The following is a 70,246-nucleotide window of genomic DNA, read 5'->3' on the forward strand; positions in this document are numbered from 1 at the left end:
AAACTCTGCCCATCAACCCCAAACTCTGCCCATCAACCCCAAACTCTGCCCATCAACCCCAAACTCTGCCCATCAACCCCAAACTCTGCCCATCAACCCCAAACTCTGCCATAAACCCCAAACTCTGCCCATCAACCCCAAACTCTGCCCATCAACCCCAGACTCTGCCCATCATAAACCCCAAACTCTGCCATAAACCCCAAACACTGCCATAAACCCCAAACTCAGCCCATAACCCCAAACTCAGCCCATAACCCCAAACTCAGCCCATAACCCCAAACTCTGCCCATCATAAACCCCAAACACTGCCCATCGACCCCAAACTCTGCCCATCAACCCCAAACTCTGCCCATCATAAACCCCAAACTCTGCCCATCGACCCCAAACACTGCTCATAAACCCCAAACTCTGCCCATCAACCCCAAACTCTGCCCATCATTAACCCCAAACACTGCCCATCATAAATCCCAAACACTGCCCATCAACCCCAAACTCTGCCATAAACCCCAAACTCTGCCCATCAACCCCAAACTCAGCCCATAACCCCAAACTCTGCCCATCAACCCCAAACTCTGCCCATCAACCCCAAACTCTGCCCATCAACCCCAAACTCTGCCCATCATAAACCCCAAACACTGCCATAAACCCCAAACTCTGCCCATCAACCCCAAACTCTGCCCATCAACCCCAAACTCTGCCCCTCAACCCCAAACACTGCCATAAACCCCAAACTCTGCCCACAGACCCCAAACTCTGCCCATCATAAACCCCAAACACTGCCCACAGACCCCAAACTCTGCTCATCAACCCCAAACTCTGCCATAAACTCCAAACTCTGCCCATCAACCCCAAACTCAGCCCATAACCCCAGACTCTGCCCATCAACCCCAGACTCTGCCCATCAACCCCAAACTCTGCCCATCAACCCCAAACTCTGCCCATCAACCCCAAACTCTGCCCATCATAAACCCCAAACACTGCCATAAACCCCAAACTCTGCCCATCAACCCCAAACTCTGCCCATCAACCCCAAACTCTGCCCATCAACCCCAAACTCTGCCCCTCAACCCCAAACTCTGCCCACAGACCCCAAACTCTGCCCATCATAAACCCCAAACACTGCCATAAACCCCAAACTCTGCCCACAGACCCCAAACTCTGCCCACAGACCCCAAACTCTGCCCACAGACCCCAAACTCTGCCCATCAACCCCAAACTCTGCCCATCAACCCCAAACTCTGCCCATCAACCCCAGACTCTGCCCATCATAAACCCCAAACACTGCCATCAACCCCAAACTCTGCCCATCAACCCCAGACTCTGCCCATCATAAACCCCAAACACTGCCATAAACCCCAAACTCTGCCCATCGACCCCAGACTCTGCCCATCGACCCCAGACTCTGCCCATCGACCCCAGACTCTGCCCATCGACCCCAAACTCTGCCCATCGACCCCAAACTCTGCCCATCGACCCCAAACTCTGCCCATCGACCCCAAACTCTGCCCATCGACCCCAAACTGGAATTGTTGTTTGGCGCACGAGCAACGCGGGGACCTTTTCGGCGACACACCCAGCCCAGCTTCCGGTGATCGCGTGTGTGGAAAATCCACTGAAATTAGCCGCGAGCAGCGGGGAGATGTCGACTTTCACGGAGGAATATACGGCGGAGGTGAGTCAGCCGGGGTCCAGGCCGAGAATCCGGTTGTTTTTCCTGATGTCCCGACACATGGTCCCGGCCCCTTAAAATAAGCCGCAATCCCCCATAAACCCCAAACTCTGCCCATAAACCCCAAACTCTGCCCATCATAAATCCCAAACACTGCCCATAAACCCCAAACTCTGCCCATCAACCCCAATGCCCATAGACCCCAAACTCTGCCCATCAACCCCAAACTCTGCCCATCATAAACCCCAAACTCTGCCCATAGACCCCAAACTCTGCCCATCAACCCCAAACTCTGCCATAAACCCCAAACTCTGTCCATTGACCCCAAACTCTGCCCATAAACCCCAAACTCTGCCCATCAACCCCAAACTCTGCCCATCGACCCCAGACTCTGCCCATAAACCCCAAACTCTGCCCATAAACCCCAAACTCTGCCCATAAACCCCAAACTCTGCCCATAAACCCCAAACTCTGCCCATAAACCCCAAACTCTGCCATAAACCCCAAACTCTGCCATAAACCCCAAACTCTGCCCATCATAAACCCCAAACTCTGCCCATCATAAACCCCAAACTCTGCCCATCAACCCCAAACTCTGCCCATAAACCCCAAACTCTGCCCATCATAAACCCCAAACTCTGCCCATCATAAACCCCAAACTCTGCCATAAACCCCAAACTCTGCCATAAACCCCAAACTCTGCCATAAACCCCAAACTCTGCCCATCATAAACCCCAAACTCTGCCCATCATAAACCCCAAACTCTGCCCATCAACCCCAAACTCTGCCCATCATAAACCCCAAACACTGCCATAAACCCCAAACTCTGCCCATCAACCCCAAACTCTGCCCATCAACCCCAAACTCTGCCCATCAACCCCAAACTCTGCCCATCAACCCCAAACTCTGCCCCTCAACCCCAAACACTGCCATAAACCCCAACCTCTGCCCACAGACCCCAAACTCTGCCCATCATAAACCCCAAACTCTGCCCATCATAAACCCCAAACTCTGCCCATCAACCCCAAACTCTGCCCATAAACCCCAAACTCTGCCCATCATAAACCCCAAACTCTGCCCATCATAAACCCCAAACTCTGCCCATCAACCCCAAACTCTGCCCATAAACCCCAAACTCTGCCATAAACCCCAAACTCTGCCCATCAACCCCAAACTCTGCCCATCAACCCCAAACTCTGCCCATCAACCCCAAACTCTGCCCATTAACCCCAAACTCTGCCCATCATAAACCCCAAACACTGCCCATCGACCCCAAACTCTGCCCATCAACCCCAAACTCTGCCCATCGACCCCAAACTCTGCCCATCGACCCCAAACTCTGCCCATCAACCCCAAACTCTGCCCATAAACCCCAAACTCTGCCCATCATAAACCCCAAACTCTGCCCATCATCAACCCCAAACTCTGCCCATCAACCCCAAACTCTGCCCATCAACCCCAAACTCTGCCCATCAACCCCAAACTCTGCCCATCAACCCCAAACTCTGCCCATCATAAACCCCAAACTCTGCCCATCATAAACCCCAAACTCTGCCCATCAACCCCAAATTCTGCCCATCAACCCCAAACTCTGCCCATCAACCCCAAACTCTGCCCATCATAAACCCCAAACTCTGCCCATCATAAACCCCAAACTCTGCCCATCAACCCCAAACTCTGCCCATAAACCCCAAACTCTGCCCATCATAAACCCCAAACTCTGCCCATCATAAACCCCAAACTCTGCCCATCGACCCCAAACTCTGCCCATCGACCCCAAACTCTGCCCATCATAAACCCCAAACTCTGCCCATCATAAACCCCAAACTCTGCCCATCATAAACCCCAAACTCTGCCCATCAACCCCAAACTCTGCCCATCAACCCCAAACTCTGCCCATCAACCCCAAACTCTGCCCATCAACCCCAAACTCTGCCCATCATAAACCCCAAACTCTGCCCATCGACCCCAAACTCTGCCCATCATAAACCCCAAACTCTGCCCATAAACCCCAAACTCGGTCCATCAACCCCAAACTCTGCCCATCGACCCCAAACTCTGCCCATCGACCCCAAACTCTGCCCATCGACCCCAAACTCTGCCCATCAACCCCAAACACTGCCATGAACCCCAAACTCTGCCCATCAACCCCAAACTCTGCCCATAAACCCCAAACTCTGCCCATCAACCCCAAACTCTGCCCATCAACCCCAAACTCTGCCCATCAACCCCAAACTCTGCCCATCGACCCCAAACTCTGCCCATCGACCCCAAACTCTGCCCATCAACCCCAAACTCTGCCCATCAACCCCAAACTCTGCCCATCAACCCCAAACTCTGCCCATTAACCCCAAACTCTGCCCATCATAAACCCCAAACACTGCCCATCGACCCCAAACTCTGCCCATCAACCCCAAACTCTGCCCATCGACCCCAAACTCTGCCCATCGACCCCAAACTCTGCCCATCAACCCCAAACTCTGCCCATAAACCCCAAACTCTGCCCATCATAAACCCCAAACTCTGCCCATCATAAACCCCAAACTCTGCCCATCAACCCCAAACTCTGCCCATCAACCCCAAACTCTGCCCATCAACCCCAAACTCTGCCCATCAACCCCAAACTCTGCCCATCATAAACCCCAAACTCTGCCCATCATAAACCCCAAACTCTGCCCATCAACCCCAAATTCTGCCCATCAACCCCAAACTCTGCCCATCAACCCCAAACTCTGCCCATCATAAACCCCAAACTCTGCCCATCATAAACCCCAAACTCTGCCCATCAACCCCAAACTCTGCCCATAAACCCCAAACTCTGCCCATCATAAACCCCAAACTCTGCCCATCATAAACCCCAAACTCTGCCCATCATAAACCCCAAACTCTGCCCATCGACCCCAAACTCTGCCCATCGACCCCAAACTCTGCCCATCATAAACCCCAAACTCTGCCCATCATAAACCCCAAACTCTGCCCATCATAAACCCCAAACTCTGCCCATCAACCCCAAACTCTGCCCATCATAAACCCCAAACTCTGCCCATCAACCCCAAACTCTGCCCATCAACCCCAAACTCTGCCCATTAACCCCAAACTCTGCCCATCAACCCCAAACTCTGTCCATTGACCCCAAACTCTGCCCATAAACCCCAAACTCTGCCCATCAACCCCAAACTCTGCCCATCGACCCCAGACTCTGCCCATAAACCCCAAACTCTGCCCATAAACCCCAAACTCTGCCCATAAACCCCAAACTCTGCCCATAAACCCCAAACTCTGCCCATAAACCCCAAACTCTGCCATAAACCCCAAACTCTGCCATCAACCCCAAACTCTGCCCATCAACCCCAAACTCTGCCCATCAACCCCAAACTCTGCCCATCAACCCCAAACTCTGCCCATCAACCCCAAACTCTGCCCATCAACCCCAAACTCTGCCCCTCAACCCCAAACTCTGCCATAAACCCCAAACTCTGCCATAAACCCCAAACTCTGCCCATCAACCCCAAACTCTGCCCATCAACACCAAACTCTGCCCATCAACCCCAGACTCTGCCCATCATAAACCCCAAACTCTGCCATAAACCCCAAACACTGCCATAAACCCCAAACTCAGCCCATAACCCCAAACTCTGCCCATCATAAACCCCAAACTCTGCCATAAACCCCAAACACTGCCCATCGACCCCAAACTCTGCCCATCAACCCCAAACTCTGCCCATCAACCCCAAACTCTGCCCATCATAAACCCCAAACACTGCCCATCATAAATCCCAAACACTGCCCATCAACCCCAAACTCTGCCATAAACCCCAAACTCTGCCCATCAACCCCAAACTCTGCCCATCATAAACCCCAAACACTGCCATAAACCCCAAACTCTGCCCATCAACCCCAAACTCTGCCCATCAACCCCAAACTCTGCCCATCAACCCCAAACTCTGCCCATCAACCCCAAACTCTGCCCCTCAACCCCAAACACTGCCATAAACCCCAACCTCTGCCCACAGACCCCAAACTCTGCCCATCATAAACCCCAAACACTGCCCACAGACCCCAAACTCTGCCCATCAACCCCAAACTCTGCCATAAACCCCAAACTCAGCCCATCAACCCCAAACTCAGCCCATAACCCCAGACTCTGCCCATCAACCCCAAACTCTGCCCATCAACCCCAAACTCTGCCCATCAACCCCAAACGCTGCCCATCATAAACCCCAAACTCTGCCCATCAACCCCAAACTCTGCCCATCAACCCCAAACTCTGCCCCTCAACCCCAAACACTGCCATAAACCCCAAACTCTGCCCACAGACCCCAAACTCTGCCCATCATAAACCCCAAACACTGCCATAAACCCCAAACTCTGCCCACAGACCCCAAACTCTGCCCATCACCCCAAACTCTGCCCATCAACCCCAAACTCTGCCCATCAACCCCAGACTCTGCCCATCATAAACCCCAAACACTGCCATCAACCCCAAACTCTGCCCATCAACCCCAGACTCTGCCCATCATAAACCCCAAACACTGCCATAAACCCCAAACTCTGCCCATCGACCCCAAACTCTGAAAATCGACCCCAAACTCTGCCCATCAACCCCAAACTCTGCCCATCAACCCCAAACTCTGCCCATTAACCCCAAACTCTGCCCATTAACCCCAAACTCTGCCCATCAACCCCAAACTCTGCCCATTAACCCCAAACTCTGCCCATCAACCCCAAACTCTGCCCATCGACCCCAAACTCTGCCCATCGACCCCAGACTCTGCCCATCGACCCCAGACTCTGCCCATCGACCCCAGACTCTGCCCATCGACCCCAGACTCTGCCCATCGACCCCAGACTCTGCCCATCGACCCCAGACTCTGCCCATCGACCCCAAACTCTGCCCATCGACCCCAAACTCTGCCCATCATAAACCCCAAACTCTGCCCATAAACCCCAAACTCTGCCCATAAACCCCAAACTCTGCCCATAAACCTCAAACTCTGCCCATAAACCTCAAACTCTGCCCATAAACCCCAAACTCTGCCCATCAACCCCAAACTCTGCCCATCAACCCCAAACTCTGCCCATCAACCCCAAACTCTGCCCATCAACCCCAAACTCTGCCCATCAACCCCAAACTCTGCCCATCAACCCCAAACTCTGCCCATCAACCCCAAACTCTGCCCATCAACCCCAAACTCTGCCATAAACCCCAAACTCTGCCCATCAACCCCAAACTCTGCCCATCAACCCCAGACTCTGCCCATCATAAACCCCAAACTCTGCCATAAACCCCAAACACTGCCATAAACCCCAAACTCAGCCCATAACCCCAAACTCAGCCCATAACCCCAAACTCTGCCCATCATAAACCCCAAACACTGCCCATCGACCCCAAACTCTGCCCATCAACCCCAAACTCTGCCCATCATAAACCCCAAACTCTGCCCATCGACCCCAAACACTGCTCATAAACCCCAAACTCTGCCCATCAACCCCAAACTCTGCCCATCATTAACCCCAAACACTGCCCATCATAAATCCCAAACACTGCCCATCAACCCCAAACTCTGCCATAAACCCCAAACTCTGCCCATCAACCCCAAACTCAGCCCATAACCCCAAACTCTGCCCATCAACCCCAAACTCTGCCCATCAACCCCAAACTCTGCCCATCAACCCCAAACTCTGCCCATCAACCCCAAACTCTGCCCATCATAAACCCCAAACACTGCCATAAACCCCAAACTCTGCCCATCAACCCCAAACTCTGCCCATCAACCCCAAACTCTGCCCCTCAACCCCAAACACTGCCATAAACCCCAAACTCTGCCCACAGACCCCAAACTCTGCCCATCATAAACCCCAAACACTGCCCACAGACCCCAAACTCTGCTCATCAACCCCAAACTCTGCCATAAACCCCAAACTCTGCCCATCAACCCCAAACTCAGCCCATAACCCCAGACTCTGCCCATCAACCCCAGACTCTGCCCATCAACCCCAAACTCTGCCCATCAACCCCAAACTCTGCCCATCAACCCCAAACTCTGCCCATCATAAACCCCAAACACTGCCATAAACCCCAAACTCTGCCCATCAACCCCAAACTCTGCCCATCAACCCCAAACTCTGCCCATCAACCCCAAACTCTGCCCCTCAACCCCAAACTCTGCCCACAGACCCCAAACTCTGCCCATCATAAACCCCAAACACTGCCATAAACCCCAAACTCTGCCCACAGACCCCAAACTCTGCCCACAGACCCCAAACTCTGCCCACAGACCCCAAACTCTGCCCATCAACCCCAAACTCTGCCCATCAACCCCAGACTCTGCCCATCATAAACCCCAAACACTGCCATCAACCCCAAACTCTGCCCATCAACCCCAGACTCTGCCCATCATAAACCCCAAACACTGCCATAAACCCCAAACTCTGCCCATCGACCCCAGACTCTGCCCATCGACCCCAGACTCTGCCCATCGACCCCAGACTCTGCCCATCGACCCCAAACTCTGCCCATCGACCCCAAACTCTGCCCATCGACCCCAAACTCTGCCCATCGACCCCAAACTCTGCCCATCGACCCCAAACTCTGCCCATCGACCCCAAACTCTGCCCATCGACCCCAAACTCTGCCCATCAACCCCAAACTCTGCCCATCATAAACCCCAAACTCTGCCCATAAACCCCAAACTCTGCCCATAAACCTCAAACTCTGCCCATCAACCCCAAACTCTGCCCATCAACCCCAAACTCTGCCCATCAACCCCAAACTCTGCCCATCAACCCCAAACTCTGCCCATCAACCCCAAACTCTGCCCATCAACCCCAAACTCTGCCCATCAACCCCAAACTCTGCCCATCAACCCCAAACTCTGCCCATCAACCCCAAACTCTGCCCATCAACCCCAAACTCTGCCCATCAACCCCAAACTCTGCCCATCAACCCCAAACTCTGCCCATCAACCCCAAACTCTGCCCATCAACCCCAAACTCTGCCCCTAACCCCAAACTCTGCCCCTAACCCCAAACTCTGCCCCTAACCCCAAACTCTGCCCCTAACCCCAAACTCTGCCCCTAACCCCAAACTCTGCCCCTAACCCCAAACTCTGCCCCTAACCCCAAACTCTGCCCCTAACCCCAAACTCTGCCCCTAACCCCAAACTCTGCCCCTAACCCCAAACTCTGCCCCTAACCCCAAACTCTGCCCCTAACCCCAAACTCTGCCCCTAACCCCAAACTCTGCCCCTAACCCCAAACTCTGCCCCTAACCCCAAACTCTGCCCCTAACCCCAAACTCTGCCCATAACCCCAAACTCTGCCCATAACCCCAAACTCTGCCCATAACCCCAAACTCTGCCCATAACCCCAAACTCTGCCCGTAAACCCCAAACTCTGCCCGTAACCCCCAAACTCTGCCCGTAACCCCCAAACTCTGCCCGTAACCCCCAAACTCTGCCCGTAACCCCCAAACTCTGCCCGTAACCCCCAAACTCTGCCCGTAACCCCCAAACTCTGCCCGTAACCCCCAAACTCTGCCCGTAACCCCCAAACTCTGCCCATAAACCCCAAACTCTGCCCATAAACCCCAAACTCTGCCCATAAACCCCAAACTCTGCCCCAAAACCCCAAACTCTGCCCCAAAACCCCAAACTCTGCCCATCAACCCCAAACTGCCCACCAGAAGCCCCAAGTTCTGTCCATAGACCCCAAACTCTGCCCATAAACCCCAAACATTGCCCATCATAAACCCCATACTCTGCCCATCATAAACCCCAAACTCTGCCCATCATAAACCCCAAACTCTGCCCATAAACCCCAAACTCGGCCCATCATAAATCCCAAATACCGCCCACCATAAATCCAAAACTCTGCAGATCATTAAATATCATCTTTTTAAGCATCATCTCTGAACATCTCCACTTGTTTATATCCTGTCAGTGTTGAGTTATAGCGAAGGTTCAGAATGTTCTACTTTCTTCAAAACCATTTCCCCGCCCCCCCCCCTTTCTTTGCCTTAAATTCCCATTATTTGCATATTTATTTTAAAGTAAAATATTGTATTTAATGTCGAGGCTGTATCTAATGTCTAGGCTGCAGTTAATATGTAGCCCATATCCACTGTTTAGACAAGTTAATGTCTAGACTATCTAATGTCTAGACTGTATCTAATATCAAGACTAGTTAATATCGAGATTAGTTGATATCAGGACTATCTAATGTCTAGAATGTAGTTAACATCTGGACTGTAGTTAACATATAGACATTTTGTTCTCCCCTGGTGGCTTTCTTTCTCTATTCCGCCCCCTTCAGATTTTATTTACAAAAATATACTTTATTCATAACATTTGTTATCAGTGCCGGCCATGCTCGACACCACTTTCAAAAAATGGAGACAGGATTGGGGGGGGGGCGCTAACAGTTAGGGACTTTACATGGGGGAGAGACTAGCCACACTGAGCGAATTGACGGAGGACCTGGAACTACCGACAGGACAGGAACATAGGCACCTCCAGATAAAGCGCTTTCCCCGGGAGGACACAGCAGTTACCCCAGGGCATTGGGAACCACATTATTGGAGGACCTGATAAACACGGACAGTAAGGAAGGAGGAAACTGCGGGAAAATCTACGGGCAGCTACTGGACAGGGCGAGACTACCACTGGACGAAGCCAGACGAAAATATGGAGATGAACTGGAGACAGAAGCTGCATACTGGCTGGCAGACCTGGTGGAAATGTCTTCATTTGGAGAAGATGAAGTACACCATCCGAGGGTCGGAAGAAGGCTTCCTCAAAGCATGGGGGCAGTTCGTCGGTCTGTTCCAAGACCTGTTCGAGGCCAACAGCGGCTCGGGAAAAAGCGAGAGACGGGAGAGAGCAGACAGAGATACACAACACTAAGGGATGGGGGGAGGAAGAGAGGAGGAAACTCAGGGGAACTACAGGGAGAAACGCACAAGGCCGGCAACTGAAAACAAGGGAAGGGGGAGGGGAAAGGGGGAGAATAGGAGCTAGGGGACAGAACACCCAGAACGAAAGAGGGGGATATCAGGGAGGGGGTGGCAGCGAGAGAGGAAGGGAGGGAGAGGAAACATCAAGAACAATTGTATGTACATAAGAACTGCAAAAAAGAACTACTCAAAATAAATATTGGGTGCAACGTTTTATTATGTATAATTGAAAATGAGAATAAAAATGTTCAAAAAAAATTGTGCGTCCTGAGAGGAGGCTGATTCTCCCACCTGCCCCGTAACCCAGTTGACCAAATCGGGACCTGCAACACCACGCTTGTCTACCCAGATAAGGAGAACCCCCAGAAGGGAGGAACGCTGGAATGCTCGGATTAATAAAAGACCGTCAGTCACAGACCAGCACTGTGTGTGCCATTACAAGGAGGATACTAGGGGACAAAGCAGCGCTGCTTCAACAGAAACTAAAACACGTCCTCTCCATGGCAGACCCAACGACAACGAGGAGGGCACTCAGCAAGCCACCGTATAAGACAACTTGGAGGAGGGCGCCAAACTCTCCCACCAACCTACCCTCAGACCGAGGAAGGGCTCCAACAATGCAGATCCACAGTATACAGACTCTCACTCACAACAAATCAAGCAAGGATTAACCAACCACATCCAGGCGCACACCACCACACATTTCCCCCCCCCCCCCCCCCCACCCCCACTATTCCAGTATCGCCAGAGAAGCCAACCACAAGGAAGAGTCACAAGGAACCCAATCCTCTCCAGGCCACATGATCTGTCGGGGCTTTCGTAAGAGATAAGCACAGATTCTCAAGACTCAAAAATACAAATTAAAAACCCGGTCTAGATAGCACTAACTGGGGGCCTTCCTCAATCCGAGCGGAGGACTTGCCAAACCTTACCACCCACCACCACGCCAACCATCCCCCCCCACCACCCAGCCATCGCTCCACTCATCTTTTGTACAAATGAGATAAGGGGTGTCTAAAATGCACTCCCTCTTTTTAAGTACAAGGATTACAGCACATAGAAAAGGACAAGACTGCACAATCCACCTGACACATTACTGACTCCGTATCTTTAGCCAAAACAGGATAACAGACAACCCTTGCCTCTGCTCAATCATACACCCTTGTCAGGAATAAAAGACAATAACATGAAATCAGCAGCATAATCACAAGGGAACAAAGCCCAAGTTTATTGATGAGCTGTGGGATAATACCATCCGTGGTGCTGGGAAAGTCCCAGGCCATGACAGGATCGTCGAGAAACCCTCAGGATCCCTTAAAGTTCCATCGAACGAAGCATATTTACCTCCGTCAGGCCGTCGTCCCGGTGTCCAGACATCAAGGAACCCACCATGGAACAGGATTTCCAAGGACCAAAGGCAAGCCCTCACCAAGGAGATTACTCTAACAAATAACGGGATTCTCTTCTCCGCTTCCACTGATCTTTCAACGATATTTCTCAGTTCCTCAAAGTGAGCTCCAAAATCCTGCACCTCGGAGCTGAGCCCATCGTCCAGAACATCAATCACAGTGGCAGCCATCATCTTCATGCCGACAGTACCACCGAGGTGTAGCACGCTCACCAGCAAAACTGTCACTGCCAAGCTGGGCCTCCTCATCGTTAAAATCGAGCCAGGATTTTCCAGGGACATAGGGCAAGACATATCCCAAAAGTAAATAATTATGGGAAGTGCATTAGGTTAAAATAAAGGCTCAATAGCCAAGCAGAGTGTAACCTGTTTATTTCCTTTGTTCCACAATTCTTTTATTATATTGCTTTGTCTGTGGATCTATATTAGGGACGTGCCTTTAAGCAGAAGACTCAAAGTTGAAACAACCTGCTTGTCAGGACACTGTGTTCCCAGGTTTTGTTTTGGGAGATGGGAAACCAGACTCTTCGGCACCAGTTGGATCTTCGGAACTGGTTGTGTAGGGAGTCATTCCGATTGGTTTATTGGCAACCAGTGGGTTGGCTAGGGACAGTGTTCTGCTGACAACGGTTAGTGATTGGATCCTGCGTGATGCTTTCTGAGAGAACTTGCTGGAAGAGATTAGACCTCGGATGGGAAAGGAACCTCGCGTGCTCTCTCTCGCCGCTTTTCCTCCCTCTCTCTCGCCCTCTCTACCATCATTATATCCAGTAAACCTGAGGAAGGAGCAGCGCTCCGAAAGCTAGTGATTCGAAACAAACCTGTTGGACTTTAACCTGGTGTTGTAAGACTTCTTACTGTGCTCACCCCAGTCCAACGCCGGCATCTCCACATCACAAATAAGTCCAATAAGGAGAGACTGCTTTACCCAGATAGTGCTGGGAATGTGGAACCCGTTACAGCAAGGAATAATCCCAAGGGAGTATGGATGAATCTATCAGAAAAGCATGACATGTTTTTTCCCCTGCTCTCTGGTACACCTAGATCTTAATTATACTGAAAACTCCAAACTGAACGGTCAAAACCCTTTCATTACACCGTGTGAAAAGAGCTGGAAATACCTGCGCCTGTTGTAATTTCCCCACTTGTTCGTAAATCTTGTCTTGTTCCCCCGTTAATGCTAAGTTTTCTTTCTCTTTCACAGTACGATCCATATGCCTACAATGCCGACTATGACCTTCATACCGGTAAATCTTTGCTTTTAATTCTTTTTTAAAATTTGGTACGTTTGCTTTGGAAATTGTCGACATGTCAAGATGTGTGAGCGTCTAGGCTGCATGATTATTGCCTCGGACTGTAGAGAGGAGCTGATCCTCTCTTCCAGAGAGTCAATCAGTCACTCAATAGGCCCCAATTGCCCTGTGTGGGAATCCCCAAAGTGGGCAGCGCAGACGGGGGCGTGGTGGAGTTCCATCTGATTTTAACAGCCAGGCCTGATGTGCATATACCTTCCCCAGGAGCCCTAGCTGGTTGTGGGATCTCCACGCTCTAAATGGCCTGTGACTTGGGCCTATTTTGAAGGCATATCTGGCTCAGTAAATGAGCACGTCACCTGGTATTGTACAAAGCCAGGTGGGCCTGGTGAATAAAAGCAAAATGCTCCAGGTGCTAGAGATCTGAAATAAAAACAGTTAGGTTCAGTACCAAAGCTGCAGAAAGGAGAACTCGGCCATGTTCCTTACCCGTGATCCGTTATTGCAAATCATCTGAAACGTGCTGTCAATTTAAAAATGCTCATTTAGGCGAATTACGAATTGTCCTCAGCATATCCAACACCATGTGGGGCGGGAGAGGAGGGGAAGAATATTGGGAAGGGGGTGCAAGTATTGTAAAAGTCTCTCCTATGTTCTCAGGTGACCCCAAACAGGACCTGGCTTACGAGCGGCAGTACGAACAGCAGACCTACCACGTGATCCCGGAAGTAATCAAGAATTTCATCCAATACTTCCATAAAACCGTCACTGACCTCATGGACCAGAAGGTCTACGAGTTGCAGTCTAACCGTGTGTCCAGCGATATGATTGAACAGAAGCTGTATGAAATTCAGGATATATATGAAAACAGGTACTGATGGTAAATATATAGAATTGAACAGCACATACAATGCTTGTCAAACTGCTTTCGCGCTGGGCTATATCTTGTTAAAAGGCCAGTTTTTTTTGTTTCTGCCTTTTTTGTTACATTTGATCCATGCTTTTGCAGGGGGAGAACATGAATGCGTAAGAAATTGGAACAGGGCTAAGCCATATGAATCCTCGAGCCTGCTTGCCTGCCATATCACCATGTCTCTCTCAGTATCTACCTTGTGAGGCCCTCTAAGAATTTTATGCATGTCGATGATCTCCTGTTCTATATTCCAGAGGGGAAAGCCCCATTCTGCTTGGGCTCTCCTCACAGCCTCTCCTCATCCCAGGAATTAATGAATTTATGGGGTGGCCTAGTGGTATTGTTACTATACCTGTCACCCAGAGACCCGGGGTAATGCGCGGGTCAGGGTTGAATCCCGCCACGGCAGATGGCGAAATTTGAATTCCATCATTTTTTTAAAATGTTGAATTAAAAGCCTGACGATGACCATGAAACCATCATCGATTGTCATGCAAGCCCATTGGGTTCACTAATGTCATTTGGAAAAGGAAATGTGCCGTCCTTACCCGGTCTGTGACCCCCAGATCCGTAGTAATGACCTCCGAAATGGCCTACTCAGTTGAAGGGCAATAAATACCAGTGGTGCCCACCTCCCATGAAGGAATAAAACCAATCTAGTTAACCTGTGTTGCAGTCCCTCCATTTCTTAAAACCATACACACTTCAGTCTCCCAAAGCCCTATTTCGTTGCAGTGGGACTTCCTGATGCTTGTATGCCAACTCCCTTGCAAAAAGAAATTTGTTTCAAATTGCTATACCTGCACACTTCCTGGGAATGGCGGGACTGACGTATGAGGAGAGATTGAATTCGGTTAGGATTGTATTCGCTGGAGTTCAGAAGACTGAGGGGGGATCTCCTAGAAACCTATAAAATTCTAACAGGACTGGACAGGGTGGATGCAGGAAGGATGTTCCCGATGGTGGGTGTGTCCAGAACCAGGGATCACAGTCTGAGGATACGGGGTAGGCCATTTAGGACAGAGACAAGGAGAAATCTCTTCACATAGAGTGGTGAGCCTGTGGAATTCATTACCACAGAAAGTAGTTGAGGCCAAAACATTGTATGTTTTCAAGAAGCAGTTAGATATTGCACCTAGGGTGAAGGGGATCAAAGGATATGGGGGTGGGTGGGGGAGAAACGGGCTTAGGCTTTTGAGTTGGATGATCAGCCATGTTAATGAATGGCGGAGCAGGCTCGAAGGGCCGAATGGCCTCCTGCTCCTATTTTCTATATTTGTACAAGGATGCCCAAATCTCTCTTTTTGCCAACATTTCCTAGTCTCCTTTCAAAACAAAATTCTGATTTTCCATTCTTCCTACCAAAGAAGTCCATCTTCTTGCCCAACCACTTAGCCAGTCGCTATCCCTTTGCGTCCTCCTGAACGATCACTTTCCCACCTAGCTTTGTATCGTCAAAAAACGTGGACACATTACACTTGGTCCCCTCATCAAAGTCACTGTTATAGGTCCTAAATAGGTGCAACAGGACCATTAATCTTTGTGGTACCTCACTAGTTGCACCCTGCCATTCCGCAAATGACTCATTTAATTTTATTCTTTGTTTTCTGTCCATTAATCAATCCTCAATTCAAACAAATGTATTACCACAAATCTCATGAGCCCTCATCGTGTGTATCAACTTCTTGGCAGCCTCTTGAATGCCTTCTTAAAATCCAAATATACTGCATCTATTGGTTTCCTCTTCATCTATCCCGCTGGTTGGGCGGCACGGTGGCGCAGTAGTTAGCACTGCTGCCTTATGGCGCCGAGGGCCCGGGTCACTGTCCATGTGGCGTTTGCACATTCTCCCCGTGTCTGCGTGGGTCTCACCCCCACAACCCAAAGATGTGCAGGGCGGGTGGGTTGGCCACGCTAAATTGCCCCTTAATTGGGAAGAAAAATCAATTGGGTACTCTAAATTTATTTTTAAAAAGAAAAAAAAATCTATCCTGCTGGTTACATTCTCAAAAAACTCTTAACAGATTTGTCAAACAAGGTTTCACTTTACTAAAACTGTATTTGCTCTGTCTAATCATATAGTGATTTCTAAGTGCTCTGTTGCCATGGCCTTAATAATAGAGTCTGGCATTTTCCTTATTGCTGATGTCAGAATGGCTGGCCCATAGTTCGCTGTGTGTGTCCCTCCCTCTTTACTTGAGTGATAGGGTAATGCTTGCTACCTTCAAATCCACAGGGGCCATTTTAGGATGTGGGAAATTCTGAAGATCCAAACGAATACATTTGCTATCTCTGCCGCCGTCTCTTTTAAAAGCCATGGCTGATTTGTCAGCTTTTAGTCCCATTAGTTTCTGGAATATTTTTCTTCACCAATTTTCATTACTTTAACTTTCCCTCTCTCAATAGACCTTTGGTTCGCCACAACGTCCCGTAAGATCCTCACTTGACGTCATTAATAAAGTAAATTTGGTGTATATCAATTTGATTTTGTCAGTTCCACTTTAACTTGGTTTGCCAAATACTTCCTCTTCTGTGCTTGCTTGCTCACATAAACTTTGTTGCAGCGCATCCAACCTCGCCCTCATTCCCTCTTCCTCATGCTGCCGACCTTGGAGTCCCCACACCACCTCGGGCCTTGTGCACCACCATCAACCCTCCCTCCCCCCACACTCCTCACAACTGACCTTTCATGCATTCCACCCACTACAACTGGCCTTGGGTGCCCACCACCACTGGCTTTGCATCCCCCCCCCTCTCCCAAAAACCATTGTCCTTGTGCCCCTCCCTCAACCCGGCCTTGTGCCCTGCCTGAATTTACCCCTGAATTTTCACTTTGAATTGTTGGTGACTATTGATAGGGATTGGGAAGTCCGTCACTAAGGCACCCATTATTGATTTGATTTGATTTATTGTCCCATGTGCCGAAGTACAATGAAAAGTATTTTTCTGCGGCCAAGGGAGCGTACACAGTAGCCAAAAGAATAATCAACAGAGTACATTGACAAATGTTACATCGACAAACAGTGATTGGTTACAGTGCGGAACAAGGGGCCAACCAAAGCAAATACATGAACAAAAGCAGCATAGGGCATCGTGAATAGTGTTCTTACAGGGAACAGATCAGTCCGAGGGGGAGTCGTTGAGGAGTCTAGTAGCTGTGGGGAAGAAGCTGTTCCTATGTCTGGATGTGCGGGTCTTCAGACTTCTGTATCTTCTGCCTGATGGAAGGGTCTGGAAGAGGGCAAAGCCTGGGTGGGAGGGGTCTCTGACAATGCGGTCTGCCTTCCTGAGGTAGCTAATACGATGTTTCATATTCCACTGAAGCATAGCTTCAGAAGCATATTTAACTTGTTAAAAAAAGAAATTGATTAAACTCAACAGTACAAAACTGGTCAGCAAAGCATGTCTACGGTGTAAATATTATCCAGTTGCAATGTGAACAATTTCTGAAATTTTGAGCAGCATCTTTTAATTCTCCTGTTTCCTCAGCTGGAACAAACTGACAGAAAGATTCTTCAAAAACTCTCCATGGCCCGAGGCAGAAGCTATTGCATCCATCTGTCGAAATGGTACGGCTCTCATTTTCACCTTGCACAAAATGATGTTGTTTGTTAATGTACTGGCTCATGGACTGGTGCCTTGCCAAAGTTATCTCCCAGCAGTAGAACAGGCGGTTCAATACCAGAAAGTCAAGCAGTGAAGGATAGAACTGGAACTTAATCTTTACACACTTTATTTACAGTAAGAAATGTTACAAGCATGCGTTTCTGGACCATGCCGACTTCAGTTTCGGTCTGTTCCCATCGACTTAAGAGCAGAAGTGAATCCCTGGAGGACCATAATTGAATATAGTTAATATACAATTAATGTAGGATTAACGTAAGTCTGCAACAAAGAATTAATTCTGTTTAAATCTCCCATCACAAAATATGCTATCTTTATCCTTAAGGGCATCTTACTTCCACACATATAGCCCACGCTGAAACAAGATCGTCATCAGACCTTAGGAAGATTGAGGTCTACATTTAACAAGTTGTGCCCTGTATTATTCAAGAATGTAACGGGTGCAGCAATAACCAATTTAAAGGGACAGCAACCATTGCCTGATCTATATGCGCATCCGGCCATTGCTAAAGTGATCCAGTTCCTTTATTTTTTGGGCTGCTTTGGCCTGAAGTGAACAAAGGTCTTGTTAGACGTTTTAGTTGCTGTGAAATGAAGAGTCTAAAGTTCTTGTTCCTTTTCACCAAACACCATTTATTTCACTTCCACAGCCTCTGCACAAAACTCTTAACAACACATCACCTGCCAGAGGCCACCTGAAGCCCCTTTACATATCAGTGTCAATTAATGGATACTCCTTAGTAGTAAGGAGGGCTGTTGTCGGCTGCAAAGAGACATAGATAGGATGCAGAGCTGGGCTGAGAAGTGGCAGATGGAGTTTAACCCTGAAAAGTGTGAGGTTGTCCATTTTGGAAGGACAAATATGAATGCGGAATATAGGGTTAACGGTAGAGTTCTTGGCAATGTGGAGGAGCAGAGAGATCTTGGGGTCTATGTTCATACATCTTTGAAAGTTGCCACTCAAGTGGATAGAGCTGTGAAGAAGGCCTATGGTGTGCTCGCGTTCATTAACAGAGGGATTGAATTTAAGAGCCGTGAGGTGATGATGCAGCTGTACAAAACTTTGGTAAGGCCACATTTGGAGTACTGTGTACAGTTCTGGTCGCCTCATTTTAGGAAGGATGTGGAAGCTCTGGAAAAGGTGCAAAGAAGATTTACCAGGATGTTGCCTGGAATGGAGAGTAGGTCTTACGAGGAAAGGTTGAGGGTGCTAGGCCTTTTCTCATTAGAGCGGAGAAGGATGAGGGGCGACTTGATAGAGGTTTATAAGATGATCAGGGGAATAGATAGAGTAGACAGTCAGAGACTTTTTCCCCGGGTGGAACACACCATTACAAGGGGACATAAATTTAAGGTGAAAGGTGGAAGATATAGGAGGGATATCAGAGGTAGGTTCTTTACCCAGAGAGTAGTGGGGGCATGGAATGCACTGCCTGTGGAAGTAGTTGAGTCGGAAACATTAGGGACCTTCAAGCAGCTATTGGATAGGTACATGGATGACGGTAAAATGATATAGTGTAGATTTATTTGTTCTTAAGGGCAGCACGGTAGCATTGTGGATAGCGCAATTGCTTCACAGCTCCATGGTCCCAGGTTCGATTCCGGCTTGGGTCATTGTCTGTGCGGAGTCTGCACGTCCTCCCCGTGTCTGCGTGGGTTTCCTCCGGGTGCTCCGGTTTCCTCCCACAGTCCAAAGATGTGCGGGTTAGGTGAATTGGCCAATGATAAATTGCCCTTAATGTCCAAATTGCCCTTGGTGTTGGGTGGAGGTGTTGAGTTTGGGTATGGTGCTCTTTCCAAGAGCCGGTGCAGACTCAAAGGGCCGAATGGCCTCCTTCTGCACTGTAAATTCAATGATAATCTATGATTAATCTAGGACAAAGGTTCGGCACAACATCATGGGCCGAAGGGCCTGTTCTGTGCTGGATTTTCTATGTTCTATGTTAACATAAATGAGACAACTAATTGCAATGTCTCTTGACCCATTACTTAACAGTCTCCCCTTCCTTGGAGAAAAAAAATAATTAGGTGAAAACAAAATTTCAAGAAACTCAATAACACTGCTTTTTACCACTCTCCTTATTTTCTTTGTTTCCCACACAAGTGGGCAAGATTTACCATTGTTCCCCAAAAGGAAAATTATAAAACCTCCTGCGCTTGAAACCCCATCACATAAATTTGCGTAGGACGCATCACTATAAACTATGGGTTCAAGTGCTTAAGGTCACCTAAAACCGGGAACTTCAAAACACACTCCTGCATTTTTAGTTTGGCCAACGCTTTATTTGCTCTTATTATGTCTTCCACTTTGGGATCATTCATTTTTGTACTCAACTCTAAGACATCAAAACTCACGTCCGGTCTAGTCTGTTTACCTAACCAGTTCAGTTGCCCAATTAAACTTTGCAGTTGCTCTTTTTTTATCTTTGAAACCATTGCGTCTTTTTGTGAAACTCGGCCACGACTAATTGCTATTGGGGTGATGCTTTCCAAGTAAGATTGCTGACGTAAAGTTGCCCCTAACTTAGTCTGTCCAATATATTTAAATGCACCGGAAGCCTGACTTCCAACCCTGAATTCTTTCCTCAAACCAGAGATTACAATAGCTTCAAAATCACTAGTCCCACCCCACAAAAAATCATTGACATGCATCATAAAAATGCCAGAAAGATTTCCTTTATAGTGCCAGTAAAACATTGCAGGATCTGCTTTCAACTGGCAACAGCCTAACTTTAACAAAACTGAACTTACCGAAAAATACCAGACTCTAGATGCATCATTTAATCCATATACACATTTGTTCAACTTCCAGAGTAACCCTTCTGTGTTAGCTGCTTCTTTAGGAGGACGGAGAAAAATGTCTCTCTGGAGCTGATGCCCCTGCAAAAAGGCAGCTTTTATATCTATAGATTTGCATTCCCATGCCTTTGTGGCTAATAGAGCCAAGAAGATCTTTAAAATAACCTTTCCTGCTTCTGTAGGTGAATCTACCCTTAAATCCTGATCTTCTAAGTTTTCTTCAAATCCCCTTGCCACGAGCCTGGCCTTTGCCTTATAAGTTCCATCCGGAAGAACCTTTTCCGTGCAAATCCATCTGTGGGATAGAGCTCTTTGTCCCCTATCCGGTACTTCCGTGTATACCCCAAATTCACTCCAACTATGCAATTCTTGCTGTTTAGCTTCTTTAATAACTTTTTCATCTAATTTATTTGAAGCCACCAAAATCTCACGTGCATGTGGGCTTCTACTCCTATTAGTATTCGTAGTCTTACTCATGTTCCGAGATCTTGACAAACTACGTCCCCTCTCCCGCCTGGTATCTCGTTCTGTACTGCTACTGCTTGATCTTTCCCTTCTGCTGTGGGATGTCCTTTCAATATTTCCCGACCTTTTCCTGCGGGCCTGTTCACTATCCGATGTACTATCTGAACAGGCACTGCGTTTCTGTGCCCTCCAATTTTGAACTTCGTTTTCCTAATCCATTGTCTTGACTCCTTCCCCTAAATGCTGTACATTCAACCAATGTTTATACTTTCCAGTGGCCTTCCCTGCTCTACTAATAACAGTTGCATCCTTCCATTGACTAGACCCTTCAGGCAAGTATGTCACTTTTGTACCAAAGAGCAGTTGCTCTTTCAGAAAAATGGCCTGTTCTAATTCATAAGTGTTGTGTTCCTCCACAGAAACCCTGTCTATATCAATTAATTGGTCCTCATAGTTCTGTAACACATGCGTACCAGATGACTCTGGTTCCTCGTCATGTCTGTCTGCTCTGTCTCAATCTGAAAATTTATAATCTGTACCCATTGTCCTTGATGAATGGACCCTAACAGTTTGATTACCATGTTGCAAAATAATTGTTTTGCCATCTATGCCTATGATCGTCCCTGGGCCTTTCCATTCATTAAAATTGTCTCTCTTATAGTATACCATGCCTCCTTGCTGAAAAATGGTATCTGATGGCCGTACGTTATGTCTTAAAGCTCTGCGAATTCTTTCAGAGACTTCTGCTTCCAAAAAAGCTTTTCTACTGCTTTGTAATGCATTTAAATGTTCAGCAAAACCAGAGCTAATTGTAGTCCCTTCCCAAGCTGGTGGCTGGTCATCCAAAATGGACGGAATTTTAGAATTTCTACCAAACACTAATTGATAAGGACTATAGCCCCCAACCATCTGCAATGAATTATTTGCATGTACTGCCCATGCTAAAGCTGAATTTAGCCTGCAATTTGGTTGATCTGCCAAAATTTTCCAAAGCATGTCATCGATGACAGCATGATTTATTTCACAGACACCATTACTAAATGGGCTTTCTGCAGCCGTATTCATAACTCTGATATTCATGTTTTCACACATATCCCTAAACTCATCATTAGCAAATTCTCCCCATTGTCCGTAAGGAATTTTGCCGGTGGACCCATTCCTGTCCCTATCCATGTTTTCACGATTTGATCCAGAATTACTCTTTTCTTTACTTCGTACAATCGTTGATTGACTAAATCTGGTTGCTAAATCTACAAAATGCAAAATAAATATATTATTTGCTTTATCCCAGATCTTAAGGTCCATGGCCACAATGTCGTTAAAATCCCTGGCCAAAGGTAGGGTTACTATCGGTCGTGCTGGTGTCCTTCTGTACTTCCTACAAACTTCACAGCAGTCACTAACCTGTTCTATCAGTTTAGTATAGTCGTCATCCCTTACCCCTGCATCCTTTAATAAATTTTTCAGCCTCTGAGGAGACGGATGTGCAAATTGCCTATGCAGTTTTAATACCACAAGCTTTTTATCAGCTAAAGTCCCATTTTCAACTGCCATTAACACACCCTTAACCACTCTACTTGAAAAATTATTTGTCAGTAATGGAATACAATAGTGTCCCGACTGTGTAAATTGTAAGTCCACCGTCTTTCCAAAAACTGTTGCCTTATCCTGTTCCATATCCAGTTTCACGTGTGCTTTCTTCATCGATGGTCTGCTCAGAAGCAAAGGTATCTCACTTGATACAACATCCGTGCTAATGAAATGATTCACTCCGGCAATATTGCAAGGGATCACCACTCTTTTCAGCGACTTCAGAGTATTATCATCCCCAAACCTGAAACTTGTGGAACTTTCAAATTCCTTAGCCTTGTTACGATTTTCAGCATTCAAAGAGTCCAGGTAACATTTTAACCAGTCAATTCCACATGTGCAGCCACTGTCCAATACAACACAGTTGAAGGATTCTGCAACCAACACCCTCATTACCGGTGTAAAACTGCTTGTCAATAGGACAATACCTTCTTTCTGGTCACTATCTTTTTCCTCTTCTGACTCTTCCGTGTCATGTGTCGCTTAAAACACTCTTATCATAACGAGTTGGACAGTTGAAAGCATAATGGTATTGAGAGTCACATCGAAAACATCGATTTATCATGCCCCGTGCATTTCTGGGGTTCATCTTCCTATTGTAGGTTCGAACTGGGTTTCTGTCTTCATAATTTCCTTGTCTCGGTCTCCGTCTATAGTCTTGAGCCCTGTTCGTAGCCATACGATTTTGCCATCCTGTTACGAGTGTATCTTCCATATTCTGCCTTATTGCAGGCTTACCTATTTGGGTCATCAGAGCCATCGGAATCGAATGTTTCCCCAGAAACCTTTGTAAAGCTTTTGTCATCTGTTCGAATAAGGTATCCTTATCAGTAAACTGAACTCCTGCCAAAACCAGGAGACTATCCATGTTGCTCACTCTAGCACAGTCAAGTAATTTAAAGGCCAACACAGACTGTGGAAATTCCAGATTGTGTTTCTGCAGCCTTTTATATAGTCTGCCAAATTCCATTATATAGTCTTCCATGGAGATATCCTCCATTTTCCGGAACTTATCAAAATCCGACCATGCTTCATACACACTTAACAAGTCATCTTTCTTATAAATCTTATCCATATAATGTAATAAAGTCTCCAGACCTTCTTCTGAATCTAACTCTTCCAATTCCAGCTCAGAAAGCACTTTGTTTCGGATTTTACTGCCATATGGTAGAGAAAGAGCCAATGCCATACCTTGTTTTCTCTTTCCCAAAGCAGTTACTTTAGTCCACATAACTACTGCACTTCTCCATTGGTCGTACGATTCCCTTTCAGAAAATAAGGGAGGATAGTCATATCCAGCCACCTTTATCCTGGGTTCAGCCATGTATCTTTTTTTTTCCTTCTCACTCACTCCTTGGTTTGATCAGGAAAAGTTGTATCTTTCAAACCTTCACATTTGCACAGCAACCATCCTCTGCTACCATTGTTAAACGTTTTAGTTGCTATGAAATGAAGAGTCTAAAGTTCTTGTTCCTTTTCACCAAACACCATTTATTTCACTTCCACAGCCTCTGCACAAAACTCTTAACAACACACCACCTGCCAGAGGCCACCTGAAGCCCCTTTACATATCAGTGTCAATTAATGGATACTTAACATAAATGAGACAACTAATTGCAATGTCTCTTAACCCATTACTTAACAGGTCTTACTTCAATCTTGAAATGAAACTGCTGCTCCCATTTCCAATCAGACGCTTAATTAGTTTAGAATAATTTCTGAATTAGAAGATGGCAATAGAGGGCGGCACAATGGTTAGCACTCCTGCCTCACTGCGCCAGGGACCCGGGTTCAATTACGGCCTCGGGTGACTGTCTGTGTGGAGTCTGCATGTTCCCCCCATGTCTGCGTGGGTTTCCTCCGGGTGCTCCAGTTTCCTCCCACAGTCCAAAGGTGTGCAGGTTAGGTGGATTGGCCATGCTAAATTGTCCCTTAGAGTCCAACGGTTAGGTGGGGTTGCGGGGGAGTGGACTTGGGTAGGGTGCTCTTTCAGAGTGTCCCTGCTGGATGCAGAAAACAACTGAAGGTCTCTGGCAACCTGAACTCTCCCCAACACACCCCTGAATGTGGTACTCCCCCCTTCCCACTCTCCGATAGGGGGAGCCTCATTATGACACCTGATTGGTATCTGTAACCATCTTGGGTATGAGGATGAAATCTGAGGATAAATAATAATCTATTAGTGTCATAAGTAGACTTACATTAACACTGCAATGAAGTTACTGTGAAAATCCCCTATTCGCCACCCTCCGGCGCATGTTTGGGTACACAGGGAGAATTCAGAATATCCAATTCGCCTAATAAGCACGTCTTTCGGGACTTGTGGGAGGAAACCGGTGCACCCGGAGGAAACCCACGCGCACACACGGGGAGAATGTGCCGATTCTGCACAGACAGTGACCCAAGCCGTGACTTGAACCCGGGTCCCTGCCGCTGTGAAACAACACTTGATGGGCCGAATGGCCGCTTTCTGCACTGTAAATTCCACGAATCTATGAGTGAAGTTTGAGCAGAAACTTAGTTTTATTTTGGTTACCTTCAGGCAGCAGAGGAGATTAAATTTATAAGTTTTTTAAAAAGGAGTGGGTGAAAAAAAAATTGAGTTTGTAACATTACATATTGGATTGGATTGGATTTGTTTATTGTCACGTGTACCGAGGTACAGTGAAAAGTATTTTTCTGCGAGCAGCTCAACAGATCATTAAGTACATGAGAAGAAAAGGGAATAAAAGAAAATACATAATCGGGCAACACAACATGTACAATGTAACTACATAAGCACTGGCATCGGATGAAACATACAGGGTGTAGTGTTAATGAAGTCAGTCCATAAGAGGGTCATTTAGGAGTCTGGTGACAGTGGGGAAGAAGCTGTTTTTGAGTCTGTTCGTGCGTGTTCTCAGACTTCTGTATCTCCTGCCCGTTGGAAGAGTGAGTAAGCCGGGTGGGAGGGATCTTTGATTATACTGCCCGCTTTCCCCAGGCAGTGGGAGGTGTAGATGGAGTCAATGGATGGGAGGCAGGTTTGTGTGATGGACTGGGCGGTGTTCACGACTCTGAAGTTTCTTGCGGTCCTGGGCCGAGCAGTTGCCATACCAGGCTGTGATGCAGCCCGATAGGATGCTTTCTATGGTGCATCTGTAAAAGTTGGTAAGAGTCAATGTGGACATGCTTAATTTCCTGAGGAAGTATAGGCGCTGTTGTGCTTTCTTGGTGGTAGCGTCGACGTGGGTGGACCAGGACAGATTTTTGGAGATGTGCACCCCTAGGAATTTGAAACTGCTAACCATCTCCACCTCGGCCCCGTTGATGCTGACAGGGGTGTGTACAGTACTTTGCTTCCTGAAGTCAATTACCAGCTCTTTAGTTTTGCTGGCATTGAGGGAGAGATTGTTGTCGCTACACCACTCCACTAGGTTCTCTATCTCCCTCCTGTATTCGGACTCATCGTTACTCAAGATCCGGCCCACTATGGTCGTATCGTCAGCAAACTTGTAGATGGAGTTGGAGTCGTGTGTGTACAGGGAGTAGAGTAGGGGTCTAAGTACGCAGCCTTGCGGGGCGCTGGTGTTGAGGACTATTGTGGAGGAGGTGTTGTTGTTCATTCTTACTGATTGTGGTCTGTTGGTCAGAAAATCGAGGATCCAGTTGTAGAGTGGGGAGCCAAGTCCTAGGTTTTGGAGCTTTGATATGAGCTTGGCTGGGATTATGGTGTTGAAGGCAGAGCTGTAGTCAATAAATAGGAGTCTAATGTAGGAGTCCTTGTTTTCGAGATGTTCGAGGGATGAGTGTAGGGCCAGGGAAATGGTGTCTGATGTGGACCGGTTGCAGCGGTATGCGAATTGCAGTGGATCAAGCCGTTCTGATAAGTTGTAGCTATTACCTAGTTTACTGAATGATATTCTACTCCATCTGGGGACAAATCCTGAGACCAAACAGCGGTGTATTTACCTTCTAAGTTATCTTTTGCAGATGCTGTTTTCCTTATTCAATACAAGGAGCTCTACTACAGGCACATATACGCTAAAGTCAGCGTAAGTCTTAACCTCCACCATTTCATGTATTTGTTTGCCATTTTAACCCTATTAAAATGATAATATTTTGCATGTTATTTTTCATCGGCTCTTGGAGGCGCACAGCTTTTCCTGGTAGTTTTCATACCTCTGCTCGTTATTTTAAAATGTAACCCGCCAAATTAGAACATCAGTCTTCTATGTTCGAAGCAATTTAGGATCGTATTTTGCTTTTCAGGATCTTAAGTGGAAACGCGTATTCTATTCTGTAAAAATTAAGTTCGAGAAAGGCCATTGTATTCACTCAACGCATCCCTTCCGTTTACATTTTTTTCTTCATATTTTACTGACGGTTTACATTTGAATATAATCCTGTCTATTGTGGATGCACTGTCCAACCTTTCAAATCTTTCATGGGATGTGGGCGTTGCTGGCAAGGTCAGCATTTGTTGCCCATCCCTAACTGCCTTTGAACTTGCTGGGCCATTTCAGAGGGGCAGTTAAGAGTCAAACACATTGCAGTGGGTCTGGAGTCACATGTAGGCCAGACCAGAGGGCAGATTTCCTTCCCTAAAGGTGCATTAGTGAACCAGCTGGATTCCTACAGCAATCAAAGATAATTTAATTTAATTTAATGAACCATGTGGATTGGTGGGGCACTATGGGTAGGCATGCATTAGCCAAAGTATCTGATCGGCAACATTAGTATGTAAATGATAAGTCCAAATATGCAAAACGGGAAAAGACCCTGAATGATATTGCCTGTGTCACCCAACCATCCAGAAAGTCAACCCCAAAGAGTGTAATAAAAGGGTTGGTCAAGTTTTTTTTTCACTCTGTATTCGATGTGTATTGCCAAGTCTTTGACATCTTCTGGATTATACACAAAAGCCTGTTGAAAGGGTTAATTTCCCTGCAGAAACAAAAGGGGCGTATAGCTTGGAATGATGCCATTTTCATCTTTCTCAAACGTTTTTTTAGATGTCACTCAAATGGACTGGGGGTAAAAGTTGGATTGCTGCCAAATGTCGTCTTATCAACAGTCTTAGAACAGTGTGTTCTCTTCATGGATTTGCTTTTCAAGCCTCTATCTTGGCTTTAATCTCTTTTAAAAAGAATCAGAGTTTTTTTTAAAACAGCTTCCACATTGTCTGAAGTTTTAATTTCCAAGCTAATTTTAAACATTTATTTTAAAATATCAAATCAATATGCGTGGGTTTAAATGTTTTTAATTAAGGTATTTATATATATATACATCAATTTAGTGTAGACAATCCACCTACCCTGCACATCTTTGGGTTGTGGGGGTGAAACCCACGCAGAAACTCCAGACGAACAGTGACCCAGGGCCGGGATTTGAACCCCGGTCCTCCGCCCCGTAGGCAGCCGTGCTAACCACTGGGCCACATGCTGCTGCCCCCCCCCACGCTGACTTCTTAACTGTCTTTGAAGAAGTCGATAAACGGTTTCCATCTCCGGGCAAACCCCTCCCCTGGGAAGAGAGGGCAGAGGTTAAGATAGTCGACAAAAAGGGGCACATGTGGCACAGTGGTTAGCACTGGGACGGCGCTGAGGACCCGGGTTCGAATCCCAGCCCCGGATCGCTGTCCGTGTGGAGTTTGCACATTCTCCCCGTGTCTGCATGGGTTTCACCCACACAACCCAAAGATGTGCTGATTAGGTGGATTGGTCACACTAAATTGCCCCTTAATTGGAAGGGGAAAAAAATTGGCTACTCTAAATTAAAGAAAAAGATAGTCGGCAAAATAATTAGGGTGATTTGGCAGGAAAAAAATCATTGATACAGCTGCTGGTTCGAATGTTGAATTATCCGTACGAGCGAGTAAATAAATTGAAAGGGCGGCGTAAGCAGATACAATAGTAACTTACAAAAGGGAAATCAGATAAACACTTGAAATGAAAAAATAATTGGAGGGCTCTTGGGAAGAGAGCAGGGGCGGGCTGGGGGGTGGGGGGATAACAGAGGGCCAACACAAACACAATGGACTGAATTACAGCATGGAAGGAAGTTTGGCTTCGTGCTTAATGCTATTCACACAGCAAGATCAGTAATCACGTTGCCATTGTTGCAGATTTAGTGAGAGCTAACATTAATTGTTTGGAAATTCCACAGCACCCTGCTAAACTCAGCAGTTTGTTATTAACCTGTCGAAAGGTGGTTGCGTAGACTTGAGCCTTGCTGGACTTTAGGCTCCTGTACAGTCTCACGGGCAAACTATGCTTTAAGCATAGTTTCGGGAACTATTTCTGTGATACCCACTGGTTCTCTCTGCTTTCTAGGGAGGGCCCACGTTGGAGCAGAGGTTTGAATCATACTACAATTACTGCAATTTGTTCAATTACATTCTGAGTGAGTACATTTCCAGTAAAATCTTTGTCATTCTTGCTATGTTTCCCTTTTTGCCCTGCCCCCACCACAAAGGCGGGTAGCAAGAGTGAGGGAGAAGGTTGCGAATGTGGTCGTTGTTACTGAGTAGTGATTATCTTGGTCTGCGGTCAACCTGGGCTACACGAGAACCTGAAAACGGATTCATAGAAAAGCACGATGAGAAACGAAAAGTACTGTTTAACATTTCAAGTCCGTGACCTTCGACTAGGGGCTTTTCACAGTAACTTCATTGAAAGCTACTGGTGACAATAAGCTATTATTTTATTCATTTATTTAATCAGAACTGATTTCTAGCACCTTCAGTGTTTTGCTTCTGTGTCGGAGAGTCACAGCCACATTAACTGACCGTAGTGTTTATTGTGATGGAACAATTGAAAGACATTCAGACGAAAGCACACTTAGGTGAACAACAACTGAGTTATGTTCAGACAGCCTATACCCAAAGCATCTCGCCCTCTTCCAATATTAACGGCCCAATACACATTACACGGGGAGGCAGTGGAGTCGTAGTATTTTCGCTGGATTAGTAATCCAGAGACCCAGAGTCGTGCTCTGGGGACCTGGGTCCGAATCCCACCATGGCAGATGGGGAAATTTGAATTCAATAAATATCTGGTTGAAAGTCTAAAAGGTGACCATGAAACCATTGTTGATTGTCATAAAAGCCCATCTGGTTCACGAATGTCCTTTAGGGTAGGAAATCTGTTGTTCTTACCCGATCTGGCCTACACCTTGTGTGGCCCTATTATGTATTTTCTTTTTCTTTTATTTTATTTTCATGTACTTAATGATCTGTTGAGCTGCTCGCAGAACAATACTTTTCACTGTACCTCGGTACACGTGACAATAAGCCAATCCAATCCAATCCAATCCAATGTGACTCCAGATCCACAGCAATGTGGTTGACGCTTAAGTACCCTCAGGGAAGGGCAATAAATGCTGGCTCTGCCAGCACTGCCCACATCCCATGAACACATTTTTTAAAAAGTATCTATAGCACAGAAAGGAGCCATTCAACCAAATCGATCCACATCGGGTCACATTCCATATGAACTTTGCAGCCAGTGAGTTATGAAAAGATATTATTGGATTTCCTGAAAAAAATCATTGTCTAACAGCTGAATTAAAGGAGACATAGCAGATACAATGTTGACATGTCCTGGTTTACCAGTTACAGCGACGCAGAAGCAGTTAGAGAATAGTGGATTAAAGCAAATTGCTGCAGATGCTGGAATCTGAAACAAAAACAGAAAATGCTAGAAAATCTCAGCAGGTCTGACAGCATCTGTGGAGGGAGAACGGAGCTAACGTTTTGAGTCTTGGTCAGAAGTGGCGGTTCCTAACTGCATAATCTCCAGGCGCATGGAGCAAAACTGGATTGGGAATCAATGTGATCAGCTACGGGGGACACTGCAACTGTGACATAAAATTGCGACTCAGTTGCTGAATTTTCAGAAACTACTCCTTTGAAATCAATTCAATCTCGTCTTAAATCAATTCAATCTTGTCCCTTTTTAGATGCAGATGGCCCTGTCCCCCTGGAACTCCCAAACCAGTGGCTGTGGGACATCATTGATGAGTTCATTTACCAGGTGACTTTCCAGCTTTTCTTTAGGTTAATTTCTTTAAATATAAATATTTTTATTCTCCTTTTTCACATTTTCAGCAAAATTTAATAAACCCTGCCATATCGCTGATCCAGGATTCCACGCTTGGGGGACTTGCATCTTTCCACTGAAGGAGAATCCTTCGCCGGGCTACCAGGGACGCAAAGGCCAGAATTCCGGCCTCTTTCGCCTCCTGCACTCCCGGCTCCTCTGCCACCCCAAATATTGCGAGCACCCAGCCCGGTCTGACCCTGGATCCTACCACCCTCGACACCGTCCTCGCTACGCCCTTCCAAAATTCCTCCAGCGCTGGGCATGCCCAGCACATATGGGTGTGATTTGCTGGGCTCCCTGAGCACCTAACACACCTGTCCTCACCCCCAAAGAACCGGCTCATCCTTGTCCCGGTCATGTGTGCCCTGTGCAGCACCTTAAACTGTATGAGGCTGAGCCTCGCGCACGAAGAGGAAGAATTCACCCTCCCTAGGGCATCTGCCCACGTCCCCTCTTCGATCTCCTCTCCCAACTCCTCCTCCCACTTACCTTTCAACTCCACCACCAAGGCCTCCTCCTCCTCCTACATCAGCTGGTAAGTTTCCGAGAACTTGCCCACTCCCACCCATCCCCCCGAGAGCACCCTGTCCTGTACTCTGTGTGGCAGTAGCTGCGGGAATTCCACCACCTGCCGTCTGGCAAACGCCCTTACCTGTAAGTACCTGAAGGTGTTCCTCGGGGGGGAGCCCGTACTTCTCAACCAGCTCACCCAAGCTCGCGAAATTCCCGTCCACAAACAGGTCCCCCAACTTTCGTATCCCTGCCCTGTGCCACCCCGAAAACCCTCCACCTGTTCTTCCTGGGGCGAACCGGTGGTTCCCCCGTAATGGGGTCCACGCCGAGGCCCCAACTTCCCCCCTATGCCGCCTCCACTGCCCCCAAATTTTGAGGGCTGCCACCACCACCGGGCTCGTGGTATACCTCCTTGGAGGGAGCGGCAGCGGCGCCGTTGCCAGCGCCCCCAGACTCGTACCCACACAGGACGCCGTCTCCAGCCTCTTCCATGCAGCCCCCTCCCCCTCCATCACCAAATTGCGCACCAATGTCACATTGGCGACCCAGTAGTACCCACAGAGGTTGGGCAGCGTCAGCACCCCACTATCTCTACTCCGCTCCAGGAACACCCTTCTCACCCTCGGAGTCCCTCGCGCCCACACAAACCCCATTATACTCCTGTTAACCCGCCTGAAAAAAGCCTTCAGGATAAACACGGGGAGGCACTGGAACAGGAACAAAACCCTTGGGTGCGCCGTCATTTTGATTGACTGCACCCTACCCGCCAAGGACAGCGGCAATGCGTCCCACCTCTTGAACTCCTCCTCCATTTGCTCCACCAGCCTTGTAAAGTTAAGCCTATGCAGGGCCCCCCAGCCCCTGACCACCTGGACCCCCAAATATCTGAAGCTCCTCTCCGCCCTTTTTAGTGGGAGCTCGCCAATCCCCCTCTCCTGGTCCCCTAGCTGAACTACGAACAGCTCGCTCTTCCCCATATTGAACTTGTACCCCGAAAGTCCCCGAATTCCCTAAGGATCCTCATTACCTCTGGCATTCCTCCCACCGGGTCCGCCACATACAGCAGCAAGTCGTCCGCATAAAGCGACACCTGATGCTCCTCCCCACCCCGCACCAATCCCCTCCAGTTCCTCGACTCTCTCAGTGCCATAGCCAGGGGTTCAATCGCCAGTGCGAAGAGCAGGGGGGACAGGGGACACCCCTGTCTCGTCCCTCGGTGCAACCAAAAGTACTCGGACCTCCTCCTATTTGTGGCCACACTCGCCATCGGGACCTCATACAACAGCCTAACCCACCTGACAAACCCCTCCCCAAACCCGAACCTCTTCCCCCACTCTACCCTATCGAAGGCTTTCTCAGCGTCCATCGCCACCACTATCTCTGCCTCCCCCTCCCTCGCCGGCATCATGATAACGTTCAAAAGCCTCCGCACATTCGCGTTCAACTGTCTCCCCTTCACAAACCCCGTCTGGTCTTCATGGATGATCTGTGGCACACAATCCTCAATCCTCGTGGTTGAGACCTTCGCCAGCACCTTGGCATCTACATTTAGCAAGGAAATCGGTCTGTAAGACCCACATTGCAGGGGATCCTTGTCCCGCTTCAGGATCAAGAAGATCAGTGCCCAGGACATCGTCGGGGGTAATGCCCCCCCCCCCCCTCCCTTGCCTCATTAAAGGTCCTAACTAACAGCGGGCCCAACAGGTCCATATATTTTTTATAGAACTCGACCGGGAAACCGTCCGGCCCCGGTGCCTTCCCCGCCTGCATGCTTCCTATCCCTTTGATCAGCTCCTCCAGCCCAATCGGGGCCCCCAATCCCACCACCAGTCCCTCTTCCACCTTTGGAAACCTCAATTGGTCCAGAAAACGGCCCATCCCTCCCTCCTCCCGTGGGGGCTCGGATCGGTACAATTCCTCGTAGAAGTCCCTGAAGACCCTATTGATGCCAACCCCACTCAGCACCACGCTCCCTACCCTGTCCTTAACTCCCCCAATCTCCCTAGCTGCGTCCCGCTTCCGAAGCTGATGCACCAGCATCCGGCTTGCCTTTTCCCCATACTCGTAGACCGCCCCCTGGGCCTTCCTCCACTGCACCTCCGCCTTCCTGGTGGTCACCAGGTCAAATTTGGCCTGGAGGCTGCGCCTCTTCCTTAACAATCCTTCCTCAGGCTCTTCCGCATACCTCCTGTCTACCCTCACCATCTCCCCCACCAGCCTCTCCCTCTCCCTCCACTCCTTGTGGGCCCTAATGGAGATCAGCTCTCCCCTCACCACCGCCTTCAGTGCCTCCCATACCATCCCCACTCGGACCTCCCCGTTGTCGTTGGTCTCCAAGTACCTCTCTATACTTCCTCGGACACACTCGCTCACCTACTCGTCCGCCAACAGCCCCACCTCCGAGCGCCACAGCGGGCGCTGGTCCCTCTCCTCCCCCATCTCCAAGTCCACCCAATGCAGGGCGTGGTCCGAAATGGCTATTGCCGAATACTCGGTATCCTCTACTCTCGCTATCAGCGCCCTACTCAAAATGAAAAAGTTGATTCGAGAATAAGCCTTATGGACATGTGAGAAGAATGAACATTCCCGAGCTCCCGGCCTTGCAAATCTCCATGGGTCCACCCCTCCCATTTGGTCCATAAATCCCCTCAACACTCTAGCCGCCGCCGGCTTCCTACCCGTCCTAGACCTGGAGCGATCCACTGCCGGATCCAACACCGTGTTACAGTCTCCCCCCCCCCCCATTATCAGGCCCCCAGCTTCCAAGTCTGGGATCCGACGCAACATACAACATAAAACCCGCATCGTCCCAGTTCAGAGCATACACATTGACCAGTACCACCCTCTCTCCCTGCAACTTACCACTTACCATTATGTACCTACCGCCATTATCTGCCACAATGCTCGACGCCTCGAATGACACCTTCTTTCCCACCAATATCGCCACCCCTCGATTTTTGGCACTAACCCCGAATGAAACACCTGACCTACCCATCCTTTCCTCAGTCTTACCTGGTCTACCACCTTCAGGTGTGTCTCCTGGAGCATAACCACATCCGCCTTGAGCCCCTTCAGGTGTGTGAACACGCGGGCCCGCTTAACCGGCCCATTCAGTCCCCTTACATTCCAGGTTATCAGCCGGATCAGGGGGCTACCCGCCCCCCCCTACCCCGCCGACTAGCCATGACCCCTCCTCCGCCAGCCACGCACCCGCCCCCCACACCCGGCCCGATTCCCACAGCGGCATACCCCCATCTTGACCCACCCCACTCGCTCCTGCTCCTCCTTGACATTAGCAGCAGCAACTCGATCTCTTCCCCCCCCCCCCCCCCCCCCCCCCCCCCCGGGGCTCAGACCCATCCTAGCTGGTTTACTCCCCCCATTGCACTCCCGCAAGTCAGCTGACCCCGGCCACTACCACCTCCCCTTCTACTCCTCCCAATATGTGGCACACCCTCCTCTCCCGCTCCCCATCCACAGGCTCTCCCCCTCCCCCCTCCGTTCTTAGCGCGGGAAACAATCCTCGTTTCCCTGCCCCGGCCCCCCCCCCCCCCCCCCAAAAAACCCGCGCTCTCCACCTACCAGGCCCCGCCACCAACCAAAACAGTGCCCAACCTGCCCCACCCACCCTCCCCAACCCGAAAGAGAAAAACACAGAGAAAAAGAAACCCAAAACAATGCAAAGCCCCCCCCCCCAACCAAAAATAGGCATAACATATCCACCGCAGTCCCCAATCGCCCATCCCGACCCTCGGTCTGTGTCCAGCCTCTCGGCCTGAAAAAAGGCCCACGCCTCCTGGAGACTCAAAATAATGGTGCCGGTCCTTGTAGGTAACCCACAGTCGCGCCGGCTGCAACATGCCAAACTTCACCCCCTTCTTGTGCAGCATCGCCTTCGCTCGATTGTACCCGGCCCTCCTCTTCGCTACCTCCGCACTCCAGTCCTGATATATCCGAACCTCCGCGTTCTCCCACCTGCTGCTCCTCTCCTTCTTGGCCCACCTGAGCACACACTCCCGATCGACGAACCGATGGAACCGCACCAGCACCGCCCGCGGAGGCTCGTTAGCCTTGGGCCTCCTCGCCAACACTCTATGGCCCCTTCCAGCTCCAGGAGCACCTGGAAGGACCCCGCTCCCATCAGCGAGTTCAACATGGTGACCACATAGGCCCCCACGTCCAGCCCCTCCGGGAGGCCCAGAATCCGCAGGTTCTTCCGCCTCGACCGATTCTCCATCTCCTCGAACCGCTCCTGCCATTTCTTGTGGAGCGCCTTGTGCGCCTCCACCTTTACCGCCAGTCCTAAGATCTCGTCCTCATTGTCAGAGATCTTTTGTCAAGCCTCTCAGATCGCCACCGCCTGGGCCGTCTGTGTCTCCAGCAGCTTATCAATAGAAGCCTTCATCGGCTCTAGCAGGTCCGTTTTAATCTCTCTGAGGCAGCGCTGGACACCCTCCTGTTGCTCCTCCGCCCACTGCCTCCACGCTGCCTGGTCTCCGCCCGTCGCTATTTTGTCCTTCCCTCCCTTCTTCTGGTCCGCCACCACCTTCTGACGGGGAGCTATTATTAACTCCTTCCCACACCGGGAAACGTCAAAAAAGTGCCCATGGGGGCCCTGAAAAGAGCCCAAAAGTCCTTTTTACGGGAGCCGCCGAATGTGTGACTTAGCCCCACCTAGCTGCAACCGGAAGCCTCGAGAGGGAATCCTTTTGGCAGTGTTTGCTTCACCAATCTGCCCCAAAAGGTCTGTGGAAACTTCTGAAAAAGGTCTGAAGAGTCCATTCCAGACGGGAGCTGCCTAATGCGCGACCTACTCCTCCATGGCCGCCACCGGAAGCCTCGTCCCCGCTTCTTCAGTGGCCTTGGTAGATCTTTTCACAGTTGTTCCCTCTGCTGCTAGAATTCACCTTTAATAAAGGCCCTCAAGTCAGCTTGCAGCTTTAAGCTTGCCCTTCCCCCGCCTGCATGCTGGAAGAGGCTCTGTTTATCCTGCAGTTACAGCTATGCAGAGCCAGGTCGCACCCGGAAGTCTTACAATAGATAATCAACGATAACAACAAATACAATGGCAATCCCCATGCCAACAATCCTTATTTCTTATTAATAAGGAGCTCTGGGATTATGGGAAGAAGGCAGGAGAATGGGGATGTGAAAATATCAGCCATGATTGAATGGCGGAGCAGACTCGATGGGCCGAGTGGCCTAATTATGCTCCTCTGTCTTATGGTCTAATCCCCGTATCCCACCCACCCTCAAACAGCTCCCAACAGTTTGAATACAAAACTCAATGAAAAAGAATCATCATTAATTTATAGATTCCAAACCACCCCCCCGCCCCCCCCAACTATCCGATGTCATCCAATTCATGAAAATGCAAGATGAAAAAGGCCCATGAGTTGTAGAACCCTTCCATCCTCCCCCTCAACTTGAACTTCACTTTCTCGAGTGTTAAGAACTCTAGCAGACCTCCCTGACACATCAAGGCACAGGGCGGAGAAGCCAACCTCCACCCCAACAGGATCCGCCTTCGGGGAATCAGTGAGGCGAAGGCTAAGACATCCGCCTCCGCACTGGCTTCCAACCACGGCCAATCCGACACCCCGAATATGGCTCCCAGGGGACCTGGTTCGTGCCTCACGTGAACCACTTTTAGATTAAGACCTCCCTCCAATACCCCTCCAATTTTGGACAGGACCAAAACATATGAACGTGATTAGTGCCCCCCTTCACCACCACACACCGTTTTCATTGGGTTAACTTGCCTGGGTCACAACTGAACGTTACTTTTCTGCTTTGGGCGGGGGGGGGGGGGTTGCTATTATTTGCAGAGCGTGCCCGAGGGGCCGAGTGACCGTCTCATTTTCCTTTGGTTGAATCTCGACAGCAGATGGCAATTCAGGCTCGGCCTCCTATTATTGACAATTGGCAATTCCCATCTCGACCATTAGAGCACGTCAGGCAGGGGAAGGGGGATGCTGAGCAAGAGATCATCAGGGAGACTTATCCATTCTTGTAAAGTACGTGTTCTAATTGTGTTCCAACCCACATCTGCGAAGAGCAGAAATAATTTTTACCGCCACGATGGTAGTTCAGATTTAGAACTGAGTAGTTTCAGTTTTGTCTTGAAATGTCAGCAGTGTTGTGCCACCTACAAGATGCACTTCAGCAGCTCAACCAAGGTACCTTCGACAGCACCTTCCAAACCCGGGAATTCCATCACCTCGAAAGACAAGGGCAGCCGATGGGTGGGAACACCACCGCTTTGAAGCTCCTCTCCCACCGCAAACCGTCCTGATGTGGCGCAATGTCATCACTGGGTCAAAATCCTGAAATTCCTTCCCGAACAGCACGTGCGTGTACCTACACCACATGGACTGCTGCGGTTCAAAAGCACCGCTCGCCACTGCCTTCTCAAGGGCAGTTAGGGGTGGGCAATAAATGCTGGACTAACCAGAGACTCCCTTTTCCCATGAAAGAAGGGCAGCACGGTAGGACAGTGATTAGCACTGATGCTTCACAGCGCCAGGGTCCCAGGTTCAATTCCCGGCTTGGGTCACTGTGCGGAGTCTGCACGTTCTCCCCGCGTCTGCGTAGGTTTCCTCCGGGTGCTCCGATTTCCTCCCACAAGTCCCGAAAGACGTGCTTGGTGAATTGGACATTCTGAATTCTCCCTCTGTCTACCCGAACAGGTGCCGGAATGTGGCGACTAGGGGCTTTTCACAGTAACTTCATTGCAGCGTTAATGTAAGCCTACTTGTGACAATAATAAAGATTATTATTATGAAATAAAGTTTGTGCATTTTCCAATTGAACTGCATAAACCGAGTGTGCAGTTATGAACAGAAGGGCATGTTGACTGGGTTACTTAACCTGTTTTTCATAGGATTTGTACTGGAACAAATCTCATTCCTTACATCGTCACCACGCCAGTGTTGTCACAAACATGGCCAGAATGAAGGAACTGAATACACCTTTGTCCTGTTATAATTCTGAAGTCCAAGAAGCGATCAAAAAATTAGAAATGAGCCGCACATTTTATTCCGAGAACAAATTGAGATGTGTTTTTGCTCAGTCGCCCTGCAGCAAACTTTTCTGGCAGTCTTTATTGCTAGCCACCAGAGATTCAACCCAAATCTAGCTAACCCATTAGGGTATTAACCACACCAATGTCTTCCATTGAAACCTGTGCTCTTTCTCCATACAGTTCCAGTCCTTTAGTCAGTACCGCTGCAAAACAGCCAAGAAAACAGAGGAGGAGATTGAATTCCTGCGGTCAAATCCCAAAATCTGGAACGTACATAGTGTCCTCAATGTCCTGCATTCGCTTGTCGACAAATCCAACATCAACCGGCAATTGGAGGTCTACACCAGTGGAGGCAAGTGCGGGTGGTTCTGTGTTCTGTAAATGTGGTTTCCTTCCTTCTTCTGTTCCCTTGTTGGTAATCTCGTCCCTCCCACCCTGACCTGGCCACCTCTCGGCCTGTGCTCTTGTTGCTCCGCTTCTGTCTTTGCTCGTGATCTGCCGCCGAGCTCGCACTGGAGCCCTGGGCTCCATCTCGTGGCAGGCAGTTCCCCGACTTCAGCTACTACCCGCACCAACCAACGTCTGTCACCAGATGGAGCCTGGTCCATTTAAATCCTGAAAGTACTGTGGTGTAGCTGAGTGTACCCTGTATTGTTCATTTAAACATTTTGTTTGTATTTAGTGATGTATTTAATTTTGCACGTTAGTTCAGTTCGGTGTTGCACGCGCATGGTACAGAATTTTGACTTGTATGTTGGATTTTGCGGACAAAACAAAGGAAGCCAACTCTGACTTTCACATTGATTACTCCGGGAGTTTATGATTCATGTAAAGTAGCTTCATTTAAAGCCATGATTTTCAGGAACGTAACTACAACTTCAAAGAGTGTTCCCTGTACTGATTTGGGACGGAGGAATCTTCGGAAATCTCGGTTAATGTTCTTGCATTTCCTGATAAACTTACTCTGCGCTGAAGAATATATTTTTATTTCGCCGGATTAGTTGTGTGCTTGATAACTGTCTTTTTTGGGGGGGTCCACTGGGCATTATACCGACTGTAAGTTAGCATCCGAAAAAGCCGAAGCAACTGGGTCTCAACCTGAACCAAAATGTAACTTTGCAGACGCCTAACTGATGTACTCGCTTTTTTATTTTTTCATTCAGTTTTCAAACATTTGCATTTTTTCTATCTGTATCTTTCGATCTATCTTGAAAGTTACGTTTGCAAATTATGCCCCTACTTTTGCAGAGGAGAAATTTACATTTTCCACATCCTTCGCCATGAGTGCTTTCCAGTCAATAAAGTGAGTTTGGACTGTGGCCAATCTCATTAAAAAACGCAGCAGCCAATTTGCACAAGGCAAATGGCCGCAGGCAACCTCATGATAATGGTCAGATTCACCGCTGTTGGTGTTATTCAACATTGACTGCCCTAGGGAGCGACATTCACTCTTGCATTGACACCTGCTACTGTTCATCTGATTACAGGGGATCCTGAGAGTGTCGCTGGCGAGTATGGACGTCACTCCCTCTACAAAATGCTGGGTTATTTCAGCTTGGTAGGACTGCTGCGTCTTCACTCACTCCTTGGCGATTACTACCAGGCCATCAAAGTACTTGAGAACATCGAACTCAATAAAAAGGTGCATCCCACTGTCGCACATCTCTGCCTCTTGACTCAGATTAATTATCCTGCTAATTTTAACCAGAAGCTAATCTCACATTCTCCTGTTATTTCTCCAGCTGTTGATGAATGATATGGGTCCATTGCAAGGAGCAAGAGTTCAAAATACCACTGACATTAATGCAAATAAAAATACCATAAGCCAAACATAACACTGGGACTGACCATTCTTTTCAAATCTGTGCAATCAGTCAAAAGTTAATATTGTTTTGTGGGCAGCACGGTGGCGCAGTGGTTAGCATTGCTGCCTCACGGCGCCGAAGTCCCAGGTTCGATCCCGGCTCTCCGCGTGGAGTTGGCACATTCTCCCCGTGTTTGCGTGGGTTTCACCCACACAGCCCAAAAATGTGCAGGGTAGGTGGATTGGCCTCGCTAAATTGCCCCTTAATTGGAAAAAATGAATTGGGTGCTCTACATTTATTTTTTAAAAAGTTAATGTTTTAATTCAATGAGCAGGAGGAATGTATATGTCAGATAATGAGGGGCCTCTCTTTCTTTCGGGATACACTATTTTCTGGCCCTGGATTTAGATGAATTCAAAAGCCCTCTGGGCCTCTGCAAGTGCTATAATGTGACATGCTTAATAGGGGTGGCACAGTGGGTAGCACTGCCGCCTCATGGTGCCGAGGATCCGGGTTCGATCCCAGCCCCGGATCACTGTCCTTGTGGAGTTTGCAAATTCTTCCCTTGTCTGCGTGGGCCTCACCCCCACAACCCAAAGATGTGCAGTGTAGGTGGATTGGTCACGCTAAATTGCTCCTTAATTGGAAAAAAAAGAATTGGGTACTCTAAATTTGCAAAAAGAAAGTGTCATGCTTAATAAAACTGTTTTCTAATTTCCATGCAGACTTTCGATCTGGGCTTGTACCTGGCCTCAATTCTGCTCCATTTCTGGATGGACACGGTTGAGTTTGGAAACACGCTCTCTAAAAATATTGGGGGAACAACAATTCTTGTCACACCATCTTTGTGTAATCTCTTAAAACCGAGACCTTGCCCATTGCTCGTTTTAAGCAAAACATTTGCAGTTCCCTCAATAGATTGGTGGAACTGCACTGTGCATAAAGGCCGGAAAGATCCTGACTTAGGCCGCAGGGGTATCCTTGCCTACTGAGCTGTATTGTGGTTGGGAGTGGGAATGGCCAACAAGACCTTGGGACTAGAGAGAGAAAGTTTCCAGGAGCTCCACTCCCTGATTACCAACCAGTGACTGCTGTGTGGATACTGATTCCGATCAGGCTGGGACTTTTAAGGTCAGCCACCGTCAAAGCTCATGATGGCCCGAATGGCCTACTCCTAGAAATAATGGCCACTTGGTAGGTGCCTCTGGAGCCTCAGCAGATGTCGTCAGAATGAGACGGCAGGGAAAGGTGAGCTTGGGACGAAGAATAAACCTGCTCTTGGTTGACTTGCAGCCTTTAGCAGAGTAATCGATGCCCAGAGCTGTAGTTAGTAAATTAAAATAGCGAGTAAAATGAAAAGTGAGTAATGATATTGTTCTAACTCTTAACCCACGCATGATGAGCTTATAAAAATCACAGCGCTCAGGTAACCAAGAGGAAAAACTATTATAACCAGATCATCTGCTGTCCCCTCATCGCCCGAATTCAGAAAGAATGTTACACCACAGTAATTCACTCTAGTTAGTAAGTCTACAGGGAGGGTTAAGTCATAGTCTTCCAGCTGTGGATGGATACCTGATGTTTGGGGGTTGTGTGTCTTCTCTAAACCTGTTCGATTTCCATTACAGAGTATGTACTCCCGAGTGCCAGAATGTCAGGTTACAACTTATTATTACGTGGGCTTCGCCTACCTGATGATGCGGCGTTACCAGGATTCTATCCGCGTGTTTGCCAACATATTGCTCTATATTCAGAGAACCAAGAACATGTTTCAGCGTTCGACCTATAAATACGAGATGGTAAACCCAAATAACACAATTGTGTCTGTTGTTGCACATACATTTCTCTTGATTTCATTCAACTTTAGCACGAATAACACTTCCTGGGTGTTTTTATTCAAACTACTGGATAGACCACGGGCCCAAATACGACGAACCAGCAAGAGTTAATGACCATGTCGGCTTTATTAAATTTTGATTTTCTTATCACAGTTCCTGGTGCTGCTGACTCTTAAATGCTCAACCCCCCCCCCCCCGCTTCGGCCAAATAGTAATTTTCCATGTCCCCCCGGCCCCCCCCCCAGGACACCAGACATAACTCCCCTCGCTTTTATATAGTGCTGCGTTATCTTCTGTTTCCATCTGAGAAGTTAGGCTGGACCTTGGTTCAGGATTTCTTCCAGCAGTTGCCAACTCTTGACAGTGTAGCAGTCCCTCCGTACCGGTGCTTAAGTGTCAGCCTCAGTCTAACCCACAATGTTCTCCAACTCCCTAAGGGGCTGTCCTAGCACTGAGCAACAATGTCACAGGCCTCTTTCTTTCAACACCTTGCCCATTATCCTGCCCTACCTGAGAACAGTGATTGTACCTGGGGCTGGCATTCCATTTAATTGTTCAATGTTTTGCGCAGCCCATTTCTTGCACCGTGTGGTCCCACACTCAGGACGTATCTGGCGAGACGTCCCGCCCCACGTGCCCATAGACCCGCCAGTCGAGAATTGGCCTGTTGATTCACATGAAGAAGAAAGACCCATGGCAGAAACTCGCGACCCTGAGTGAACATCGTCCTTGGATCGAGGGACAGCCTCTGTTTGTGGGAGATTGCTCTTTCCAAATTGGCTGCCCTGTTTCCTACATTACAGCAGTGACTACAACAGAAGTCCACTGGCTGTAGAGCACTTTGGGATGTGCTGACATTATGAAAGGCGCTATAGAGGTGCGAGCATGTCATTCTCTACTTTGGAGATAGAATTTCAGATACAGCTGAGTGTTTTTTCTAGCTCCGACTGATTGGTGCATATGTAGATTTTCCAAACAATTGTGTGGGATCGTCCCCAAGTGGAAATGCATAGGAATAATTACAGATTAAATTAAAACCCCATTTTCTTTCTCTCTTCCTCCTGCCCCTTTTCAAATCAATGTGTAGATAAACAAACAGAATGAACAGATGCATAGTCTGTTGGCAATTGCCTTGACGTTGTACCCGATGAGGATCGATGAGAGCATCCACACGCAACTGCGAGAGAAGTATGGAGATAAAATGCTGCGAATGCAGAAAGGGTAAGTCTCTCGCCCACCTATATTCAGCGTTGCAGTTGTTCAGTAATGATGGATTGTCCTTATCACAACAATTGTGCATTTATGTAGCACCTTTAATGTAGCAAAATGTCCCAAGGTCCTTCCCAGGAGCGTTCTGTCAAACGAATATTTGTTAATGAACTATGTACGGCGGTGTACGGGCAAGAGACCACAGGCTTGGGCAATGAGGTAGGCTTTGAGGCAGATGGGTTCATGGAGGGTATTCCTGTAGGCTCGAGGTAGCCGACGTCCCGGCGGAGCCAATGATGGAGCGCTGAAAGTTGGGAGGTGCATGAAGCAACAGTTGGAGAAACGCAGCAATCTCAAGAGGATTGTAGGGCTGGAGAAGGTTACAGAGGTGAGGTGGTACGAGACCACCTGGCAGAGCAGACTCAATGGGCCGAATGGCCTACTTCAATATGGAGACCGTGGAGGGATTTGAAAATGGGTCTAGTTATGCAGTTTTCTACACCTCCACATTCCATTGTTGCTTTTAAAGTTATGTTTCTGTTGGAATAATTGGTAGCTGATTGGTAAAGGGCAATACAAGAGTGAAATAGTGGGAGTAAAGTTAATCTCGCCCTACCATTGGGTAAACTGTTGGGTAATGGCTGCAAATTTGGCTTTAATCCCTTCTTCCCCCACCACCACCAATTTTACTCTACTGTGGTCAACAGGGAGTTGTTCTGGTCAGGGTGTTGATGTATTTTTAAAGACAATCCAATAGTTCCCTGGTCATTGTAGTATGAAGACCTGGCACATATAGGGTTAATGTGAGACTGAGTATAGTACCGCCCCCACAGTGATGTAAGAGCACATGACCCGCGCCCCAGGTCAGCCTAGCCTGGGACAGAGCCGTGTGTGCCAGCAAGCATGGAGACAGCTCTTAGCTTCTACCCTTTACTGTGTGTTTGTGAATAGTTCTAAGAGTCATTAAAGACTTTGAATTACCTATGTATAACCACAAAGACTTCTTCAGGCCCATCAAACTATACGCAATGCTCCAGAACAACGAACACCGTCACTGTCTTTTAATTCTAGATTTTATTGAACTAATTTAGTTTGAATTCTCCAACTACTATGCTGGAACTTTAACCCAAGCCCCTGGATTAATAAGATATTTCTGGATTACTCTTTATTTTTTATTTACTCATGGGATGTGGGTGTTGTTGGCTGGCCCAGCATTTATTGTCAGCCACATTGCTGTGGATCTGGAGTTTGCGAGACTAATACCTGGACTGGGAGGATTGCCCAATGAGGAAAGGTTGGGCTTGTGTCTGCTGGAGAAGAGTGAGAGAAGACATGATTGAAAATTGCAAGATCCTGACACGGTCTTGACAGGATGGATGTGGAGAGGATGTTTCTTCTTGTTAGAGAATCTAGTTCTAGGGACCTCTGTTTAAAAATATGGAATCGCCCATTTAAGATAGAAACGAGGAGGATTTTTTTCTTGGTGAGGGTCGTGGGTAATTTCAACTGTGTCCCTCACAGGGCAGCGCAGTGGTTAGTGCTCACGGCGCTGAGGTCCCAGGTTCGATCCCGGCTCTAGGTCACTGTCCGTGTTGAGTTTGCACATTCTTCCCGTGTTTGCGTGGGTTTCGCCTCCACAACCCAAAGATGTGCAAGGTAGGTGAATTGGCCACGCTAAATTGTTCCTTAATTGGAAAAAATTAATTGGGTACTCTAAATTTATTTTTTAAAACTCTGTCCCTCAGACAGTAGGAGCAGACTCATTGAATATTTTTCCGGCAGGTGTATATTCTTGATGAGCAAGGGGGTGAAGGCCTACCAGGGTTAGGTGGAAATGTGGATTTTTGGTTACAATCAGATCAACCATGATCTTATTGAATGGCGGAGCAGGCTCGACGGGCGAGTGGCCTATGGCAGCTAATTCATACGTAACAAATGCTGGCCTTGTCAGCGATGGCCACAACCCATGAGAAAATAATGTTTTAAAAACTTGAGCACATTGCCTAGGCTGCCACCTCTGTGTAAGGTGCCATCTTTCAGATGATTTGTTGAACTGAGCCCCCCTTTGCTCTCAATACTGAGAGATCTTTCCCATCCACCTATTTCAAAGACGGGAGGGTGTGTGGTGTCCGGGCCAACATTCATCCCTCAACTAACAGATGATCTGCTAATTTGTTGCTATTTGTGGAATCTTGCTGTTCGCATATTGGCTGCCACGTTTCCTACGGCAGTGATTGCGCACAAAATTATTTCAGCAACAATTTGTACAGCGCCTTCACTACGTTTAAATAACCCAAGGCACTTCAGAGAAGATCAATCAAATAAAATTTGATACTGAGCCATATGAGGGTATAATAGGGTAGTTAACCAAAAGCTTGATCAAAGCAGTCGGTTTAAAGGAAGCAGGTCAAAGGAGGATCGCGAGGCAGAGAGATTTTGACAGGAATTCTGCCATTTCGGGCCTGAAGGCACAGATTCCAGCGCTGGAGCAATTTTCTTTTTCAAAAAGGGATGTACAAGAAGCCAGGTCTGCCTATCAGTCAGTTAGGATGTCCTGTGGTTGTGAACGACATAATAGAAATGCATGCTTACATTAAGTGGAAAACTTTTATCGCTATTCCTCAAATCAGCGCTGGCAGAACTTCCCTGATCCAAATATATATAAAGATCTTATCTCTATTCAGTTACCTCCTCTTCCTCATCTTTTTTTTGTTAGAGGGTTCCAATCGCAGGTTCCAATCTTTCCTCATTCTCAGCCTTGTGTACCTCCTCAGGACTGTTCTACCCCTCCCACCAAAAACTCTACACCTTGCCCTTAATGCTGACCATAACCGGCTGCGGTGGTCCAACTACAATTTCCACATCACTCCGTTATATCTCACAATCCTCGGTAATATATCCCATTATTTTTATTGCTTTGTCACCTCCTAGGAACACAAACTGATGGGTTTAACCATCTATTCGGTATATTCCACAGATTTCTGTCTGCTTTGTTAACCTCAGGCAGTCAGGCCTAGTCTTGCTGCTTCTGCCCAACCTCGAAGCTGCAAACAGTACCATGATCAGCCTCATCTTCCAGCTCCCTGCCCATTGACCCAGCCCACCTACAACTGAGGAACACGTGAGGTCGTATGAAATAATAAATGGGTTTTGCATTGACACCTGAGATTTTATTCAGCATTTCCATTGTTAACTGTCTTAAGAAGCTGCAGGTCTCTTTGGATTATTAACATTGTTAGCTACTAAGGTGACACAGTGGTCAGCACTGCTGCCTCACGGCGCCGCAGATCCGGGTTCGTTCCCGGTCCCGGGTCACTGTCCCTGTGGTGTTTGCACATTCTCCCCGTGTCTGCGTGGGCCTCGCGTCCAAAACCGAAAAGATGTGCTGGGTAGGTGGATTGGCTACGCTAAATTGCCCCTTAATTGGATTTTGTTTTTAAAAAAACATTGTTAGCTACTCCATCCAGTTGTTATCTGCAAACATTGGGTAGTATTCCATTCTCTAAATAGCAACTCCAAAACCAACCCTTCTGAAACTCCACTGGTAACTAGTTTCCACCCTGGCACCTCCCCACATAGCACCGTCCCTTGCTTACCTTTGTCACACATTTTGTAAACCAGGCTGTTGTATGGGCCGATCAACAGCTCTCCAGCCGTTGAGGCCATGTGACTTGTCTGTGAAGCCTCTAAAAGAGTGATCCAAAACTAGCCCTCTGTCTTCAGATATCTACCCACCTTTTCTCTTTAAAAAATGCAATCAACTCGAGCTGAGCTGTGGCACATTCTACGTTCCATAAAGAATGAGGCTCCCGTGGAGCAACATTACCACCTACTGGCGTTATAATATAAGCCACAAGATTCACCTGAGAACTGATAGTTTCAGAGTAAGCCATCTGAGGTTGCTTAGAAACTGTTCTTCCAGGTGTAAAAATAGAATTGTTTTTAGTTCATTGACGTTTTCGCTGAAAGCTTGCCTGGATGCGTTAACTAGCTTGGAGTCGCTAAGATGGCTTTCTCATCTTTCTCAGGCAGATAAATAGGACGAGAAATTAGTTTGCCAGGCACAGGGATCAATCCCAGTCCCAGAAAGGCTTGGCCCTTGTTCTATATTACCATACCCCTCGTGGCTTCCCTAGGCCGCTGGTTGAGAAAAGAGATATTTAGTAGATTCCCGCAAGTCCCTATCATAAAACAATTCTGAGATAGCGAGATACGGGTGGCTATTATTTGAATATCGAAGCAGCACCACAGCCAACATTTGTCTGGTATTAACAGTACAGCAAATATTCGTATGTTGCAGCTTTCTCCTTGGTTTTTTTGTGCTTTTCCAATGGTTTATTTTTTGACAACCTCCCAATTTGATATTTCCCGTGTGCGTATAACTGCTCTTTTTTTTTTGCCCCCCGATAGAGAGATGCAGATTTTTGAGGAACTGTTCAGTTTTGCTTGTCCCAAGTTCCTCTCGCCGGTGGTGCCAAATTATGAATCAGTCCATCCCAACTACCACAAGGAGCCCTTCCTACAGCAGCTGAAAGTGTTCATGGATGAGGTGCAGCAACAGTCTGTACTGTCCACCATACGTAGGTAGGTGAGCTCAGAATATAACAGCAATAGCTGGCACCATTGCCATCTATTAGTGTATATATAATAATATATTGTAATAATAATATATTGTACGTAAAGTTAACCTATGACGGGGCAGCACGGTGACGCAAGTGGTTAGCACTCCTGCCTCACGGCGCTGAGGTCCCAGGTTCGATCCCGGCTCTGGGTCACTGTCCATGTGGAGTTTGCACATTCTCCCCATGTTTGCGTGGGTTTCACCCCCACAACCCAGATGTGCAGGGTAGGTGGATTGGCCACACTAAATTGCCCCTTAATTGGAAAAAAATGAATTGGGTACTCTAAATTAAAGATAAATAAATAAATATTTAATCCATGGCAAGTTACATCAGGGTAACTTGTCGCGATGGAACCATTTACAAGCAATGAGTCAACGCCTTTTTAGCAATGGATGAATTGGGGAATGATATTAGCAAGTAGCAGGGTGGGTGGGAGAGGATAACATTTGATCAGTAAAATGGGCTTTCTCACTCACTCTCCCTCTCTCTCTTTCACTCACTCACACTCTCTTTCACTCACTCACTCTCCCTCACACTCTCTCCCTCACCTCACTCAGTCTCTCTCCCTCGCTCTCTCTCACTCTCCATCCCTCTCTCTCTCTCTCCCTCACTCACAGCCTCTCCCTTGCTCTCTCCCTCACTCTCTCTCCGTCACTCTCCATCCCCCTCCCTCTCTCCCTAACGCTCTCTCTCCCTCACTCTTCTTCACACTCTCTCTCTCTCCCTCACTCACTCAGTCTCTCACTCTCTCTCACTCTCCCTCTCTCTATCCCTCTCGCTCTCTCTATCCCTCTCGCTCTCTCTATCCCTCTCGCTCTCCCTATCCCTCTCGCTCTCCCTCACGCTCTCTCATCCCCCCCCCACTCTCTCTCCCTCTCTCTCCCTCACACTCAAGACTAACCTCATTTTCATGCGTACATTTACACTCGAGCTACAGTGTCAGATTGAAGTGTAACCCAAGTCTGGAGTCAGTCCAGCATTGAAATTTTGGGGTGGGACTTGGCCAATAGATACATCAACTGAGTAAAGATGATGCTCTAAGAGACTTGGATGAGTATAGTGAGGGGTTCAAGAATGGACGGATCAGTAAATATTCAGTGGGACAATAGTTGACCTAAACGGTTCACTCAATAACCATCTGAAGATATGTTGCATCAGCTTTGTGGCCAGTATCATTATGGCCACCCACCTTTACTTGTTGATTTCTGATTGATTTCTTTCTGGTTCCCTTCTCTCCCCTTGCAGTTTCTTAAAGCTGTATACCACAATGCCAGTCGTCAAGCTGGCTGGATTTCTCGACATGACTGAGCAAGAGTTCCGCATCAACCTCTTGGTCTTCAAGCACAAGATGAAGAACCTGGTGTGGACAAGTGGGATCTCGGCCCTGGACGGCGAATTTCAATCTGCTTCTGAGGTTGACTTCTACATCGATAAGGTGAGTTTTGCCTGGGGAAGAGCCCTTCCTTTGTACTCTACCAGTTTCACAACACTTAATCCACACGACTTGACCCAGGTAAACATTCGACGTGCGATCCTAAGGAAAGGGCTCCCAATCCGTGGGTCACAACATCTGACGGGGACGCGAGGTGAGTGATTGAGGTCACGAGGCCGCAGCAAGTTGCGAGCCCAGCAAATGGTTCCCAAGGTCCGAGAGCATACGGGCGGTTTGGAGGATTGAATCCTGAGGATCCATCTGTCTCCCTTGCAGCCTGCCACACTGCTCTGAATAAAGAAAATTATAATTCTCCCACGCCCCGTTAAGCAACTCCCCACTTCCCTGCTCAACAATTTCCCCCCCCCCAACCGTCACCCTAGAATAGCAACCCTCTCCCATTCTCTGTGTTGCATGGATTGTTAAGCATTGAAATGAGGTTACGGTACGACAAAGTGTGGGAGTGCTGCCCTAGGGTAATGAGGCCAACTGCACCACATTCAGTTGTTGCCCTGGCTGACAGGGAACAGGCTGGGAATTGAACCTGAGACTCTTGGGGTGTATATATGGCAGACGTACCTACCAGACCTACTCTTTACCTGCAGTGGAAACTCTGGCTAAAACTTGTTTTCGCTGCTGCTTTAGGACATGATCCACATTGCAGACACCAAGGTGGCCCGACGATACGGTGACTTCTTCATCAGGCAGATTCACAAATTTGAAGAGGTGAGTCTGTGTTTTATTCTTCACTCCCTGACTTCATTAAGCTCCTTCTAGATCAAGCAGTGACACCGCGGAACGTGGAACTATCTCGACTGCTCCTCAATCTCTGACTTACACCACAAGGTGAAATTCACTGAAGTGTATAATGTGGAGGTTCAAAGTAAAAAGTGACTCTCTGGTCATCTTTAAGCAAGATTGTCACATTTTGATGCAGTGCCACACAACAGACTTGTGAGAAGAGTTATAGCTCATGGAATAAAAGGGACAGTAGCAACATGGATACAAACTTGGCTGAGTGATAGGGAACAGAGTAATGGAATGGATATTTTTCGGGCTGGAGGAAGGTTTGTAGCGGAGTTCTCCAGGGGCCGGTATTGAGACCCTTGCTTTTCCTGATGTATATTGATCCAGATTTTAGCGTGCAGGGGACAATTTCAAAGTTTGTGGATGACACAAAACTTGGAAGCACTGTAAAGAGTGAGTGAGGAGGACAGTGCAGAACTTCAAAGAACATAGGTTGGTGGAGTGGGCAGATAGGTGGCAGATGGAGTTCAATGCGGAGAAGTGGGAGGTGATGCATTTTGGTAGGCAGAACATGGACAGACAATGTAAAGTAAGGGGTACAATTCAAAACGAGGGTGCAGGAGCAGAGGGACCTGGGTGTTTGTGACGAATGTGATATAAAATAGTTACTTTAGAGATATTAGTTACTGTAATGTAGAGATAGGCCAGTCTCATTCTGGTGAGTTCACAAAGGATTTCAGACCGCATGGCAAAGCAAGGAGGTGGTGTGTCCACCATAGGAGGAGACAAGGATGCTGGGTAATAGGGGCCAGAGGAAGGGATTGGAAGTGAGCCAATCAGAATGTCTGACTAGGTCAGGAGGGGTATAGGATGACCTATGGGAATCGTGTATGTGAAACTTGATACCATTTGAATTGATTTGCAGAGATCCCTTTGTCTCTTTGTTCATTCGCTTTCCGGGATGTAGGAGACTGGATGTGTCCTATGCTTCTGTGAAATGAATCAAGCTTGCAAGCCAAATAAAATAACTAATGCTGTACCTGCAAATCCATCTCGACTTTTATTGAGGCCAGACTGACGGGTAAAGAAATTTGGGATTTGACATTTGTGTGCAGAGATCCTTGAATGTGACGGGACAGGTGGAGAGAGCAATTCATAAAGCAAATAGTATCCTGGTTTTTATTACTAGGGGCATAGAGTACAAGAGCAAGGAGGTTGTGCTGAACGTATGCAAGACGCTAGTTGGACCTCAGCTGGAATATTGTGCACAGTTCTGGGCGCCACACTACAGGAAGGAAGTGAATGCATTGGAAAGAGAGCAGAAGAGGTTCACAAGAATGGTTCCAGGGATGAGAAACTTCAGTTGTGAGGATAGATTGGAGAGGTTGGGACTGTTCCCCTCGGAGAGAAAGAGGCTGAGAGGAGATTTGATAGAGATGTTCAAAATCATAAGGGACCTGGGCAGAGTAGACGGGGAGAAACTGTTCCCGCTGGTAAAAGGATCAAGAACGGGAGGGCACAGATTTAAAGTGATTTGCAAAAGAAGTGTGGCGCCCAGAACTGTACACACTATTCCAGCTAAGGTATTCAAGAGGGTATTTTAACGCAGGGGTGTGGGGAGAAGGCAGGGGAATGGAACTTTGTCATTATGCTCGTTTGGAGAGCTGGTGCGGACAGGATGGGCCGAATGGCCTCCTGCACCATAATGATTCTGAGTGGGTTGAACACTTTCCTGGGAAGCGGATTGAGGATATCAAACTGAAGTTATTATCTTTAGCAGGCCTTCTGTAAGCAACATATATCAAAAATAACATGACACTAAACTGTTCGTACTGTGTCAAGGATCCTTCAGAGATTCCAAAATGCCAGTGGTCATTTATCTCTTTATTCAGGGCAATTTTTGGTGTCCAGAAATGCTGGAGATTGATGAACCTGAACGGCACGGTAACATAGTGGCCAGCACTGTTGCTTGCTTAGGTCACTGTCTGTGCGGAGTCTGCACTTTCTCCCCGTGTCTGTGTGGGTTTCCTCCGGGTGCTCCGGTTTCCTCCCACACGTCCAGAAAGACGTGCTTGTTAGGTGAATTAGATATTCTGAATTCTCCCTCTGTGTACCCGAACAGGGGCTGGAGTGTGGCGGCTAGGGGATTTTCATAGTAACTTCATTGCAGTGTTAATGTAAGTCTACTTGTGACAATAATAAAGATTATTATAGCCTAACCAGACGTAGTGTAGTAATGTGTTGCCCTCTCCGAAGGTGCTTCTTTCACCATTCCGTACCATTACATGTGAAATTGTTCTCGTCCCTGCAAACTTGTGGCCTCTTGGTTGAAGTTTCCCATATGGGCCTCCTTACATTGGGCTTGGGTGGAGAACCACCTGTTTAAAGTAGGTATCCCAACAATTAGCAGAGAGAGAGATTTCCAGTTTCTGGAGGGAATTTCATAAGAGATGGAAGTGTTTGGGAAAATGTATTAATTTTTTATATATTTACCATATATTTCTCCCTCAAACTTGAAGCTTTGCAAGGCGTTAAAGGCATTAAGAGAAAGGTAGGCTGTGACTTCACAGTGGTTTATTTTGCCTGGCACCCATCAGCCTGCAAAGGCCCCTCACTGACTGTCATAGACCAACTCCCCCTTGACCAGCAGATTGATGACATGTTGTGCATTATAGAGACCTGCTGAACGTGCCTTGCCTCGGCAGGCCAGAATATTTCATGCTAGTTCATTTTTATTTTGTAGCTCAACCGAAGCTTGAAGAAAATCACGCCCCGGTAAGGGAACGTCTGTACCCACAGCAGCAAATGGTCAGCCAAGAATGTTGCTGCTTCCCCAAGTGCACAGCGATGGATGGTTGCTAGGGCTTTTGATACCTGAATGGCCAGGTGCGTCGCTTGTTTGTAGGTGGTGCAGGGATCAAGAACTTGCCACTCGCACCTTGGTAACAAGAATTATTTGCCTTCTGGTTTGTTTTATAATACATACATTCTTAGCCGGCCTTCTGCTCACTATGAACCGATACGGGCAATTTGATAATGTGACACCGAAGAGGAAAATATCTAGTCTTCTGAATGAAACATTCAAGAGATCAAAATGCCTGGGAGTTCAGGCTGTATGAATTATAAAATAATAATTTGTTACTATTATTGCAAACCCTTGGTGGCTAATGCATTCCTAATTCAACTAGCACCTCGCTGTACTCTCTGGTCTTCTGTGTAAATGAAGATAATGAAGAGCATTGCTGCCCATCTCTTAATTAAATTTTGAGTGAATCCGCACCTAATGGACTGACGTGTGATTGTCTTGTTCCTTCGGACAACTGACCACGAGTAGATTGGCTGGCTATCTCCACAAAACCCCTGCCTCTGTAACCCACCTATGAGTAATTACGCATCAATTGACCAACTGGATGTGTCTGGATATTAAATATAACACCAAGTCTCTCAATAAAAACATACTTGCTGCCTTCTGGTCGTTTATTCAAGGATATTGCTAACAGCCTGAATATTGCATGGAGCTGATTGTTGAGTATTACCAAGAACGTCCACCAAAATCAGTCTAGCCAATGTTTGGTTAAAAGAAAAACTAAAAAAAACATGAAATAAAAACAGAACTGTAAGCGTGAGAATGCAACAATTTGTCTGTAGAATGTGGCTCTGGGTGTCTGAGACCGTCGTTCCTGGGGTTTTCTGTGGATTTTGGGTTGGAAAAGCATCAGCCGAGACCATATTCGGCCTATTTGTGTTATAAATTCAGGGACTTTAAACCCTCCACACCTCCACAGATACATTGACCCGGGTTCGATCCCGGCTCCGGGTCACTGTCTGTGTGGAATTTGCCCATTCTCCCCATGACTGTGAGTTTCACCCCCACAACCCAAAGATGTGCAGGGTGGGTGGATTGGCCACACTAAATTGCCCTTAATTGGAAAAAATGAATTGGGTACTCTAAATTTAAAAAGAAAGAACTCTGATTTAAATTAATAATTGGTTGAGCGTCAATTGTCATTTTTAGACTAGAGTAAGCTGAAAAATAGTAGCAGGGAATAGCAGACAGACTGTCGAACTTGCTCTGGCATTCGAGTAAGTAAGGGTGAAGGAAGTAAGATGGCAGCTCATCACTCTGGGTGCAGCTCAAAACAAGAGTTGAGTTTGGGAATTTGGTGAGTGAGGAAGGAGGTGCTGTTGTAGAACATACAGTGCAGAAGGAGGTCATTCAGCCCATCGAGTCTGCACCGACCCACTTAAGCCCTCACTTCCACCCTATCGCTGGAATCCAATAACCCCTCCTAACCTTTTTGGACACTAAGGGCAATTTATCATGGCCAATCCACCCAACCTGCACATCTTTGAACTGTGGGAGGAAACCGGAGCCCCCGGAGGAAACCCACGCAGACACGGGGAGAACGTGCAGACTCCACACAGACAGTGACCCTGCGGAGAATCGAACCTGGGACCCTGGCGCTGTGGAGCCACAGTGATATCCACTTGTGCTCCTGTGCTGCCCCTGAATTTTTGCAAAAGAGGAGGCAGCTAAGAGGGGGAGCCGGAGACCACTGGGACCTGGGAGCTGAAGCATTAATTTGATGAGCAGATAAGTGAATGGTTGGTGAGTTTTTTTGGCTCACAGATGGTCAGTCATGATAGTAGTGAATGGCGAAGAAGGGCCGAATGGCCTCTTCATGCTATTTTCTATGTTAAATCGGGGGAAGTAGTTTAAACTGGTATCTGGGCAGGTCTAGGTGTTGCTTCAGTTTATAGCCAAAATAGTTTTTAAATATTGAAATGACTTCTGATGATTGACTTATATTTCTAACTTAACTGGTTAAATAAAACAGTAAAGATAGCTGGGCAAGTGATGTTTTTGCAGCTGTGGCTTATGGGAACTGGTGGATATCTTTGATCCACGGCAGCCAGATCTGCAGTGTCTGCAACTGGAGGAAGTGTTTCCCTTCAGTGGGCCATTAATCTGCGTCATTCCCTTTCCCAGAGAGGTAGCAGAGGCTGGGTCAGGTGGCACGGTAGCACAGTGGTTAGCAAGGTTGCTTCACAGCGCCAGCACCCTGGGTTCGATTCCCGGCTTGGGTCACTGTCTGTGCGGAGTCTGCACGTTCTCCCCGTGCCTGCGTGGGTTTTCTCCGGGGGCTCCGGTTTCCTCCCACTGTTCAAAGATGTGCAGGTTAGGTGGATTGGCCACGATAAATTGCCCTTAGTGTCCAAAATGGTTAGGTGGGGTTACTGGGTGGGAGAGTGGGCCTGGGTAGGGTGGCCTTTCCAAGAGCCGGTGCAGACTCGATGGGCCGAATGACCTCCTTCTGCACTATTAATTCTATAAATATATATATTTTTTTTAAATTTAGAGTATCCAATTCATTTTTTCCAATTAAGGGGCAATTTTAGCATGGCCAATCCACCTACCCTGCACATCTTTGGGTTGTGGGGGAGAAACCCACACAAACACGGGGAGAATGTGCAAACTCCACACGGACAGTGACCCAGAATCGAACCTGGGACCTCGGCGCCGTGAGACTGCAGTGCTACCTCTGCGCCACCGTGTCCTTTCAACATCTTTTTTAAAATATAAATTTAGAGTACCCAATTCATTTTTTCCTATTAAGGGCAATTTAGTGTGGCCAATCCACATCTTTGGGTTGTGGGGGCGAAACCCACACAAACACAGGGACAGTGACCCAGAGCCGGGATCGAACCTGGGACCTCGGCGCCGTGAGGCAGCAGGGCTAACCCACTGCGCCACCGTGCTGCCCTCCCTTTCAACATCTTGAATATTTCAATGTGATCGCCTTTCATTCGTCCAAACTCGAAAGTACAGACCCAATTTACTCAGCCTCTAGTCACAGAACAGCCCTCTCCACGCAGTGTCCAACCTCACGAGCTTTCGCCACTGCCTCCACTACGAGTATGCTGTTCCTTCTAAATTGAATCCTGGGAGCCCTGGTGGTGCAGTGGTTAGCACTGCCGCCTACGCCACTGAGGACCCCGGTTTGATCCTGGCCCCGGGTCACTGTCCGTGTGGAGTTTGCACATTCTCCCCGTGTCTGCGTGGGTCTCACCCCCACAACCCAAAGATGTGCAGGGTAGGTGGATTGGCCACACTAAATTGCCCCTTAATTGGAATAAATAAATAAGTTGATTCCTGTGCCAGTCACATGAGGAGGGATGCAAATATTGAAATGCCTCCTGTGTCGTACCACCCCAAGACTGACTGTAAATAAATAAACCACAACCAAGATCAAAAAGATACCGTAACTCAATGAGTAATCAACAACCGCTGCCCACCCTCCCTACCATACCTCCCACCCTCTCTGCCTCCACTTTTTCTTGTTAACCATAAACCTCACTCCAGCCCCCCCTTACTGACTTAGTTGTCCAGGAAGTCAATGAACGGTTTCCATCTCCGGGCAAACCCTTCCATCAACCCACTTAAGGCAAATTTTATTTTCTCCAACCTAAGGAAATCCGCACGGTCGCTCACTCATACCCCTGGTTTCGGGGGCTCCGTGTCCCTTCACCCCGACAGGATCCCTCTCCGGGCTACCAGAGAAACAAAGGCCAGAACTTCGGCCGCTCCTGCCCCCTTGACTCCCGGCTCTACCGACACTCCAAACACTTCCAATTCTGGACTCTGAACCACCTTCACCCTCAGTACCTCCAACATCACGTCAGCAAACACCCGGCATAATTCGGCAGGCCCAAAACATGTGAACATGATTCGTGGGAGGGCCCCCCCGCATACACCTATCCTCCCTCCCCTCGAAGAACCTACTCATTCTAGCCACAGTGATATGCGCCCTATGGACTACCTTAACTTGAATGGGACTCAGCCTGGCGCACAAGGAGGACTCATTCACCCTCAAAGCTTCCTCCCATAGTCCAGCCTCCATCTCACCCGCTACCCCCCCCCACCCCCCCACCCCCCAAAGCTCCTCCCTGCTTGGATTGTTGATGTTCATTTTAAGAGGATTGGGATATTAGAGTTCAGGGTAGCACAAGTGGCTAGCACTGTGGCAGGGTCCCAGGATCGATTCCCCGCTGGGTCACTGTCTGTGCGGAGTCTGCACGTTCTCCCCGTGTCTGCATGGGTTTCCTCCGGGTGCTCCGGTTTCCTCCCACAGTCTAAAGACGTGCAGGTTAGGTGGATTGGCCATGCTAAATTGCCCTTAGTATCCAAAAAGGTTAGGAGGGGTTATTGGGTTACGGGGATAGGTTGGAAGTGAGGGCTTAAGTGCGTCGGTGCAGACTCGATGGGCCGAATGAAAATCGCTTATTGTCACAAGTCGGCTTCAATTAAGTTATTGTGAAAAGCCCCTAGTCGCCACATTCCGGCGCCTGTTCGGGGCGGCTGGTACGGGAATGGCCTTCTGCACTGTATGTTCTGTGTTCTAAGGTTCAAGAACGGGAAAAACTGGAAACTCAGCAAGTCTGATAGTATCTGTGGAGAGTGAATGGATCTCATATTTCGAGTCTGGGTGACTTTGTTAATGCTACAGAGAACTGGAAATAGGATGAGATTTATTCTGTAGTTAGGGCTGGGGGCAGTCATGGAGCAGTAAGGGCTGCATGGAGACCAGCGATAGGTGGAGGCTAAGGAGATACTAGCAGATAAAAAGACAACGGGCAACAAATCATTTACTGAAATTATGGTACCAGCTCCTCTGAGTTTGATGATGAGAACAAATTTTGAACACTTCCCCAACAAAAGACAAAGGGAGGGTGGCACGGTGGCGCAGTGGTTAGCACAGCTGCCTCACGGCGCCGGGGTCCCAGGTTCGCTGCCGGCCCTGGGTCACTGTCCATGTGAAGTTTGCAAATTCTCCACGTGTTTGTGTGGGTTTTGCCCCCATAGCCCAAAGATGTGCAGGCTACGTGGATTGGCCCCATGCTAAATTGCCCCTTCATTGGAAAAAATGAATTGGGTACTCTAAATTTTTTGTTTAAAAGACAAACGGAATGTAAATGGTGGTGATCAAGGCTAAGACGGGTGCTGATAGTGGCACATTAATAGATCAGAATGTGTTAATGGCAGAACAAAGGTATGTGGCCAACCTTTTTAAAAAATAAATTTAGAGTACCCAATTCATTTTTTCCAATTAAGGTGCAATTTAGCGTGGCCAGTCCACCTACCCTGCACATCTTTGGGTTGTGGGTGCGAAACCCACGCAAACACGGGGAGAATGTGCAAACTCAACACGGACAGTGACCCAGATCCGGGATCGAACCTGGGACCTCGGCGCCGTGAGACGGCAGTGCTATCCACTGCGGCACCGTGCTGCCCTGTCAAACGACAACCCTGATGGCCCTTGTGGGGTGGGAGGAGGGGAGACAAGGGTGAGGGAAAAAACATATTGATGGAAGAAATGAAAATAAATTGATGGAAATAAAAGTGGGGTGAAGGTGGAAGAGTCTGAAGTTGTTGAACTCAATGTTTACGTCCGGAAGGCTGTAACGTGCCTAATCGGAAGATGAGGTGTTGTTCCTCCAGTTCACACTGGGCTTCACTTGAACATTGCAGCAGGACCAGGACAGACATGTGGACGTGGGAGCAGGACGGTGAGTTGAAATGGCAGCGACAGGAAGGTCTGGGCCCAACTTGCCAACGAACCAAAGGTGTTCTGCAAAGCGGTCACCCAGTCTGCGTTTAATCTCTCCAATGTAGAGTAGATCGCACTGGGAGCAGCAAATGCAATAGACCAGGTTGAAGGAGGCTCACGTGAAACGCTGCTTCACCTGAAGAGTGTTTAAGCTCTTGGATGGTGAGCAGGGAGGAGGTGAAGGGTTAGGTGTTGCACCTGCTACATGGGAAGGTGCCATGGGAAGAGGGTGAGGTGGGTGTTGATGGAGGAGTAGACCAGGGTATCCCAGAGGGAACAGTCCCTGCGGATTGCTGACAGAGGGAGTGAGGGGAAAATGTGTTTGGTGGTGGCATCATGCTGGAGTTGGTGGAACTAAGGTAAGGATGTTTTGCTACAGTTGCACAGGGAATTGGTGAGACCACCGCCAGAATTCTCTGGCTGTTGGGATTCTCTTTTCCCACTGGTAACGCACCCCGCCCTCAGGGTTCCTGGCAGTGTGGGGTGGTTTCAAAGGGAAATCTCATTGACAGGCAGTGGGAGGGGAGAATCCCAGCGCTGGTGAACAGTGCGGCGCCAAGGAATACACGGCTGGGGGACCGGAGAATCCCATGTCTCATCTGGAGTACGGTGTCCAGTTTTGATCTCACTTAAGAAACAATATAAATGGGTTAGAAGCGGTTCAGAGAGAACTCACTCAACTGATACAGTTGTCAGATAGGGCGGCACAGTGGTTAGCACTGCTGCTTCACAGCACCAGGGACCCAGGTTCAATTCATGCCTTGGCTCACTGTCTGTGCGGAGTCTGCACGTTCTCCCCGTGTCTGCGTGGGTTTCCTCCGGGTGCTCCGGTTTCCTCCCACAGTCCAAAGATGTGCAGGTTAGGTGGATTGGGCACGCTAAATTGCCCCTTGGGTGTCCAGGGATGTGCAGGGTAGGCTATGGGGTCATGGGGATAGGGCGGGTGAGTGGGCATTCGAAGGGTTGGTGAAGATTCAATACTCTATGATCGGATGGGGTTATCTTCTGAGGAAAGTTTGGACAGGCTGGGCTGTATTTGTTGGCGTTTAGAAGATTGAGAGGTGATTTTATTGAAACATACAGGGGACTTGGCAGGGAGAGAATTAAACCTGGGGACACAGTTAAAAAATATGGCTGGGGGGAGGAGAAGAATTTTCTTCTGTCCGAGGGTTGTGGATTTTTTGAACTCTCTTCCCTGGAGAGCAGAGGAGGTGACGAATGTGATATAAAATAGTTAGTTTAAATATTAGTTACAGTAATGTAGATGTAGGCCAGTTTAATTCTAGTGAGTTCACAAAAGACAAAGCACAAAGGATTTCAGAAAGCATGGCAAGGAAGGGGAGGGGTGTTTGGTAGAGGATGGGGAAAGGATGCTGGGTAACAAGAGGCCCAGGGTTAAGGAATGAGAAGTGAGCCAATTAGGATGTATGGCCAGGTCAGGAGGGGTATAGGATGACCTATGGGAATCTATGTGAAACTTGATGCCATTTGAATGTATTTGCAGAGATCCCTTTGTCTCCTTCTTCATTCGTTTCCCGGGGTCTAGGAGACTGGTTCTGTGTTCTGTGTCCCTGAGAAGCGAGTCAGACTTGCAAATTGGTTAAAAATAAATAATACTATGCCTACAAATCAATCTCGAGTTTTATTGAGGCCAGACTGACGGGTAAAGAATTCAACATTTGTCAGAGGCAGGATCATTGAATAATTATAAGGCAGAGATAGATAGAGTCTTCACTAACAAGGGGGTCCAAGATAATCGGGGGTAGGTGGAATGTGGAGTTGAGGCCACAATCAGACCAGCTATGATCTTATTGGGTGGTGGAATCGGCTCAAGGGGCTGAATGTCCTCTTCCTTGTAAGTCATATGTTCATCGTTTAAAGAAAATAAGAGAATGGAATTAAATAATTCGGATTTCCTGAGGTTGTTGCTTCGGATGAAGATAAGAGATCATATTTAGGTTTTACGTAATGAGATACTTTTGTATATAGAGCACATTTTCAGCTGGGAATGTTATGAAGGGAAACATATTATATACAGGCTGTTTCAAAACTTGTTCCAGCCAGTGGTGAACTTCTAAATATGGCAGCCAATTTGTGCAAGATCCAACAGACATCAATGAGCTGCTTGAACAGTTAATCCGATTTTTAGTGCTAAGGACAGGGGAATTTCATGCTCTTCAAGTTATGTCAAGGGGGTCTTTGACACCCACCTGAGAGCTCAGACGGGGCTTCAATTCAACCTGATAATGCAACACTCCCACTCCCCCCTCAGTTAATGCATTGAAAAATGCTGTCACCGGCTATATTTGTCATCTTTAACATAAGGGAAAAGAACTGCAGTTCAGCTACTGCGAGATCGCACAAAACTTCCAACCTCCATTTGTTCATCAAACCAAAAGGGAATCACCAAGCCTGTAATGTTTGAATCTTCCATCTCAAGACACTCAAAGAACTTTTGGACTTTGTAAAAACCGAAGTGCATGTTACATCCTTTGTAATCATCTTTTTCGTGTGTGTGTCTGAGTACGTATGTGAATGGGTGCTATTGCGGACACATTACAGGTGCTGAGAAATTAACATTCATCCTCCTTTCTCTTTATACTTATACGCAAACCCGTCGTTTCCGTTCTTGCAAGTTACAGCACTCAGGGAATATACTTTAATCTTGTGCCTGTGTGGTGTTCAAATCATTAGAGCTGCAACCAGCTGTAATTTATCTTTGTTATACAGCCCACACACAACCCCAGTTGAAAGCAGAAAGATTCCTTAATTTTGCTGCGGGGAATTTTTAATTTCAGGGCAATAATCTGAAAATGTTTCACAAGCACCATCGCGCTTCACAGAATCCGATAGACAATTTATTTATATTTTATTATTTCATGGGTTGTAGGCATCATTGGCAAGGCCAGCATTTGTTGTCCATCCATAGCTGCCCTTGAGAAGATGGTGGTGAGCCGCCTTCTTAAGCCGCTGCAGTCTGGGTGGTGTAATACTATATTGATGTCTATTGGATCTTGCACAAATTGGCTGCCATATTTAGAAGTTCACCACTGGCTGGAACAAGTTTTGAAACAGCCTGTATATAATACACCACAGTGCTGTTAGGGAGGGAGTTATAGGACTCAGCAACAGTGAAGGAACAGCCGATATATTTCCAAGTCAGGATGGTGTTTGGCTTGGAAAGGAACTTCCAGGTGGTGGTTTTCCCATGCATTTGCTTCCCTTGTCCTTCTAGATGGTAGAGGTCATGGGTTTGGAAGGTGGTTCACAATAAAATTCTACCTGGCACCATCAATGTGATTCAAAGTAATCCATCAACGACACCTGCTCCACGATAGTCCTCAATACCAGGGCCCCGCAAGGCTGTGTGTTTAGCCCTCTATTATACTCCCTATACACACAACTGTGTGGCAAAATGTGGCTCCAACTCCATCTACAAGTTTGCTGATGACATGACCTTAGATGACATGATTCAAACAACGATGAGTCAGAGCACAGGAGGGAGATAGGGAACCTAGTGGTGTGGTGCAACAACAATCTCTCCCTCAATGTCAGGAAAACTAAGGAGCAGGTCATTGACACCAGGAAGTGAAGTATCATACACACCCCTGTTTGCATCAATGGTGCCGAGGTGGAGATAGTTGACAGCTTCAAATTCCCAGGTCTAAACATCACCAGCAATCTGTCCCGGTCCACCCACACCAATGCTATGACCAGGAAAGCACAACAGCACCTATACTTCCTCAGGAAATTTGGTATGTCCACTTTGACCCTTACAGATGCACCATAGAAAGCAGTCTATCTGGCTGCATCACAGCATGGTATGGCAACTGCTCAGCCCAAGACTGTAAGAAACTACAGAGAGTCGTGAACACAGCCCAGTCCATCACGCGAGCCCACCTCCCATCCATTGACTCTGTCTACACCTCCCGCTGCCTTGGGAAAGAGGACAGCATAATCAAAGACCCCTCTCTTCCAACCTCTTCCATCGGGCAGAAGATACAAAAGTTTGAGAACACGCACCAATAGATTCAAAAACAGCTGCTTCCATGATGTTACCAGACTCCTGAATGACCCTCTGAGGGTCTGAACTGATCTTATGGACTGAACTGATCTTTCTACGCATCTTCTCTACAGTTGTAGCGCTATATACCGCATATTTCACCCGCTGTCTATGATTTTGTATTTTCATTATGTATCCTTATGTATTTATCGTATGTTCTATGTTTTCATGTGTGGAACGATCTGTCTGGACTGTTCGCAGAACAATTCTTTTCGCTGTACACGTGAGAATAAACCTAAATCTAAATCAGTACTCCAAATGTGGTCTCATCAATCTGTCATCTTAAAAATTACTGACTTCATAGAATAGAATTTACAGTGCAGAAGGGGGCCATTCGGCCCATCGAGTCTACACTGGCTCTTGGAAAGAGCACCCTACGCAAGCCCACACCTACACCCTATCCCCATAACCCATAACTTATCCTTGGAGATGTGAACTTCGTTATGGACAGGGGAGTGATGATATATTTCTTTCATAAATTTAGAGTACCCAATTAATTTTTTCCAATGAAGGGGCAATTTAGCGTGGCCAATTCACCTAGCCTGCACATCTTTGGGTTGTGGGGGCGAAACCCACACAAACACGGGGAGAATGTGCAAACTCCAGAGCCGGTATCGAACCTGGGACCTTGGCGCCATGAGGCAGAAATGCTAACCACTGCGCCACCGTGCTGCCCCTTGGGAGCGATATGATGGTTCCCTGTTCTTCCACCTCTCCACTGACTGCAGATATATGCGTTTTAAAGGAAAAGTGTTGCAATCCCCCGAGTGCTGTAACTTTCAAGAACAGAGAAAAGACAGGTTTTCTTGTCTTTAAAAAGGAGGATGACTGTTTATTTCTCAACACCTGAAATGTATTCGCAATAGCACCCATTTACATACACACACAGACACATATGCGCAAGAAACGATGATTACAAAGGATGAAGCATGCTCTTAAATTTTTTACAAAGTCCAAACGTTCACCGAGTCGCTGGAGGTGGAAGCTTGAAACATTGCAGGCCTGATTATTCCTTTTTGAGTCAGATAAGAAATGGAGATTGATGTGTTGGGTACTCTGCTACACAGACAAACCAACACGGTTGCGAATGGTACAACTCAGTTTTATTACTAACATATATTTACAATGGTAAACTGGTTACTGAGGTTCGATCATAACCCTTGAATCTGTGGACCTATTCCTAACATTATCTTGGAGAAGCACTCAGCACATGGTGGATGTCTGAGTGGCTTGCTGTGAGCTCTGTGCCCTGAGCTGTCTCCTGCTGGAATGAGCCGGAAGTGTCGTGTTCCCTGTTTTGTACTGTGTATGCTCTTGCCTGTGATTGGCTGTGGTGTTGTGTGTGTTGATTGGTCCGTTGATCTGTCCATCAGTGTGTATATATGTTTGTACCATGATGTTTACCTGAATATCATGACAGAGATTGTAAGCAATCTCAGAATGGCTTACCGCTTGCAGAAGCAGGTTTTGGGCTTCAATCGAGATGCTAATCGAACCCCTGGAGTGAAAATCTAGTTTGGTTCTTCAAATCGGTAACGAAAGGCTCGCCCCAACTCTCAGTCTGCTGGTGGATTTGAGGAAGGGTCCTGCTTTTGCTTGTCTCTCTCTGGCTTCTCAGACTGATTCCCTCAGGCTGCTCCCAAATACCTGTTAATAAATGTTCCTTATCACAACGTGCTTTCTGTCAGCTGACCATTGTATCTATTTTTGGGTTGTCCACTCAGGTAATCCCTGATGACCTGAGCGTTGACACGCAATAGTATTTGGAATTCAGCCACTTGTGATGGAATGGGTTTCTCCTTTCACCCATTCTGTGGAATTCCATTCCGCAACCAATATGTCTGCAGAGAAATTGTGAGCTGGCTCTTGCAGGTATTTGGACAATAAATCCACAGGAAAGATCTGTAGCATTTTAATACATTCTCAATGGAATATTCCAAAAGGTAATTTTCATTTGTCCAGACAAACAGTCTAATTTACAGCCTTGTGTGTGTCATGATATTCAGGTAAACATCATGGTGCAAACATACATACATACTGATGGACAGATCAACGGACCAATCAATACACACACAACACCACAGCCAATCACAGGCAAGAGTATACACACTATAAAACGGGGAACACGACACTTCCTGTGAATTCCAGCAGGAGACAGCTCAGGGCACAGAGCTCACAGCGCGCCACTCAGACATTCACCATGTGCTGAGTGCCTCTCCAGGATAGTGTTTGGGATAGGTCCACAGATTCAAGGGTAATGAACGAACCACAGTAACCAGTTTACCATTGTAAATATTGTTAGTAATAAAACTGAGTTGTACCATCCGCAACCGTGTTGGTTCATCTGTGTAACAGAGCACCCAACACGAGTGTGGTTCCATGTATATTGGCAGTCAAGAAAGGAGATCACCTGACCTCTCCACGCCATCTTGCTTCACAGCAGAGTTCATTCTCCATTTTGTTTTTCAAAAGTGTCCATTTTCCGTAAATCTACAAGTATAACTGTACGGGCACGATAGCTTGCCATTGGAAATTAACTGACTAAACTATACTCTTGTAATTGTGGTATTTTGAGAATCACAGCAGCATACTCAGAGAACCATCATCGAACTGTTACAGCACTGAAGGAGGCCATTAGGCCCATTGTGACCATGCTAGCCCAAGTACTATTCTCCTGCCTTTCTTCCATAACCCTGCATTATTTTCTTTTCAGTTAATGATCTAATTTGGATATCTTTTTAAAAATAAATTTAGAGTACCCAATTCATGTTTCCAATTAAGGGGCAATTCAGCGTGGCCAATCCACCTACCCTGCACATCTTTGGGTTGTGGGGGCGGAACCCACGCAAACACGGGGAGAATGTGCAAACTCCACACGGACAGTGACCCAGAGCCGGGATCGAACCTGGGACCTCAGTGCCGTGAGGCTGCAGTGCTACCCACTGCGCCACCATGCTGCCCTCCCTTTTGAATATCTTGATTAACTTCCACCACATTCTCAGGCAGTACATTACAGATCCTAACGTCTCGCTGCGTAGGAAAGGTTTTCCTCATAGCGCTATGGGTTTGTTAGCCAATTACCTTAAATCTGTGCAATAAGGTTCTTGATCCTTCCACCAGTGGAAAGTTTCTCCCCATCTACTCTGTCCAGACCCCGCATGATTTTCAATATACCCTCTACCAAAATATCAAACCTCCTTTCAACCTTTACTTCTTTAAGAAGTCTTAGCTTCTCCATTCTCATTAGTAGCTTGACGCGTGCTTTAAAGATTTTGAGCAATTAAAACTGTCTAGAAAGCCATTGCTTCATCTGTACGTCCCAACGCTTAGTGCATTTAGCTACATAAAGCAGCTTGCTGCCTGTCACTCATAGCGGATCAGCAACTGGGAACGCTGCAATTGGCTTTCACGTACTTTGTTAGGCAGGGGAAGTCAACCAAGGTTCTCTGTGCAAAATAATGTTCAGAAATGTAGTTTTAAGAATAGAATCATAGAATTTACAGTGCAGAAGGAGGCCATTCGGCCCATCGAGTCTGCACCGGCTCTTGGAAAGAGCACCCTACCCAAGCCCACACCACCCTATCCCCATAACCCAGTAACCCCACTGAACCAACCCTAAGGGCAATTTTGGACACTATGGGCAATTTAGCATGGCCAATACACCTAACCTGCACATCTTTGGACTGTGGGAGGAAACCGGAGCACCCGGAGTAAACCCACGCAGACACGGGGAGAACGTGCAGACTCCGCACAGACAGTGACCCAGCCGGGAATCGAACCTGGGACCCTGGAGCTGTGAAGCAATTGTGCTAACCACTATGCTACCGTGCTGCCCATAGGAGCATGAGTGGACCATATTACATTCTGAAATTAGCAACCCCTTTAACTTGAGGCTGTGCTCCCATTTTCTAGATCCACCAGGCAGGGGAAACAATCTCAATGTCGTTACATAGATAGAATTTTCAATGCATTCGGCCCATTGAGTCAAGCCCCTTCAGAATCCTGTATGTTTGTTTCGACGAGATCCCTTCTCATTCCTCTAAACTCCAGAGTGCAGGCCTAATTTACTCAGCCTCTGAGTAGAAGGGCAATGCTCGTATTCCACGAACCAATCTGCGAACCTTCACTGTGCTACCTCCAGGGCAAGTAGGTCATTTCTTAGATATGGAGGCCAAAACTTCAGCCTGGATTCTCCGTCCTCGTCTGCTGGAGCCCCACTGCAAGTGAGAACGGAGAATTTGGGGCCCCTGCCAAGACTCCATTCACTTTCATCAGGACCGGAGAATCCCGGCCTCCAGGTGAAATCTGACCAAATCCCTGTATGGTTGTACTCTTGCGATAAATGCCAACCTGCCTCTTGCTTGTTGTACCTGCGTGCTATCTTGCTGTGTTCTTTGGCTACGAGTACACCCAAATCTCTTTGAACATGAACATTAAATTTAAAAAAAAAAAATTTAGAGTACCCAATTCATTTTTCCAATTAGGGGCAATTTAGCGTGGCCAATTCGCCTGCCCTGCACATTTCTGGGTTGTGGGGGTGAAACCCACGCAAACACGGGGAGAATGTGCAAACTCCACACGGTCAGTGACCCAGAGCCGGTATCAGATCTGGGACCTCGGCGCCGTGAGGCTGCAGTGCTAACCCACTGCGCCACCATGCTGCCCTGAACATGAACATTTACAAAGTTTACACATTTTTTTAAAGAATCTTGCTTTTCGCTTCTTATGGCCAAATAACTTTACACTTCCCCACATCATACTCCATCTAACACCTTGTTGTCCACCCACTTAACCTGTCTATATCTGTTTGCAGCCTCTTTGTGTCCTCCTCACAGCTTACCTTGAGCTCAGCTGTGAGGCTCCATGACCAAATAGCCTGGTTATCCTAGGGAATAATCATGGAGCCAGGATGTTGGAGTGTAGTTGGTGCGTTGCTTTCAGGAAATAATACGAGAATCTAGCATGTGCGCATGTCATAAACGGGCAATCGTTTGAGCTTTATTTATTCTTTGCTATCCCCAAAACTTTATTTCAAACATTACATGATCTTGGCTTTCCGCCAATTCAAACCAACAACCTTTAACCCTTTGAGCACTAAACTCACCAATAGAAAGTGCAACTAAGAAAGCACTTCGGAAGTAATATTGTAAACTGTAATTGACGAGTCTGTGCGACATCATGGACATTTCTTCTCCACCTCTCTCTCTCGCCTCCCTTTAAGACTCTTAAAACCTGATCAAGCTTTTGGCTGCCCCATCTAATGTTACCGTATGTGGTTCGGTCTCAGAGTTTGTCTTGATGATTGTCTTGCTTTCGTGAAGTGCCTTGGGATGTTTTGCTATGTTAAAAGGTGCTATATAAAGGCAAGTTGTTGCTCAGCACGCTGCCCTTTCACTTCTGGGACCTGAATTATGAGATGGCAAGAACGGTTCCTCTGTGTGTTGTGGCAGATTTGACCTAGTTTCTCGAGCTGGAAAACAGACAGAGCAGTAAATCTCACTCCGGAGCCAGTTGCAATTTGTAAAATCTGCTTTGTAGCTTGGAGACCTCAGGCGAGGACCGTTCAGTGCTGTTCCCCACAAACGGGCACCAGATGGAACGGCACTTGGTGGGAGGGGTTCCTCCCAGGGGATCAAAGGGCCCCAGGTGGTTGCCCTCTGGGCAGCGTGGCACCCTGGCACTGCTGGTGCCACCTTGGCACCTCGACATTGTCAGCCTGTCACCGTGGCACCGCCACCTGGGTGCCAGCCTGACATGGCCAGGGTGTCATTGGCAGGGGCATGGTCAGGTTGTATGGGACATTACCAGGGTGCCAGGTTGCCATTTTTCCCTTCTGGGGATAAGGAAATCAACGAGCATCTCACGATCCTCCATCTACAACATGCCAAGAACCAGCAGGCCACGGTTGTGAGTGCCTACGATCCAACCCTTGATGTCAATGATGAGTCCAAAGAAGGTTTCTGCTCCACCCAGGACACCATACTCTCCAACACTCCTAAGGAAGATAAGAGCATCCCGCTTGGGGACATGAACGCCAGGGTTGGAAAAGACTCCCAACTCTGGAAAGGAACCATCGGAAAGGAAGGCATTGGGAATTGCAACTCCAACAGGGTTCTCCTGCTCACCAAATGTGTAGACCACCAGCAGGGCAGCACCGTAGCATTGTGGATAGCACAATTGCTTCACAGCTCCAGGGTCCCAGGTTCGATTCCGGCTTGGGTCACTGTCTGTGCGGAGTCTGCACATCCTCCCCGTGTGTGCGTGGGTTTCCTCCGGGTGCTCCGGTTTCCTCCCACAATCCAAAGACGTGCAGGTTAGGTGGATTGGCCATGATAAATTGTCCTTCGTGTCCAAAATTGCCCTTAGTGTTGGGTGGGGTTACTGGGTTATGGGGTTAGGGTGGAGGTGTTGACCTTGGGTAGGGTGCTCTTTCCAAGAGCCGGTGCAGACTCAATGGGCCGAATGGCTTCCTTCTGCACTGTAAATTCTATGATTGTCACCACCAGATAGACAAGTTCGAGACTTCCTGGAGACATCCACATTCAAAACCTTGTCATCGGCCAAATAGACGACCAGTGAAGATGACTGCTGGACAGGCCACCAGCTCCTACACTCCTTTCTGTCCATTAAACTCCATGTCAAGCAATGGAAGATAAAGAAACAGCTCAGAAAAAACATTAACGTTGAGCAGCTTCAAGAGCCAAGCCTACTGGTGAATTTCCAACAATGTCTTCACCAAAATCTCCAAAGGGTTAATTCTAATGGAGTGGAGAAAACTGGAAATAGCTGAAATGAGCCATCAGCCATCATCTCAAGCTGTGAAGAAACCATTGACTACAAGGCCAGGAACCACCAAGGCTGGTTCAACAAGAAAGACTACACCATCCAAGGCCTCATCGAACATTTCCCCTACCTGGGAGTCACTTCTCCACTAGGCGGACAGCGATGCGGAGATCCAACATCGTATCCAATCCTCGAGTCCGCCTTCGGTTACCTAAGGATGAGAGTCTTTGGTGACTGCGACATCCGTGCTGATACCGAGATCCTTGTGTACAAGGTAGTCATCCTCCCAACACTTCTATACGGCTCAAAAACATGGACTACATAGACGCCACCTCAAGGACCTGAAGAGACACCAACAATGTTGTTTGTGACAGATTATCTGCAGCAGCTGGGAGGACAAGCAGACTAACATCAATGTCCTTGAAGGAGCCAAGAGCATCGAGGGCATGATCATCCAAAACCAACTTCGCTGGCCTGGCCATGTGCTTAGGATGTCAGAGTCCCGACTGCCAAAGCAAATCTTCTTCGCTCAGCTCAAGGAAGGCTCCCGAACAAGAGGACAAAAGAAGTGCTTCAAAGACATTGTGAAGACCTACCTCAAGAAATGCAACACAGACGTCAACGCCTGGGAGACCCTTGCTCAGAAGAGACCTACTTGGAGATTGAAGGGACACAATTCTTTGAGAAGATCCAACAAGAGGAGGCCTGGAAAAAGAGCCTGAGAAAGGAAAACCAGCAAACTAGAGTCGAAGCATCGATTCCACCACTCTGCATCACCTGCCAAGCGTGAGGACGAAGATGTGGCTCTGGGATCGGACTCATCAGCCGATGACCAGCTCCCGA

The 70,246-nt window shown here is 47.7% G+C and overlaps 1 protein-coding gene across 1 annotated transcript; it reads left to right on the top strand.

The window, feature by feature from the left end:
- The first annotated feature begins 1,526 nt into the window (after positions 1 to 1,526).
- On the top strand, positions 1,527 to 53,415 carry eif3s6ip (eukaryotic translation initiation factor 3, subunit 6 interacting protein). Its single transcript, XM_072492137.1, has 15 exons — positions 1,527 to 1,672; positions 13,235 to 13,277; positions 13,944 to 14,154; positions 17,686 to 17,765; positions 26,647 to 26,708; positions 28,989 to 29,058; positions 30,616 to 30,689; positions 38,476 to 38,647; positions 39,783 to 39,937; positions 41,729 to 41,899; positions 43,026 to 43,159; positions 47,558 to 47,731; positions 49,015 to 49,204; positions 49,847 to 49,927; positions 52,692 to 53,415. The coding sequence occupies exons 1-15, from the start codon at positions 1,640 to 1,642 to the stop codon at positions 52,725 to 52,727; spliced, it is 1,686 nt and encodes a 561-aa protein (XP_072348238.1). The 5' UTR covers positions 1,527 to 1,639; the 3' UTR covers positions 52,728 to 53,415.
- The last annotated feature ends 16,831 nt before the right edge of the window (positions 53,416 to 70,246 follow it).

This window comes from Scyliorhinus torazame, chromosome 29 (genome assembly GCF_047496885.1).
Source record: "Scyliorhinus torazame isolate Kashiwa2021f chromosome 29, sScyTor2.1, whole genome shotgun sequence".
In the NCBI taxonomy this organism is placed as follows: domain Eukaryota; kingdom Metazoa; phylum Chordata; class Chondrichthyes; order Carcharhiniformes; family Scyliorhinidae; genus Scyliorhinus; species Scyliorhinus torazame.

What these genes read in the sequence shown, in the direction of transcription:
- eif3s6ip (XM_072492137.1), top strand. Translation starts at nt 1,640, where the DNA reads ATGTCGACTTTCACGGAGGAATATACGGCGGAG. An exon ending in GGAGGTCTACACCAGTGGAG is followed by an intron (nt 38,648 to 39,782) that starts GCAAGTGCGGGT and finishes ATCTGATTACAG; the next exon opens with GGGATCCTGAGAGTGTCGCT. An exon ending in CGACCTATAAATACGAGATG is followed by an intron (nt 41,900 to 43,025) that starts GTAAACCCAAAT and finishes ATCAATGTGTAG; the next exon opens with ATAAACAAACAGAATGAACA.